This window comes from Papaver somniferum, chromosome 2 (assembly GCF_003573695.1).
Source record: "Papaver somniferum cultivar HN1 chromosome 2, ASM357369v1, whole genome shotgun sequence".
Taxonomy (NCBI): domain Eukaryota; kingdom Viridiplantae; phylum Streptophyta; class Magnoliopsida; order Ranunculales; family Papaveraceae; genus Papaver; species Papaver somniferum.
The window spans coordinates 74,186,831-74,258,919 of NC_039359.1; the positions used below are offsets into that span (position 1 = coordinate 74,186,831).

The 72,089-nt window shown below is 35.7% G+C and overlaps 2 protein-coding genes and 1 pseudogene across 3 annotated transcripts; 1 reads left to right on the top strand and 2 right to left on the bottom strand.

Moving 5' to 3' along the window:
• Positions 1-19,879: 19,879 nt before the first annotated feature.
• On the bottom strand, positions 19,880-22,031 carry LOC113351394 (annotated as a pseudogene).
• A 13,307-nt stretch (positions 22,032-35,338) lies between these two features.
• On the bottom strand, positions 35,339-40,330 carry LOC113348052. 2 transcript variants are annotated; one of them, XM_026591750.1, is made up of 5 exons: positions 38,930-40,330; positions 37,577-38,835; positions 36,668-36,985; positions 36,123-36,332; positions 35,339-35,976 (listed from the first exon to the last, which is right to left on the bottom strand). In XM_026591750.1, exon 1 carries the CDS (start codon positions 40,155-40,157, stop codon positions 39,249-39,251), a length of 909 nt encoding a protein of 302 aa, XP_026447535.1. In that variant the 5' UTR covers positions 40,158-40,330; the 3' UTR covers positions 35,339-35,976; positions 36,123-36,332; positions 36,668-36,985; positions 37,577-38,835; positions 38,930-39,248. The 2 variants fall into 2 exon arrangements, with proteins under 2 accessions (XP_026447535.1, XP_026447533.1); XM_026591748.1 differs by having other exon boundaries at positions 36,123-36,985.
• Positions 40,331-47,403: 7,073 nt separating this feature from the next.
• On the top strand, positions 47,404-48,411 carry LOC113351395. The gene has a single exon (XM_026595386.1). It carries the CDS (start codon positions 47,404-47,406, stop codon positions 48,409-48,411), a length of 1,008 nt encoding a protein of 335 aa, XP_026451171.1.
• Positions 48,412-72,089: the final 23,678 nt, after the last annotated feature.

A 72,089-nucleotide genomic window follows, 5' to 3' on the forward strand; every position in this document is an offset into this window, starting at 1 on the left:
TAACAAAAAGTATGAGTATTTGATACAAATGTATTCTAAGTATCACAAAAAACTAGTGTACACATTAGAAACATACTTGGTTCCTAAGTTCAGTTCATGTAAAGTTACGAAATTCCTAAGTTCTTCTATCTTAAATCACTATAAGGAGCTACACTTACAAATCTTGCATCTGCTAAGGGACCTAATGGCTGCTGCTTTGTTCTCCAACCTTAATTTTTGATCTCATAATACAACATCATTCAATCAACCTACGAATAAAGCATCACAAATTCTTCCAATCAGATAACCAGTATGCTTATAAAAAGATTGAATCAAAAACTAATAAAGAAATAATATGTCGTGCAAGTACAAGCAGGCAAAATCTGTGAAAATGATGAATATGGGGAACTGGATAAGTTTGTATTGTCTCTAATCCTCCTTCCAATGACCTAAGTTAAAACAATGATATATCAAAAGCTTGCGCATATAATTGGTGTTCTGTAAAAACATTGAATCTGCACCAGAATTTGGGGATCATCTTGTATCCAGCTGAAGTCAGCCAAATCCTAAATTAAGCTAGATTCTGTGATATCGTTTTAGGTCTGCACTAGCGTCTTGTAAGCATAATAAACAAAACTATCCCTAAAATTGTTCTTGTTTTATTTAGTACAAAACATTCACCAAAATCTTGAGTCTTGACTATACTAAAAATGAAACTAAGAACTAGTGAACTACTAAATAATTTAAGATATATGACATACCATCAATCATCTTGGTCTCGATGTTGGAAACATCTTTATCATCATTGACACGATCATAACCATAGTGAAGCTTCCATGAATGAGTCTGCTCAACCGTAGAGAGTTCACAATCCACTGAAAAAATCCAAGTAAATCACTACAAGGAGATACTACATATAAACTTACAAATCTTGCAACTGCTAAGGGATCTAATGGCTGCGGCTTTTTTCTCCAACCTTTCTTATCTCACAAGAGAGCATCATTCAATAAACCCGCGAAGAAAGCATCACTTAAAAAGTGAGGGTACCCAAATATAACTCAAGCTAAAACTTTTCCTACATATAAGTCCTTTCTCCAAAAGTGATTGTCTATGGACTGAGTCGAGACAATACAACTAATCGGTTCACACTTCGTCTGATCATCTATGGATACGAGATCGAAACAATACAAAAACGAAGTATGTTTACTTGATACAAAGGTTCAGACTTAACGAAACACAATAGGATTGCTTATTAAGTAAATAGGAATCAACGTTTGTGTAATTTACTTTAATTATAACAAAACAATTATAATGCGGAATATAAAAGTAAATAACACAACAAGATTTTGTTAACGAGGAAACCTCAAATGCAGAAAAACCCCGGGACCCAGTCCAGAATTGAATACTCTCAGGATTAAGCCGCTACACAAAATTAAACTAACTTCATATAGTTGAGACCAAGTAACTAACCCTATAGTTCACCTAGTTCCTTCTGTATTCTCATGCCTCCAACTTATAAATAAGTCACGTACTTGGAACAATTCCTTTGGTTCATATTCCAAACAGTAAAGGAACAACAAATCTGTTTGGTATCAACTCTATTCAACCAAGTGATATGAGTCAGACAAAGGATCTTCCGTTTATCTCAACATAAACTCCTTCGTCAGCTCCTTAGATCTATCTTATATTCAATCACCCAAAGGTAATCGTTTAAGATTAAGCCAACAACACCTTTAATCCGAAGAATCGTGTTGATGCCGATCTACTCAATTAATCAATCCAATCTACCACAAGGATAAACCGATTATTAATTGGATCCTCTTTTAGCGAAACAAGTATTGTGCACACCAAAGATTATAAAACCCAAGTCAGATCTTCAATATCTTCTTTGTCTTCACATCTTCTTAAATCTTCAATAAAAACCTGCACACAATCAGTTGAATCTCTTGTGATCAATCACACACATAACGGAGTCTGTTAACAATGGATTATCACAAGATCGTCTTTAGAACTAACAACAGTCTAAAGATCCTTGTCGAAACTCTGAACTAGTTTGAGTGAATCTTATATCAGAAGAGAAGATTCTCAAGAATAAACAAACTAGGTGCAATCAGATTTCAACTACCGTTAGTCAATCAAATCAATCAAAAACAAAAGATATACCGCAATTATCTAGTTTCCCACCAACGGTAAACGCTATAGCTTCTCAATCCAAAAGAAGACTTTAAACTGAGCGGACGTAAGAGATTTCGCCTAATTAGGTTACTCTCCTCTCCGAATAGGCGGCTACACCAGTAACAACAACAAAAAAGTAAATCTGCTGTTACGAAGGATTAGTTTGCTAGATAGGTAAACTTCGAGTATTTATATACAAGGAAGTTTGGACACCAAGGAATTTCCAAAACCGAAAATATTCTCAAGATATTCATTAAAGCACAGATTCGGTTTTCATAATTCCTGGAAATGCTTTGTCCAAAAATAATGACCAAAATCTCTCAGAAAATCTAATTAGTAAATGCACATTACTAATTCTGTAATTTCCCTACAAAATTAAATTAATAACCTTAATTAAAAGATTCTTAACTTACTTATGTTTAGATCCTGGGATTCTCTTCCCTTAGCCGTTAAGGAATGTCTTTGAACAATTAAAGAAATAAACATTCACAACACGTGTTCAAAGTTTGTCGACATCTTTACTTTGTAAGTTCTCTTTCACACTTACAACCTTGAAACCGATTTGCCACACTTCCAAACAAGTTTGGAATTGGTTCATCTGACTTTCAAGAATTATGTGATTGATCAAACCAACATTCAATCACAACCATGGGTTTACGTAACTACCAAAACATGTTTTGGTTCTACCTCCATGTGAGTACTGTGCATAGTCACACTAGCTTTCCAAAAATTCGGTTGAGTAGGTACTAGGATCGGTTCCCCCCAAATATATGGTATCTAACTTATATGTGTTGCACATGTCCGTAGGATCGGTTCCCCTTTGCCTAAAAACGTGTTGCACATGTCCATAGGATCGGTTCCCCTTTCTGCTATAAACCTTGCTGCACCCCATACAAGGATCGGTTACCTTTGATGTATTTCACCCCTTACAAGGATCGGTTCCCCTTTCCTTTTAATTGGTCAGACATACAAAATCTGTTCATACCACAGGTGATTACTTAAAATCGGTTTTACTAATAAAAGTTATATCAATACATAAGTCAGGCCTTTGTGAATAGTTCTACCAAGAAAACAACTAGTTGTGAGCGGTTATACTCGATCACACATATTGGTTGTTCATAAGATATGCAATGAATAACAAAACCAATAACACTTGGCAATTTCCTTTTCGGTCCACAAACAAGTTTATGAACTTACTTCCTTAGAACACATGTAAACATTGTTCCCGAGGATGACATCCTCACCTCATACCCATACATAATCACAATAGCATTCAAATGATTATGGCGATGTCTTATCTACAAAGTTTAATGGTTAAGCAATAAACCTCGTATTGTATTCCTTAATACTATGTCTATCTAGAGTTCAAATATGCTTCGCAATTATGTTTTCAATATGCACGACTTGAAAAATACATTAGGGAATGAAACAGTTCAAGTCAAATATCACTAACCTCAACTGGAAGGATGATTGTGGTCATTGTAGCTCCTTGCTTCTTCACATCTTCAAGACTTCACAATACTTCTAATGTCTCATATCCTAATACTTTCAAGCTAACCTATATGAAGTTGACTCTAGTACATAATCAAACGACTCTTAACATGAGTTTTGATTCACTAAAATATGACAACCAAACTTGACATACCAACGCTTGGTGGGTTCAACCGAGCAATGGTCTAACAATCACAAATTCTTCCAATCAGATATCGCAGCGAGCGTTTATAGAGCCAATTTAGTGTAATAACTGGATTAACATATTGGATAAGTATATAATAAGACAAATAAGAGAATGGAAAAGAAGCTTACAACAACTGCGAGGCCCATTTGTACTGAGAGGAAGAGCACCTAACAGTGAACTAAAGATGTCATGAAGTCGTACTTGTTAACCCTGCAGAACCTGATCCATCAATTTGATAATTTCCTAGTGAAGTAAAAGTCCTTACAACTACAATACCTTCCTATAAATTGAGGTACACATCTTAGAAATTAGCAAACGAAGCTCGTATAAACTGCGCCGGTTTGTAAACTTACGTAAAATTTTGATCGACAAAATGTTTATTGAGAAAAAAACAACAGAATTGGAGAAGACTGCATACCACATATTTAGTAAAGAGCTTATCTTTAAGATCTTTGAGAGCCAGTTCCAGGTCTGAAAAAAGTGTGAACTGCACAAATAGAACAAAGAAGATTAAAACAATGACATTAAACTAACAGTTTATCTGTTTTGGCAGGCTGAGTAACAGAAAATAGAGAGAGGGCATGCGAAAATGCTATCAAGTAGGACCAACTCACCATCAATGTCCAATTGAAAATGAAAGCAACTACAATGCACGTTTCCCCACCAATTACATAAGCTCTTCCCTCTACATGTAAGTGGCCGGTGTACACTCGACGGTGGTTCTGCTACCTGTCAAAGGATTTGCAAGAATATAAGTGTTAAAAAGTGTCTTTGAGCATCTTATATTTCGAAAAAAAAAACAATCTGTATGCAAACTTATGAGCTATTCAATTTTCTCAAACTCTCTTGCATGATGATATGAGTTTTCAGAATCAACCCCTCGAAATATCAGAAGTATTTGTATCATGCTTGCATTCATATAAAATGGACCGTCGGTCCGGGGTAAGACAATACTCATGGAGAGTATGGTCCTGACTCCAAACATTCACCCATTGTCTCAACTCAGACAGGTGTGTCAACAACTGAAAATGGGATTTCTAGTAGGCAGTCTTGATGAATACTAACTAGACAATCAATTCGGTCATAGAGAAATACAACCAGGGTCAAGTGAGACATCAACCCAGCATTCATTACAATTTCCTAAATCCACATATGTACACACATACACAAGGTATTTAAGGATACTTACCCGACACAACGACTGAGAGTATGAAAAGAAAATTTTATCTGCCTTCTTTCTCTCTGGATAATGCAGTGGTCTAATCCCGAGCACCCTACAACACTAAATACTCATAGTTTTAGCACCAAATGAATGAGATAATGTACAACCAAAATATTTATAAACAACAAAAGATCGGTGCTAAATGTTATAGTAGCACAGTAAAACTTTCTTAAAATAATACTCGTTAAAATAATAAGATCTAATATAATAAAATTCTTTAGTCCCAATTAGGCTTGCACAGGTTAAATTTCTTCTCACTAAAATAATAATCTCTCTAAAATAATAATTATTTTCGGTCCCAAAGCTATTATTTTAAAGAAGTTTTACTGTAGTCTTATATAGGATAAAGATAACATAACATTTTCAAAACCTACAAATCAACGCAGAAAGGTGATAAGATGCAAATCTATGCGACTATTGAGGTAAAAATGACCAAAGAGGCTTTCAATGGCCAGTGAACCCAAAAGATCACCAAGGAATTTGCAGACGACAAGGCTAGTTAAAAATGTACTTTGGTCAAGGTCCTTGTGGGATATTCCTTCGTCTAACAAAATTTCCACCAAGGTTCCCAGTCAAGATACCCATTAGGTTCACAATAACAACAACTGAAGATAACTACATAAAAAATAGACATTTTGTTTGATAAACCCTATAAGCTTGAGCAAATAAAGTTTATTTGCTCACCTCGACCATTGTTTCATGTACAACATTGTCGAGATACTCTCTAGCTTTCACTGCTGCATAAGGCTGAGAAGATAACCATCAGAAAAATAATGAATGACAAGAAATTTAAGAAAGAAAATATAAGACAAATTCTCCCGCCTTGTAAATCAACTGAAGAATCACATCTACTGCCACCATGAAGTATTAGAGACCAAAATACTGAACACAAATCTTAAGGGTGAAATATAGGCGCAGAAAGAAAAATATACACGCACTGTATAAGCAGCAATGTGGGGTATGACATACTGCTTATGCAAACAATCTCTATCATTATCCACTCTAACCGGCATGGACCAAGATAAAATTTCTCTGCAACAATAGCAGCCTTAAGTGCCTAAAGGCTCATGCATTGTGAAGTCAGCAATACTGAGGTACTCAAACACATCACAACTACCAACATGGACAAGCTTCCGTCTTCCTTAACCTGGTGCCTAAAGAGCTCATATAGATGCCCTGGGTTCCTTCACAAACTCTTGTAACACATGAAGTCCAAAAATAAACAATTTTCAAAAGCCAGAGATTAATTAAGATAGACCTAGGCCAACTTAATGCTTAGTTACAGATCTCATTGAAACGGGTTGAGATATTTCAAAACATAACAAATTAACAAAATACCTGGTATTATCCTTTTCTACATTATCCAACTTCAAATATAAAATATTAAAGGACAACCAAAACAATCAAATCAATTTCATAGAAACATAGACCTTCTTAGTTCTTCATAAACCAACTCTGACCAGTTCTTCTTCAAACTCAGATGAACTGAAATATAAACAACAAACCATAAAATCAGTTTATAATCTACAACCCAAAAGTATAAATTAAACCCTAAATTGAAAATAGATTAAAATCCCTAAAACAACCTAACAGAAAACAATATACCTTATAACTCAAGAAAACCCATCATTTATAACTCTGTAACTTCAATTATTTCAAATCTCAGTCACAACAAATCATCACCACCAGAACTTCATTTGCACTGCCTTGAGCCAAGTTATGGTCCCTGATACCAACTACCAGTTTTCCATCTCATTCTGTAGCTCTTTCCCGCCCCATTCTTCTCAGCTCACAGCCATTCTGCAGCTTCAAAACTCAACTAATGTTGCACAGTACCAGCTCTTGCAATACCAACCACCTTTGGTTCCCTGTAATACAACAGTCCCAATGCATTGTTCTTCTTCCATCAACAACCACCTCTCTTGGCAAGCAATTAACTTCTTCAACTCATCCTCAGGCTAGGATAACAACCAAAACCCATCAACACTGCACCCGCAACATCAGCTTACAATTCATTCCACCTGGACATCAATAATCTCTATTTCTCACAGTGCACAAACCCATTATAACCACCAGTGCTTCAGATCTGAACCAATGTACAACCAATTCCATTTCCAACTCGAATTCAGCATATAACCCATCTCTTGTATCAAATATAATTCATCAGTTCATCTTCATAGTTATCTCTGCTCAAATCTCTTCTCTTTACTGAATTTTAGCATAAAATCCATGACAATCACCGGCACAACAAATTCTTCTTCCCTATTGCTTATAATCTTCAAACTCAGAAACCCAATGTTCTTCAGATCTCCAAAGTACTTCAGTTCTTCAACCTTGACAAACCCTAAAATGAAAAAACTAAAATCGTATTAGCTTCACATATCAAACCCTAAATCGAAAGAGAGAAGAAATTGAAAAACTAAAATCGAGAAAAACAGATTCACAAATGAAATTGAAAAACTGAAATCAAAGATTAAACCTTAAATTAGATAAACTTAAATGAAACCCTAGGATTTGATAAACTTAAATCAAAATCTCTAAATCCTAGAAACAAAGTCTCTAAACCCTAAAAATCACAACTGAAACCCTAGATATCAAAATCTCTAAAGCCTAAAAATTACGTCAAAGATTATACCTGGATGTAGGTTTTAGAGATGAAAGAGAATTGAAGTTGTACACGATGATAGATTTCAGAGATTGAGAAGAGAAGAAAGAGTTCATAGATGGAGATCAAGATGGAGAGGAGAGGAGAGGATAGGAAAGAGTGAGTCCATGCCTCTGTAGTTTGGGATTAACGGTGGAAAAAAAAGAAAGAAGGCTTGACCAAAGTTTGACTGGGGCGTATTTACCAGTCCTAGTGTTCCCGACCGCACGCGTACTGCGCATGCTTGAACGAAGCGCGGTTGCTATTTGCAACCTTCCTGCGGCGGTTGCAAAATTCGCAACAGTTATACGCTGTTGTGAAAAATTAGCAACAGAAAATTCGCAACGACGCTAGTGCCGTGCGAATCTGAGTTGCTAATCCCTTAAAATGGTGTATCTCTTCCCTTTAAAAAAAAGAAAAAAAAAAGAAGAAGAAGGAAAACACATTAGCGTACGTTACACCAACTAAAACACCTCCCAGTTCAATAGATTATGCTTGTTTGAAACTAGAAATAATGTTGAAATTAGATCTTATTATTTTAATCATCAATAAGATTAGATTCAATCGACAATAAAACCCACAACTAAGTTGGATTAAATTTGATTAACTAAACTTCATAACTTGTTTTAGCCTAAATGATGATTTGAACAGAATGTTAATAGATCAACTTCGATAATATTTGCTTGAAGTTGTTCATTATCTTTAAACAAGGTTTTACATTAGCTTCCAATGAACAATTAAACTGAGTTTGTATATTAGTTAAAAAATTATTTATAATCCGAAGTATTATTACCTTTAACAATGTGTGTGTATACGTACATCAGTTATGAGTATGGCATATGAGCTTTTGTATGTTTAATATATATTTTATTTTATAATAGAATTTTGGAAATGCGTTTTTGTCACATGCTTTCAAACATGTCCTTCTTAAGACATATATACATATGCGTACAAATAAAAGTATAAAAGTTTCGCTCCAATAAATATTTCGACCGAGCTAAATAAAGAGAAATACCTCTCGGTAATATAAGGCAGGTTAATGTTAAAGTTATTAAATAATACTCCCTTCATTATATTTTGCATGAAGGTTTAAGTTTTTTTTCTTATAGTTTTATAATACTTGAAGGTTTTCATATATTCCCACAAAACTACCGACTACACCCTTGAATTTTGTCTTGGAATTAAGAGTTTTTTCTTTTCTTTTAAATGTTTTAGCAACAGCTAAAGTGTGAAGACTTGTATTGGCGTAGTGTTCCGATCACGGCACCCGAGATTTGTTGTGACTGCAAAAGAGAGAGAAGACCGTCGGGACACCAACAACCGATTATAAAGAGTCTAGTTATTTATTAAGGAATAAGCATACGAGTCTAGTTATTGGTTATTTGTGTAGGACTCAAGTTATTGGTTATTTGTGTCGTAGTATATGTTTCCTTATTGGTTATTTGTAAGTGATGTACTCTATGTATATTCATAGTTTGTTCTAGGGTTAATCGGGTGAGTTATTTTGGGCTTACTTAAGTTTGTTGGTGACTGAAACTCTTTTCTTACTACCCTACCCACATTATCTATATAATACATAACTTGTAATAATAATTTATAACAATTAGATTTGTCCAAACAATGAAAAAAATAATCGTAGCATTAACAAAATAATTTCTTGACCTTTTATGCGATATTACAAACTGAAAAAATCGAGATTCATCGCGAACTAATGTCTACAGATCAAATATTTACCTGGAAATTGAAGAGGTGCGAAGTGTGTTTGTATGTTAACATGGAAAGTTTAGGGATGAGAGAGTTGTAGCTGGGAAAAATTATCCCTGAGTCCAAGGAGAACCAAAATTTCGGAGGAGTGAGGATGATTATAATTATCCAACACAAAAACTTGGTTTGACTTATGGATAGAATATAACAGAAATTAATGTGACAAGAATTGCAGTCAGTTTGTTTTTGGGTTTCTGATAATTTGATGGTGACATCATCTGAATTCATACAAAGGGGCAATATATGACATCAACTGACATCATATGAATATTTCTCTCTCAAGATAGTTTCCGATAATGCTTAATTTACTTTATTCATCGCACAAGATTATTGTGTTCCCATACACTTTTATCTCTTTTTCAATAGTCCGTTAAAACCAATAACATGTTTCCATGGTAATCTAGATGATGATGATCCGTGAACTTATAATATAAAGTGATTTTGAAACATTGGTGCATTTTCTTTTGTGCTCAGTTCTGTACTTTTTATGTTTGTTGACGCTTATGTTTAATGGGAAGATAAATATTCCTAGGTACTAGATATTTCATTCACGGTAGGCCTAAGTGCATGAGTATGTGATCATTCCGTTATATTCTAATGTTTGTTGCTGCTTATTATGTCTCCTTTATCCAAAAGTTTGAATATGTGTGGGGTAACTTGCATATATCAAGTCAGTAAAAGTTAATTTGTTTAAATGTCACAATTATAACAACAGAATTAGTATATGCGCGCATCTGAATGTTCTATAGTCATATGTCATGTATGGTCCATTATATTATGAACATGCCTAAGGCCAAGCATTATGGTAAGCGATTTCTCTTCGATATAACTTGATTGTTTCGAAATCCAACTACTATGGTCCTCGATATCTCTTTTGAGTAGCGATATCCCTTAGATACATTTAAAAGTTGATCACATCTGATCCACTTTATAACTAAGAAAAATCACACGGATACTCAGTTTCCGTGGGATTTTCAACTTTACGGAAACTGAGTATCCTTACAATATTCAACGGATTCTCAATATCCACTTTGCACTATTTGCACGGAAACTACGTTTCCATGTTGTTTAGCTAAGGGATGTCTTCTTCCCATAATGAGATGAGTTTTGGACGCATTTCGCTATGCTTCAAATAAGGGATATATAAGGAATATCCCTTACCATAGTGCTTGTCCTAAAGGGATGGTGATACTTTGTCTCATCTTTTAGTTCTTTGTTATTGTTTGGACTTGATTGCTATAGTCATTTGTCATGTATGGTCCATTATACTCTGATTGGGGTTTGTTTATTTTTCCAAGTAGGTGCTTTGGATCATTTGTTCACATTTTATGGTACCAGCATGGTAATTTATTTTATTATGTGATTGCGTTTTTTTTTTTGGGTTTTGTAGGCAGCTTGAGTATCCTGTGATATCTTCGACTTTTAAATGTTACCATTTTTTCCAATCCGTGGGTTGTATTATGAAAAGCTAAAAGCTCGCCTCTTAGTTGGATTTTATTTTTTACTTTTGGATCTTTGAGCCTGACAAATGCTTCTAGAGTTAGGACTGTTATCTCTAGAGTTATTTTCTATTTTAGCAGACCATAAAAGTGGACCACACACAGAGTATGAAAGGTGTACCAAATGTGATCTAATGAATCTAATTCATGGATCCCTTAAAAAGTCCATCCTTGTCAATCTTATGGTGGTGGCGCAATGGTCCACATTTGGTTCACGTATTTGGTCCATCTCTAACAAGGTTGGATCTAGATTTATTTTAGTTCAAAAATGTTTTATACTTTCTACAGTTTTTCCCCATATTATTTTCTTTATGACGTGTCGCGTCCTTACTTTTGCATAACATTCAGTCCAGAACTCATCGATGGCCCAAATGATCCAAGGTTTCCAAATGCGGATTTTAGATGTGAACATGGGGGCCATGGGTGGGGTGTGTGTAACAAAGTTAATTTTAGTTGCATATGTTGAGTGGTTTCTTCTTAAAGATCCTACCATGTTCTCATTTTTAAATAGGATGCCTTGGTCACTATATATATATAGTTTTTTTAGTTATCTTTTTCTCTCTACTGGTCAACACTATCGAAAGTGACACAAGAATTTGTTAATGAAGGGATAAAAACTAGTTCTAACTGGAATGCATTAGTGTTTGTACATCTATTCTTTAGTGCTTTCCGGTAAGATGAATAAAGTGTGGCCCAATTTCAATTTACAAGAACAAATTACTATTTGCCTCTATGTTGCCAATTTTGGTAAGTTATTCTTACATAACTGGATGATCAACAAGGTGTGCATATTGGGTATACGTAACCTTGGTAGTTCACGAAGTCAGGTCCACAATGTGTATAAACTGAATATGTTTAACTTTGGTGGTTTGAGAAGTCAAATGGACATATATGAGTACCCCAAGTAGTTTGTGTACTTTTTAGTTCTCTCATATATAAGTTCAGAAACCTTCTCAATAGTCATAGTATACATACCCCTCAACAATTCGTCTATTGTTAAGAATATTTTATGTGATGTTTTCTTTAGGAAATTTTCAAAGGTCACTTTTAGACAAAAATAATATGTGAACAATAAATTTTTGTTGATTAAGATTGCTATTAACTTATATTACTTAAATCATATTTATAGAGTTCAAACAAAACAAGATTGAACTCGAAATTTATTCTTTGCAATATTAAATCTACTAAAATCATACTACATAGTCTCATAAAATATAATGATGTATGAGATGAGTAAATTGTTAGAACATTGCTCGGTTGAACCCACCAAGTGTTGGTATGTCAAGGTTGGTTGTCATATTTTAGTATCAAAACTCATAAATCATCTTCGTTAGGTTAGACTAGGAAGTCTAGAAATGTTGAGACATACAAGTATTAATATGTACACCTAAAGATTCCGAAGACATATCGACATCAAGTGGAAGGATGATGTCTTCGTTGATGTCAATACGTCTTCGGATTCTTCAGGTCTTCAGAGTAATATTTGTATGTCTCAACATTTCTAGATTACCTAGTATAACCTAACGAAGTTGACTCTAGTAATCTAATAAGCGACTTATGAGTTTTGATACTAAAATATGACAACCAACCTTGACATACCAACGCTTGGAGTGTTCAACCAAGTAGTTCTATAACAATCTCCGCCTTTGTCAAATTTGGTGACAAAACTCTATTACATATATGGAGAATACACGAATTAAAAGATAACATAACAATCTCTTAACTCATTCTTCATACGCTAGCTTGATTCCAAGTTTCAACAGCACAATAACCTGCACATATTCAAAGTTAAATATTGTTGCTGACGCATTTGAATAACACAAGTTTTGCTCCCCATAAAGGAAAGCTAGGTAGATATTAAATCTGAAACTATTTGTTATTCCCTTTTGTAGTATGTAATACTACACAAAAAGATGATATGTTTCTCCCACTTAGTCAATGCTTTACTCTTTTGTTATATATACATATATATTATTCAGCACATATATCCTTTCTCAGTGATTGTAAATCTCCTGTATACTCCATATATTTCTCCCCCTTTTGTCACAAAATGACCAAGAAATGAAATAATACAAGATCAATCCGAAAAGATCTTACAAGTTCATAAGAACTCATACAACCTATAACAGTTAAGCATGAAGGTTTAACATACCATTTTAGATAAGCAATACTAAAACCGAAACTACCTAAGTAATTTGTTTTAGCACCTTATCAAAGAAACAATTGCTCGAAGCAATTTTTCCTTTGATTTGATAAGTCAGGCTAATATCGGAATTAACTTAGTTACTTATCAAGATCCAATTATTCATAAATAATTGTACCTCATTTAGACAAGAAAAAACTAGGTTAGATAATTAGTTTTTTTTTTTTATCAAGGAACCGGTTAGACTTGAATAATGGTACCTCGTTTTGATAAGCCTAAACTAAGATCAGAATTAACTTAGTTTTTCTTATCATGAATCAATTGGACTAAAGCAATTGAACCTCCTTTTCGTTACGCAAAAACAAAAAACAAACTTGACTCGGTTTTTCTTAAACAGAACCAATTGAAATATAAAAATTGTGCCATATTTCGTTAAGCAAAAGCAAGAATATGCATTTAAATCAACTTTGCTTAACAAGAAAACGATTAATCAAACAAAAATAAGTCATTACCTTACTCTCGATATGACAAACTAAGATCCGATCACCGATCAAGTTTTCATATCAGGAAACATAATCAAAATAGTTCTTCCCTCGGTTTCCACAACCACTCTCCCCAGAAAGATATGACCTTTAAGCATCGGTTCAAAATAAAACTCTCTACCTGTGAGTTGTTATTCCCTGCAAGATAAATGAGTAAAATAAAAGACAACCTTTACCAGAGAAAGACCGAAAAAGACTTATAAGTTATTACGTGCCGATGTAAAAAGATAAAACTGAAATTCATATGTATACTAAATACACAACTTTTGAAACATAAATTGATAATGGTATAATTGTGACTTCACTCCTGAGTTTTAATCAATATCTACTTATGATTTACTTATAAAGCATCCCACAAGGTCAGATCCGAGACCTAATATATCAAAAAGTCACATACATCATAAGAGATAATCATATTATGAGATTAGAAATTTAGGGTTTGATGAAAACCGAAACTGATTCTCATAAACCGAAAGCAAAGCAAAAGAGATAGTCATTCATATCAAGCAATGCAATTGTAACTATCAGAATAATGACACAGGAATTTGAAAATAAAAACTATATCATTCATATTATTGATAGTTTGGATAGACTTTGCACATATATTGAAGTGAATCAAAAATTGATTAGTCTATTCATCAACTTGAAGAAGTAGATCACTCCTAATGATAAACCATACTTGACTTTCATGAATTAATCCTGGCCCTTGATATCATTCGCCTCTCCAAAATCTGTGTCAATATCTAAGATAACTTGAAGATTTTTAGGATGCTTTCAGGTAACAAAGGCTAACTGTTTCTTAATACAGTTCAATTTCCTACCAAGACGATGGATGAAAAACAAGATATCCTTGTTTTCTTCATCGGAAGTCTGAGAGGAGACAATAATATGTCATTTATTCTGTCCTCCAATCATCTGGTTGATGGTTCCATTAGAAACAGATTTAGTATTTTTCTGATCACCGAACATATCTACAATTGAGCTCTCACAGAGTTTGGTCATAAGACATGGATAACCAATTTTTTTTTAGATATTAATAGCGTAGGGTACTCATCAATCTTAATCATTTGATTAAGGATGATCCCACAAAGATAATTTGTTTATCACATTCCATAAGAAATTAAAAGACAAGCTATGAAAACTCCTTTTCCCAGTATGAGTTGTCTCTTGCGCTTGCAAAAAGAGTGACATTATCAAGCTTTCCAGAAACCCTTAACTCAAAGTACACTTCTTTAGTTGGAAATCTTCCTTTCTCCCAGTCAACCGTTTCTCTAATAAGACGAGTTGAAATGGTAGCCTGATAAACTTCATTATCAGTAATCATATGACTATATTTCTCATTGTACTTGATGATGTTTGAAATCACCTAACGATTGACATGGATAAGATTGCAACCAACAAGCGTGACAAAGGTACGTTTTTTATGATTAATATTGTGAATATTATCATAGAAAACTCTTACCATCTTAGGTGAATAATTATCAAAATCGTAAGAGTTTTCCGCAATATCAATCTTGAATGATCTTCACATAGCTTACATCTGACACTTCTGAATCAAATCTATTTTATGGGATAATTCTTATTCCTTTGAGAGGTTGATAACTTTCAAAACATGAACTGTCCACAAATGAAGCAAAATCATGTTTATCATTGATCGTATTAGGAAAACTAATCTTTTCAATATACCTAAAAGGAATATACGGATTTAAGAGATCCTCATTGGCTAGATCCGAAGTTTTTCCACTTTTGTTTTTTTCCTTTTCCTATAATTTCCAACAAATTTCCTTGTACCGAAAGTAAACAAGACACCCTAGTTTTATTACCGACATTTTTCTCTTAAAGTGTTTGCAAAAACAGTACATGAGCATCTCCTTATATATGAAGAGGAGACATCCTTTTTGGGAAATTGCTAGGTTTAGGAAACATAGCCGGATTTGGAAATCGATCTCCTTTAAGAAAGATAGATTTTCCTTTTTGGATTAGGCCTTCGAAAAGATTAATTCTATATCCATTACCAAAGATGTGGTTACTCTCTCATCACCCAAAACTTTCGGTAACATTTTCCAGAACCTCAGGATGAAAAAACACACAATGAATTTTTGACCGGAAATGATTGAGTAGGAGAAGATAAACCCGATCATGAAAAGATATTTAGAGAGAAGATCCTTAGAGTTTTTAATCCGAAAATCCTTTAGTAGATCACATGCTTCATGGAAGCATTTGTGAGGAGCATGAAGCAGCCCTTTGTTAACACCACGGTTAACAAACAAATTATCTTTCACAGACTCGGGTAGTTACCAAGAATCAGGGCTATTTCTAGCCACATTGACAGTTTTAATACTGAATCTGTGCTTATATATTTTTGGATGGATGTCATACCAAAATATATTTATTAAGATTTCTCTTGTTCCCTTTCCAAGAACAAAAATTTTAAAAAGATAATAGTCATGAGATACACACATCAATTTTAGACATAGTGCATGTCATATAGTTATTTGTACTATCATTATGACAAAAATCAAACATAGATTCAGTAGTAAAGAACTTGAAATCTTTAGCTATGGCTTCCTTTGCTAGCTTGTCTCCTAAATGTAGATTGGTATTCTTTTAAACTTAAACTTAAACAACAAAATTAAAACATTTAAACATATACCGGTAGTATTTGATGTTCACTTGAGCCCCCATGGTCCGTGGATGAATATAGGGAATTTGTGAGCCATTAACAATATTCACAAGATTTTAAGTTCTGGTCCTTGATAATGCAACAGTTGTTTAGATTTAGAACTTTTGCCCAACATAGAGCCTCCAATAAAAAGCTTTTTAGGGTAGAAGCCCATCCACTCCCTGCTCTGCAGTTCTTCCACTGACTTGTTGCATTGTTAACAGTGATTGCATATCCCAATTTTATAGTCATATTCTAAGAAGGATGTATCAAAATGAACAACCCAATCAAATTTGTCTTCTTCATTTTTGTCAAGTAAGTCCCTTATATATATGTTTAGGTCTAGCACTAGTATTACTAGTTGAAACAGAAAGCTTCAACTTTATTTATTCAACAAGCTTTTCTGGGTCAGGCACAATTCGTTTGATTCAACAAGCTTAAAATGATCGTCCATCCTGGATTTAAGAGAAACCCAGGAAGACCTAGACTAGACAATACGTAATTCTACGTCAACTACACGAGAATTATTTTATGGTGGGTTTTTTTGTAGAATTCACAATTTCGAGGATTTATAATTCAATGGGATTACAAATTCTGGGATTCACGTAAATCCCTTATATGTTTGGTAACTCATTTAAAATTCATATTATTCACAGAATTATCTTGTTTAAAGTTCATATATTGTTTGGTATTACCCTCAAAATCTTAAAAGTTGTATATATATGAAATTTAAAGTTCAAAAAAGTGAGTCCATAAATCCCATGATAAGTTTCCCAACAAATCTTAAGGGCAGGGGTCAGAATCCATATGGAGGATTTGCTGGAAAACTGATTCCCACGGAAAACATAATTCTAGGGATTTGGGCAACCAAATATAGCGAAGGAAACGTAATTCCACTAAATCCCATGGACCCATAAATCCCACCTTTAAATCTCTACATCCAAGCCCACCATTAGGCCTATTCCTATGCATATACCAAACATTGATATTTGGCATATATGCACCCACTATGGGTATGCCAAACTGCAAAACTCATATGCCTATATGCCAGGAATAACATATAGGCATACACGACAGAGTTTTCAGCGAATGATAGAGTGTTCATCGCTCGATGGTCAAGCCAGCGCTCGCTGGTCTTTAAGTCGCCAACACTAGTCAAGCTAACGCTCGCCTCTCTGATCATCGCTTATCAGATCTTCATCCAACAACTATTATTTATTCCCTCTATAAATACTTAATTTCAATCTCATTTCAACTCGCACCAGAATTTCTAAACCTCTCTAGAATTTCTCAATCTCCAATTCTTTTTATCACTCTTCCAATTCCTCAGAGAGTATGGCTGATAATATGAACATTCCTAAGTTCGCTGAGTTCGTAGCAAACCAACGTGCTGATGCAAATCGAAGAGTTGTTGATTGTGCCAATGTGGATAGTGAAATCAGGAGAAGTCAAATTAGGCGAAAACCAAAATTCACTGTTGCGAAAGATGAATGTATTTACAAGAATTATATTTCTTCTATTGAGGAGACTGTACTCGGAAATGCATTACATCTCGAAATATTATGGCAAATGATTTATGGGAAATTTCAAGAACAAACAACGAATCTCAACAATCGTGATGTTTCAGAGTTGATTCAACGCTTCAGTATAATCATCAATAAGGAAGTTACTAGGTTTGTTATTTTACTTCATCAAGAAGATCCAAATTTGAGGAATGGTGGATCCGTGATGGAATTTCAACAAAGGTCTCGTGCGGATGGTGCAACCATGATGGAACTTCGAGGTAGGTGTCGTGCGGAATATCGTCGCATCTACGAAAAAGACTTCCAATTTGAAAATTGTTTCGAGATTTTAGAATATTTTCCCAAATATTGTCCAATATTTATGTTTTAATTTCTCGATTGTCCACTTAAGTATTTAAATTTTCTAAGTATTAGTTTAAGTTCTTATGTTTTAATTTCATAATTGTCTAAGTATTAGGTTTTAATATTTGTTTAAATGTATCTCTAATTAAAATGTAAGATTGGATTAAGAATATAATTAAGATTAATTTTCAACATTACTAGTCAAATTTTCAAATTCATTAAACTTCGATATAATCATTAAATAGTCATTTTTTACAAGACATAAAACTAGAGAAATAATAATTTGAAATATAGACTTTAAAAATAAAAATTTGGGACAATGTTCTTCATCTTGTTAATCTTCTTCATTTCACCAAATTTCCAATCAATGCGCTCATGAACGGATTCTCCTTTGTTTATCTTCTTCTTTGGCTTCAAATTTGTTTTGCTTTGATTTTCCTTGCCTTGAACTTTTCTTTGCCTTTTCTTAGTTGCGGTTTTGACTTGGTTGATATCCAAAACTTGGAGACTTCTTTGCTTCTTACTTATTTCTTTATAACTATCACATATCTTCTTAACGGCACCTTCAAGCACTACTCCCGAAAAATCAAATTGTGTTGCCGAATCAAGTTGGGTTTGAAATTGTGTCATTTGGGAAATTTCAAAAAAATAAATTAGATTGAGAAAGAGAGAAATTTAGATTAAGAAAAAGAGAACTAGAGAAAAATTTTGTGTAAAAATTTTTGGGATAAACTTCTGAGTTTGAAAATTACCTATTTATAGAGATAAAGAACTAGTGTTGGCGCTAGAATCAACATCGAGCGATATTATGAATATCACCAGCGATAAAAACTTTATCACTGGCGTTATTAAGAATATCGACCACTAGAAACTCTGTAGCTCAGTGGCTTTCTCATAGTGACGCAACTCGTTTGCCATACTACCTGATATGCCAAACAACATTCTTTCATCATACCCATAGGAATAGGCCTTACCACGTGCAATGACTTTGAAAACACAACAAAAGAGATAAAACAGCGTACTTGTAAAACTGGAGATATGTAATCTTCAATAACCCATCATTTCAGGACCCCAGCTCCCCAACCATACAAACTATACATGTAAGCCACTTTTGGTGCTTTTTGAGTCGGATTACTATTTATTTTTTTTATTCTTTTTTTTTTATCTTTGTATTTCAAGCCGTTCACCGGGTACCAATTTCTTGAGCAGCTGCAGACATATTTTGACAGTTCGCATGGCTTATCACTCTTGAACTTGCTTTTCATCTAGCGACACTGTTTGCAGCGCGGAGAGCTTCACTGTTCTAAGTAAGTGAAGTTTCACTGGACCAATTGAAATGATGAAACACCTGGTCTCTCTCTTGAACCAACTGCAATTATGGGTTCACCGGATCAGATTGAATTGGTGTAATACATTTAGCCATGAATTCCATCTGGGAATGGGAATAATATACAAACAGGAAGAAGAGACAAAACTAGAAACAAGTCCAGGAATGAAATACTCCCTCCATATAACTGGAGCAAAGTCAGCAACACACCATTACTGGAAACAAACCAACAAGATCCAGCAAAATTAAAAATACATTATGGAAGGATTACCATTACTGGAAAAGAATTTTTTTTTTGAAATCTTGGTTGCACAACCACTTGGACCGTTACCCATTTACAGCTTTCTTTAAGAACTAATGTAGAAAAGAAAATGTAAGATGAACAATCTTAAAATTTCACAAAGAAATGACATGATCAATCATCACAAAATAAACCAGGGAACCCACGATGCCAGAAGAGATCATAGCAAAGTACCCTCTAGGGTTTAATTAACATACTCATTCCTATGAAAACAAACAACCCGTAACCTGAAGAAACCTCTGGCCGAGTTCTAATATTCCAGCCCTACAACGTTATTTTTCAAAGCATATAAATTGTAACAGCGATACAAAAGGATTCAGCATAGAAACACGTTGAAAAGCGAGTAAGTGTTCCCTAAGCCGCCACCATATCAGGGGAAGCACATGCTGTGAAGGATGGCAGTAACCATCCGTTGTTTTTTGCATGGTCTACATGGAACCCAAACTTATCTTCAGCATTGGGTATGTCTAGAACCAGGCCATCCAGTGCATACCTAGTCCTGGTGAATCCTTTGGTCATTTTGTTGGTGGTGATCAGTCCTTCACCAGAGCACTCCAGCAGCAGATTAAGCATCCTATCATTCTTCTTCTCCATTGCCGTTATCAGTGCCTTCTTCACAACCTCGTGGTTAAAGAAGGGGATCCCAAGGTCACGGATGCACTGGCAAGCTTCTGCCACAACACCCCCACTCTCATACTCCTCGAGAAGTGTCGTTATTTTGTCCTTAGCGTCCTCCACAGCCAAGCCAGTGCCACCACCCCAGCACCTTAGGAGCCTCTCACCTGCATGTCGTGCACCTATGAGTTAATGAGCCATGTGCACAGTCTCTGCCCCGCTGCAGTTAGGTGGAAGCTTGCTGCTTATCTCCTCTAAGTTCAATGGAACCAAGACATCATCAATGACTGCCCTAGCCAGGAAGAGTGCAAGCTCATTTGACGCATCTAATACATCAAGAGCAGTATCTTCTGCAGTTTCAAGAAGCAGAACGAACCCACACACGGTTTCTTCACTTGAGAAAATCTCAGTATGAAGAGCAGAAAGCAGGACAGATGCCATCTCCTTTTCTCTGTTTTTTCCTGTCCATCGCAGGAGTTATTAACTTCTTGAGAAAAACTGGATAAAATTCTGGAGCTGCAAGTTCTTCAAGACTATGAATGAGTTCTGGTATGTCATCTGAGTGAAAATTCTCATGAATGATCATTACGGCCTCCTCCTTGAAATGCCTCACCTTTGGCATCCCAAAATCACCGAAGGATATGAGAAAGGAAGAATTCAACCAGCCCCCAGAGATTGCCTTTGGGACCAGAGACTCGAAGAACAAGACTTTGGCAGATGGGATGTCAAGAGACCAATCATCAAGGGCCTCACTAAGTCGACCAAACCCTTTAACCATCTGACTGGAACTTACAAGCCATTCCTCTGCTTTCTTCACCTCCTGTACAGTGACATGGGTGCTGCCACCCCCAGCGTTTCTCCACACTTTCTGCATGATGAGGAGCTGAAAGGTAGCTCTTTCAACAGTCTGAATAAATTGGACCTCTTTGGAGGATTCTGGGAGAACCTTCTTGGCTCTGCTAAGAAAGGCTGGAGGAAGGATGACATCCACCACTGCTCGAGCAACAAAAAGATCGAGGATGTCCACTGCATCTAGTATGCCTACCACCAGGTCATCAGCAGCCTCAAGAAGCAAAACAGATCCTTGGCTGATATGCACTGAGCTGATTACATCTGCGTAGAGAACTGACAGCAAAACTGAAGCCACCTCCTTTTCCTTATCGTGTCTGTTCATGGCCATGGACACCAATCTCTTAACAAAGTGTGGGTTATATTCGCTTGTGCCAAGGTCTTTCACGTCAGTGGCTGCCACTTTACATCACCAGAGCTGAAGTATTATCTATAAGGCCAGCAAGAGCTTTCTAGTAATCATCCAAGGGATCTAATAGGCAGAACCAACAAGCTGATATGGTTCCTGAAGTTTGAGAAAGGGAATAATACAGTCTAAGATCAGTACACAGTACTAATCCAGATAGATTTAACGTAAAACAGTACTTGGAGTCGAAATACCATGGCATATGAAACCTTGAAAAGGCTAAATTTTCCATCCTTTGCATGGGAAAAAATGCATAAAAAATACCATATCTTACATAACAAAATACAGAAGCAGAACTCCTAAGAGGTCAAAAAACCAGAAATGTAAAGCGTGAAAATTAAATTACCTCGCCACTGTCATAGTTCTGATCATTCTTCCTTTAGAATCTAAGGGAAGAATTAGATGCTAGTCAAGAGTCTCAAAGAGTAATACCGAAATATAAAAACGGCTCTGTGTTTCATCTTGAATTTTAAATTAGGCGAGAGGACTAAACAAAATTCCTTTAAAGAACCACAGAATCATAAATGACTCCAAGAATTAAAACTAACTGCCTGGAAAGCAATATATTTATGAGAGCTCAGGCGTTTAGGATGGCAAATGATAACAGGAGTATGAGATGATGCAACAATGACATGATTTGAACACATACTCCAGCTCCTTTATTTGAGTCAGAGTGGTTTAAGCAGACCCTGTCACCTCTTGAGCTGCACCTATCATAATGTATACTACTATGGCAAGGCTCAAGTTGAACCTATGACACTGAAATTAATATAAACATGCTAATGAGAAACTAACAAGGACCTACAACAGAAAAGAATCCACAAGACTACTTTTGACCTTAAAACTTAAAATAAACCATTTTAACTTGAACCTTGCTATCTAACATTAAAGAATTACGGCAAGATGAGCCAACACTTAAACTAGTAGATGAGATCCTAAATACAGTTGTGTGCCGTGAGCCAACACTTAAACTAGTAGATGAGATCCTAAATACAGTTGTGTGCCGTGGGTGACACCCACAATCCACAGTATCACATGTGGTTCCTCTTGCCGTCAGTCCAAATAACCTTTTCGTTTTCGCTTGAGAGGAAATAATACAAAACATCATTTCCTAATTAAAGCAAAGCTAAAGTGAGAAGTTCAAACTTATGAGTTTAAATTTTGTGGTTTTGTTTTCTCGTGCCGCTTATATCCCACTAATTGTTTGTATAAATACAAATGCACATATAAACCATCAAGGACCCTCCGCAGAAAGCATCCACAAATAGCCTAGACAATAAGACCTTAACGCCATTTTAGTTTGAACCTTTCTATATAAAAGTCAAATAATTACCACAAGATGAGCTTATATTCAAACCAGAAGCTGAGATCCTAAATGCACAGTTGTGTGCCGTGAGTGAGACCCACAATCCACAGTTACGAGGTCTTCAAAGTCCCATTAAACAGGAAGGAAAACACCACCACTACCAACATTCGACGTCATTACCACCACAAAAACTGAAAGTTCAATTCAAACTACCTTCACCTGCATTTCTCAATTGACTGGAACACCACCACTGCTACCAATTTCGTGTTCTGCTTTCTTCTACAAATCATTATCCGCTACCTTCTCAATCTAAATCTCTGTCCATCTTCATCAATTTGCCACTATTTCGACTAATCTTTACTCAATTCGAATAGCACACACAAACATTAGCTATAATCCAATCGAATATTCAATCATCATCTAACCTGCAACCCTGAATTTGAAATTGGGTGAATTGATTGGCCAATCCAATTCAGCAGCACACACAAAAATTAGCTACACAAACCTTAATTTCTAATTTCTAATTCCAATCAAGTAGATTGCACAAGAGACATCATGAGGCTGCTCTATGGTGGTGTAACGCGGGACCATGCAAGATTTTTTGAAAAACAAAAATTACAAAGAGCAAGATGCAGTTGATCGAGTCACTGAGTCGGAGATAAAGTTAACGGTGGAGTAGGGATTGATTTGATATCCGTAATAAGAAAGAGAGAGAGATGGTTGTGGTGTGCGGCTGCAAATGTAAAGACAGAGGAAAACGGAATAGGTTAACTAGAAGTTTACATTTACTTTCAAAATTACAATCATATCCTTTGATTTTTATACCCACGCGTCCCAGACAACAACACATGTCTGCGTGAACTAAATGGTCTATAACACTGCTATATGACGTGACTCTGGAGTAGTAGTAGACTAGATTGTAGTTTAGCGTGTAGGCTCCTCACATGAGTGGTGTCTTGCACATAGGCATCAAATAAGCAATGACACGAAGCCAAGCTTGGTATTCCATGATTTATAAAGGGGATACCAGTTCTACTAAGTGCTGATACCGTTTCATATAGGATAAAAAAATTCCACCGATCCTGATCGTTGGATCGATGAAATGGTATCAGCACTTAGTAGGACTGATATCCCCCTTTATAAATCGTGTGGTATTCGGTTCATTTGGGAAAGTTCGTTATTCCTTCTTCAAGACAGACAGACGAATATTAGGGGACTCTATGGCTGCTCTATGACGAAAGCATTAGCCATAACACCGGTACCCCTACTGTCCCGTGCCATAACAATCCACTAGTTAAAAAGAAAAGAAAAACTAATGATGCAATCATCCAATTCATAACAGTTATACAGACATTTCACCGTATCTCAAGTGCTTTATTCTTTACGATATCCAGTTGTGATGCAACTGGGACAAAGCAGCAAAATTGAAGACGACGGACGGCCACCAACACAACATTAAAGAGCTGACACAGTATTCTCAGATATCATGCATTACTTTCACGCAAAACCATATTGACTCTTAGCAGCTTAAACAAATCTTCGGTATTAGGCAGTTTAATTGGAAACCCGGAGGATCATTAGCTAATTGGAAAGCCGGCAGAAAGCAAATGGAGCCAAACAGGGACTGACATGATGAAGAGTTGTAACATGAAAGTGCCACAGTGTACATACGAATACCTCCTTCTCCATGTTGAGAGATGGAATTAGACTTCTGTAAGGAGGAATTAGGTGATGCCAAAGTTTGCTAACGTAATTATACAATGATAGGAGCAGTGGTTCATGTCTGAGTATCAGCATATTCCCTTAATCTAACCTATTTCTACCAATAATTTAACTGCTCTAACTCAACAGAGCAAGAAGCTCATCTGCTTGGTACCACGAAAGGTAAACATCATGCAACATTAACAAATTAGAAAAGATATCCAATAAGCATGCACTGTAGATTATAGTCAGGCTACTAGCATACTTCAAACATCATATATATCTAAGAGTAGAACAAAAGACACACCTAGAATCGAGGTATTCGCTCTGTGCAGTCCAGCTAGTTGTTGTTGATGATGGTTATGCTGATGGTGATGCTGCAGAGGTTTCTTTGGGTGTTGGTGTTGCTGCTGCTGTGGGTATTCGTGATGTTGCCGTGATTGCTGTGGGTATGGGTGATGTTGCTGGAGTTGTCGTGGGTGTTGGTGATGTGGCTGGGGATGGTGCTGCTGTTGCTGTTGGTCAGTGATGGCCTTACCATTCTTCCTAGCTTCTGACAATTGATTAAGTTCTTTGGACACAACAGGACCCAACCCAGTGTATATCTCTCGCCATATTTGACGCTGTTGATATGAATTTTCAAACCTCAGCACTTCCATTTCTTCCCGCGAATAACTCTTCTAATCTCCGTCCAATTTCTTTTGACAGAAGACATTCCAAGCTTCAACAAACATACTCAACCCATCTTTCTTCGAGTTTGTTTCAGTAAATTTTTTCCTGGAACATTTCTCAACTTGTTGCCTTATGTTCTCAGAGCAAATATGAGTACTTCCGATTTCCACGGCCGTTCTTTTATTATTATTACTACCTCAGGCTGACAATTCTCCCCAATTACTCATCGAAACTGAATTAGACTTGATAAAATCATCTTCTGTTGTTTCTAATACAAGAATGATATGTTGATCACCAGTAATTACATCTTGCACTTGAAAGACCTCATCTTGCTTGCTTTCTAAAAAAAATTTGTTACTAGTTTCTGAAATTCATCATCTTAACCGGGGCATTTTCATGTGTGGAAATAGAATCTTTAACTAAGGTAAAAGTATGAACCTGACATACCTCCTCTTTTGTTGAATCTTCAGAATAAATCTCTTCTTGGGTTTCTTTAACCTTCTTTTTTCTTCATTAATACAGAAGAAGATTCATCATTAGAAATGACTTGTTTCCGCATTTCATTCTTCTGTTCTTCTTCTTGATCTATTCTATACATTGCACGGCTTTGATGGACGGAGTTTTGTGAAAGAATAAAACCCAAAACTTCTATCTTTTTCGGTTTCTTTAGAAGCTGAATTAGGGTTTGAAAGAAATCGTTTGAATCAGTGAGTAACATAACACGAACATGAGAAGAAGACCAGAATATTTGGGAGAGAGTGAGGAGAAAGGTATATTACAGGAAAACTGACCCCAGCCCGTGGGCCAAAAAGAAAAAGAATAAAAAAAGTTCAATTTCTTTTTGAAGCAAAAAAAAAACAAAAGAAAAAGAAAGTTCAATTCTAAAATGATTTCAATTGTTGAGATCCTGATCCCACATTAGTTAGATGGGGCTTGATTAGTAGTTTATAAGTCACTGGATTCCTTCGTCTAATCAACCGGTTTTCGAGTTGAGTTTTACCCATGGGCTTATGACGAGTTTAGGGTCGGTACCCTAACATTTAGTATCATATCAGATCCAACCACCACGACCCATGCCCCCTCTACAGAAGAGGTGATCTACAGGCTAGATTAAAGCGTTGGGGCACCTATTTATGGGCGTAGTGGTCACCCACATTGAATATAGATTGATAGGGAGTGAAGCCGCCATAAGAGAAAGAGCTACCTTCGGGTCAGTGTCGATAGAGTGGGCCAACGAAGACGTTGGGTGATATTGGGATCCTAATTCCACATTGGTTAGATGGGACTTATTTGGTAGTTTATAAGTCAATAAATTCCCTCATCTAATCAACCGATTTTTGAGTGAGTTCTACCCATGAGCTTATGATGAATTTAAGATCGGTACCCTAACATCAATCTGATGAGCACCTCATCCGCACAACTAGCGTTGTGCCATGGCCATGGTGGGCATGGTCTTTAGTTTAGTGAACCTACATCATAGCTTCTGTATATGTGGTCCACACAAAGAGTTCCAATGCTGGGACTGGGAGATTATAAGCAGAACAAACGTTTTTTGTTTAATATATGGATGCTTCAAACAAAACAAGAAAAAAAACGTTTTTTGTTTAATATATGGATGCTTTAAACAAAACAAGAAAAAACTGTGCGATATCTTAATGAAGTAATTTATTTGATTCTTTCTTTAATAAAGTAATTAAATATAAGAGTGTAAATTGGGCCGGATCGGGCAGCCCGCCCTAATTATTAGATGGGACGGGATAGGGCGGGTAAGTGCATCTCTTTGCCAACAAACTAAAAGGGTCGGCAGGACAGGGCTATTTATCTTCATAAATTACGCGTGGCCTGTCCAAGCCTGTTATGTTATTTAGGCTCAGGCGGATAAGGCCAAACGGACCTGGAATATTACAAATACATAGTATTAAAAAAGAAAAAAACAAATTAATAATACACAAGTCATGAGCAATTCAGTGAGGTTTAGTCATGTTCAAGACATTCCAATCAAATTAGTTCACTCAAATAACTAAAACTTTTAAGAAAAAAAACTCCTCATATTTTGTCTAAGATTTTCTCTATATGATTAACATATCTAAATTCTATGAAATAGAAAATGAAAAATGAAAAATGAAAATTAGAACAATCGAGATTCACAGTATCAAATGTCTATACCGAGTATGTTCTAGGATGAAAAAAATGAAAACAACCATTTAGGCTAGGTAAATGGGTAATATTGACGGGCTAATATGGAGGGTATTGGGTCGGGCAAGGAAATTTTACTTGTGGTCTACGTCCGCCCTCATATTTAAATGGGCTAGGTCGGGAAAGCCCGTACAGAACAGCGGATACCCATGGGCTGACATTGGACAGGACGGACGGTGCAGGGCCTTGGGCTGCCGGGCAAAATTTCCACCCCTAGTTAAATATATTATTTCAATGTTCTATTTATTTGTTTAACAAAAAAAAAACAAGAAAACAAAAACGAGGCTTTCGAAAGCATGCGAGTAGAAAGAGCATGAGTATTTTTCGCAGCCTTATACAATATTGCAGGGCGTATTGTTTATTGCATCATCTTCTAATTCATTTATTTTACGTAGTCATTAATCAAGTAAATAATTTCATTGTTGCGCCAAAACCTGCGAAAGCGTTTAGGTTTGTACTACTACGAGATAGCTCAATATCGCCAAGAACACAATCACACACACAAGAAGAACAAGTATTTAACGAGGTTGAATCCTCGGGAAGGAATAACAATTTTATATATCACCGAATAGGTTGGAATATACAAAGCTCAAGCAGAGAAGAAGAGAACTCTTTCTAGTTCTGGTGTATTTTCTCTAGTTCTCCTATGGCTATTTATACATATCAATAGGAGTGCACACATTCCTTAACAAGGATTACTTTCCTACAAGTATATGGTTTCCTAACTTATCTCTAAGAAACAAACCTCTTAAGCTTCTATACTTAGGACACAAGTACTTGGTTTCCTTAACCAACTAGATTCCCTAATCTAGTCCTTGGCCGACCTACCAACAATTCTCCATCTCGGATCATGCATTCATGTATGAGACGATCAATAGATAAAATCACCTCCATCTTCCAACGTCGATTAAACCATCACGGGCTGCCTATGTATCCTCAATAGGAATCAAACCCGACTATGGTCTCTCAAATGGCCTTGCTAGAAGACCTCCACCAGGTTCCTAAGAACCTCTACCCAAAAAGGGCTTTTCACCAAATCGGAAGGATGTGGATCAATTTCGAACAATGTCGAAATTTAATCCCAGATACTACTTTAGTCAACATACCAGCTGGATTGTCTTTGGTATCAATCTTCACTAGTGCAATGTCTTTTTCTTCAAGAATTTCTCTCACAAAGTGAAACCGTACGTCTATATGTTTGGTTCTAGCATGATGCACTTGATTCTTAGCCAAATAAATTGCACTTAGACTATCACAATGCACAGGCAGTTGGTCTTGCACAACTCCTAAGTCATCTAGCAATTCGTGTAACCATATAACCTACTTAAATGCCTCAGTCACTGCCATAGACTCCACATCCGTAGTTGAAAGCACCACAGTAAACTGCAAGATTGATTTCCAACTAACTGGTGCCCTTGCTACGGTAAATACATACCCTGTAGTTGAACGTCTCTTGTCCAAATCACCAGCATAGTCAAAATCCACATACCCAACACACAACTGATTGTTACTTATATCATTCACAAACTCCAAAACAACATCAACTGTACCATAAAGATACCTCAAAATCCATTTCACAGCATGCCAATGTCCCTTACCAGGACAATTCATATAACGGCTGACCATACTAACTGCATGTGAAATGTCCGGCCTTGTACATACCATCGTATACATCAAGCTACCAACAGCCTCAGCATATGGGACTTGGGACATATACGTTCTCTCTTCTTCAGTAGTGGGAGACATACGAGCATTCAACTTAAAATGAGCAGCAAGGGGAGTACTTACAGATTTAGTTCCTTCGTAGATACCAAACTTCTGTAACACTTTCTTCAAATATTCCTTCTGAGACAAACAAACCTTACCCTTCTCTCTGTCACGTTGAACCTCCATACCAAGAATCTTTTTAGCCTCTTCCAGATCTTTCATCTCAAACTCAGATGACAACTTGCACTTCAAATTATCGATCTCTTTCTTGTTATTCGATGCAATCAGCATATCATCGACATACAAGAGCAAATATATGAAAGATCCATCACGTAGGTTCTTGAAGTATACACAATGGTCATAGTTCTCTATATGATTAGCATAACTTTAGTAATAAGATTTACAGAGGTATGTTCGGTTAGTTCGCAAATTTCAACGCAACCAAGTTCCCAACCGAACTGCAGGTTAAAAGTAACCTAGTATTAGAAGTTCGGTTGGTTCGCAAACTTCAACATATTTTACAAATCAACCGAACTGGCTTATATATGCATATATGCAATTAGACAAACGTTCGGTTACTACGAAATTTATTTCTTGGCGAATTAGGTAGAGTTCGGTTACGAAGTTTCAAATATAGAGTTCGGTTACATAGAAAAACATTTTTGCGAACGAACCGAACTTTTGGATTTCTCATTATTTTCGTAAACTAAAGTTCGGTGATATCCTTATTTTGCGAAGGAACCGAACTTATGGACTTGTGTTGTTCTAATACAAGGATTTATGTTAAAGTATTTTTTGCGAATCAACCGAACTCTGAGTTCGGTTAAGAAAAAAATAATTCGTGATAACCGAACTTTTTGCGACGAAACCGAACGTTTTGCGACGTAACCGAACTTTTCTCTGAAAAAAAAACTCCATTAAACCTCTCTGCAACTTCCATTTTCAACTCATTTTGGTGATTACTTCTCATTTATTCAACCAAAAACGAATGACAAGTAATGAGTTTGTGAGAATATCTTTGTTAATGTTTTAAATTAAGTTATATATATAGAGGTGGTGGTGGTAATCGGTGGTTGGTGGTGGTGATAATCGGAGGAGGTGGTGGTGGTAATCGGCGGTGGTGGGCGGTGGTGGTGGGAGGAGGTGGTGGTGGTAATCGGTGGGTGGTGGTGGTGATAATCGGAGGTGGTGGTGGTGGTGATCGGCGGTGGTGGGTGGTGGTGGTAATCGGCGGTGGTGGGCGGTGGTGGTGGGAGGAGGTGGTGGTTATATATATATAGGTGGTTATTAGGTTGATTTTAAATTAAATTAGGTTAAGGGTAGGTTAGTCATTGGAAATTTTGATAAAGCACTCCCGTTTTTTTAAACCCATAAAATTAATGCCCCCATTTTTTCCAAACTTTCTAAAATGCCCTCACCGTTTACTTTCACCACTTGGGCCCGAATAATGGAGTCAATGGGTGTTTATCTAGTCAAAAACTGGGTCAAATTACTAAAAACCCATCACTTATCTAAAAGGGTGAGAAATATCTTCACCCGACCCTCTCTTTCTTCCTCTCTTCTGTCTCTCTTTCTTCGTCTCAGAGAAGAAAAAAATAGTTTGGCGATTCAATTGAATCGATTAGTTAAATCGATAGATGTTTTTGGTTTGATTCATCAGTCTATTGAAGATTAAATTGAATGGTCTGGAAAGAAAAATGTGATGTCCAAGTAAGATATTTTGAAATCCTAAGTTTTGATTTTGTTAGGTCTGTGCTTGCATGATTAAATCAAATGATTTGGAAGCTTTTTCGATCAATATAAAGTGAAACCCATAACTTTTTTTTTTGAAACCTTCACTTTTTCGTCATTTTGTATCTGTTTCTTGTGTTTTGTATGTGAAAAACAAAGGGAGTCTTCCTTTTGTTTTTGTCTGTCACTTAAAATTGAAAACAAATGATGATGTGAGGAATCTGCAGTTGAATCTGATGAAAGTCTTTTTTTTTTCTTCTAATTGTTTAATTTTGTTAGAATTTCTGTCTGTATTTGTATGTGTATTGGGTTTGTATTTGTATGTGTATTGAGTCTGAATTTGGTTTGTATTTGTATGAATGTCTTATAATGTTGTTTTGTATTTATGTATATTTTAGTGGCAACATTAATAAGGGAAAAAGCAAATTTAGAGACATAAGTTGTTATTGTACTGACAGTAAGATTCAGTTTGCTTTCAAAAAGTTACAAAGAGATAAGATGAATCTGAGGATGTTTCAGCAAATGGTTCACATGAAGTTGTGTTTGGAAGATATAGATGAAGTTATTTTAATGTGGATATCAGACAATGGACATCCATGGACTCTAAAGAATGATCAGTGTTTTTTTTGGTTTTGGGACAATGCTGTGGTAAATGGCAATGGTTTCATTCAGTTGGTAGTCAAGATTAAAAATCCAGAATGGGATGTCACACCTAAGAAATCAGTATCAAAGTCACCTCAAGTGATGGTGGTGGCACTGCTAGGAAGTTGTTTGGGAAGGGCAGTTCATAACCTACTCAAGCAAGTGTTGTTGGTGATAATTTGAGAGAAGGATCAAGTAGTACACCAATTCAAGTAGATGAGGAACCACTTTTAGTTGATGATGACTTTTGTTGATGATGAATATTGGTTAAAGAAAATGAAAGAAAAACAACTAGATGAGTCTGTAATTCAACTTGAGAACAAAGAACTGGATAAGTGCCATCTTGTAGAAGATCCTGAAGCTGTAGTTGCTTATAATAGTGACGAAGACAATGAAGATTCAAGTGATGCTGAAAGTGAAAATGCAGTTGAAGGTGCTTATAACCTAAACACTTGAGTTACTGTTTTGTAATTTTGTGAATTTAATATTTACTGATGCATTAGTTATTGTTGTACTAACTGATTCAAGTTATTCTTATGCAGATAATGATGATGCAAGTGATGATGGTGCAGAAGTAAATGACCAAGGTTGAAGACTGACATGGCACTTTAATGTTCTTGCTTTTATGGTTGTAGCATATTATTTTTGGGCTCTCATTATTGTTTTTGTTTTGTTATGGATTGTTTATATGAGTGATGAAGGTGTAGAACTAACTAGAGATTTTTGTTTTGTACTTGTTTAGGTAAAGAGAGTAAAGAAGACCCACAATATTACAAGGATTTCCAAGATGATAACCCTGTGTTTGAGGGTGAACCTGGTGAGCTTTTTGATGAGTCAGATTTTGTTAAACCACTAGATCCTTCACAAATGATAGTAGGTACTATCTTTCCTGATAAAGATGCATTCAAAAGACATCTTAAGTTATTCTGTGTTAAAAATGAATGTGAATTTAAGGCTCGAAAGAGTGACAAGAAAATACTTAGGGTTTGGTGTGAAAATAGGTTTGACCATAGAGGAAAGGTTGAGTGTGAGTGGTTTGTGTTTTCTTCAATACTACCAAAGCAGTCTACATTTAAGGTTAGGTCTATGAACTTAACCCATACTTGCAAGGGAAGGATTGTAGAAGACAAGATTCCCAATAGATCTGCAGACCCTCCATTAGTAGTTGAAGTTATACAAGAGCAGTTGAAGAATGACTCTGGAAAAGTAATTCCAAGACCAAGACAAATTCAAGAGGATTTCAAGGCTTCTTATCTCATTGATATTACTTATCATACAACATGGAAGGCTAGGAACTTAGTGATGGAAGCTAAGTATTGTGAACTTGGAAGAAAAGCAGTGCAGTTGTCTACAATGGCAACTCAGAGAGTTTGTTTGTCAACATGCTGTTTGTTGTTTGAAGCCATTAAGACCTGATTGGACAAAGTAAGTATATACTTTATCAGAATTTGTTTTTTGCATCTCATCTTTTCTAAGTTTGTATGCTGTCAACTATAACTGCCTTGTTGTTGTTGTTGTTGTTTTTTTGCAGGTATTTCTCTCATTATTATTTAGTTGCTGCATACAGAGCCACATATGGTCAAGTTGTCTTTCCATTTCCTCCCCAAGAAGATTGTCCTGAGGTACTTTCAGTCATTTTTTAGCTCCATTTTGTAACTCAAATGCATGTTATTTAGACCTTGGGCTCCCCTAGATCTTCTTAAATGTAATTCCATTTTGTAACTCATTGTTATTTCTATAGTTGGAAGAACATGAAAAGGTTGAATTGGAATCTGCTATCAAGATCAGGAAATCAGGAAGGCCTAGAGTTTAGAGGAGGAGAGCGTGGGATGAGCCAAAAGTACCTACAAAGGTATATTCATGTTCCAGATGTAAATCAACTGGTCATAACAAAACTACATGTCAAGGTGGTGATGTTGGCAAGAATCCAAAAGCTAAGAGGCAGAGAACCCAAGTAGATGGTGCTACCTTCACATCTTTTGACAGACCTGCTCCTCAGAAGAAGCAATCATCTCAACCATCTGGGATTAGAAAAACAGCAGCTGCATCTTCTTCTAAAGCTAAGAAAGCTCCTGCTAAAGCTTCTACAACTTCAAAGAAGAAGAACATGAGTCAGAGAAATAAGTGAATGACAGTATGTGGTTTGCAGTAGTTAGGGTTATGACTTTTTAGAACAATGTTATTTTGGACCATCTTTATTTTGGACAACAATGTTATTTTGGAACAACTTTATGTATGAAATAGTACTTTTTAAATCATGTATTACATATGAAATGAAGCAGGTTTACATGTTAAGACCTTTTCCTAATTTTGTAACTAAATCAATCATTTGTTGTGTTGAATCTCTAACTCTCTCCTTTGCAGCAAGGAAGATAGCATCTGTATCCTATCTAAATGCATCACATTTTTGGCAGGTAAGCTATTCCCTTGTTGTGTTGATTATTGCAAATCTTCATGTACATTCTGGAATTGCAGGCTGAAGAGAAGAAAAGTTGATGGTGCAGTGGAAAACTTTCAAAGCAGTGATCATTTACTCCACAAGCTTGGCAGCTTTTATCTGAAGGTAACAACACCAACTTGGATTTACAATGGTTAGAAGCATCTTCAAACCATTCAAAATAATTGCAGGTAGGTATTGTGCACTTTAAGAACATTTTCCCATAGTTTTCATTTGTTGTAGATTGAAGCAATGCTCTTACACCATTACAGGGAACATGCTTGCACCTAGAATATAGCCAAGGACACACTTTTGTGTGATGATTACCTTGTTCACACATAGCACAATGAGTGATGATTTTTTTCATTCTCACCTTATGGTTGTTGTTGCTGATGCTACTACTACTACCTGGAGAGTTTTTTTGCACCTCCACCATTCATTGTTTCTGAGTTTTCTTAGCTTATAGTGAATTTTTTTGAGTTGCAGAAACATATGGAAGATCATCCATATATATACAGGTTGAAGAAGATGGAATTGAGAATAAGACCGTTGGGTGATTAGATCTTATTGTGGGTCGTTGATTTTTCTTTTACATGGATGGTTAGATGGATGCCACGTGTTTCTTATTGACTCGAGTTGAGTCGGCGTTTCAACTCGGCGATTCAAGTAGATTCAACTCTATTTAGTTCAAAGGGATTTTTAGACTTTTATTGCGCTGCCACCTAAGCAATAACGGTTGTTAACTGCCGTTTACCATTTTTACCGTTTATTGTATAAAACGGTCAAACCAAGGGCATTTTAGAAAGTTAAAAAAAAACGGAGACATTTTTTTTAGTGTAAAGTTAAAAGTAGGGGTACTTTATCAAAAAGCTCTTAGTCATTTCAACGCTTTAGGACACCCCTTATAATTATAGGGAGGGTGGCCTAATAAAACCATGGTCCCCTCAAAAAAACCATGGTCTCTAAAAAATCATTCTCTGATATGGAAGTACTTTGAAAGGCCCACATGTTTAGTAGTAACTATGAAGGGGATTTGGAAAGTTGTCTCTTAGATGGTTGTGTACTCTCGTTAGATCAGCTAAATATTACTCCATCCGTTCCGATTTACTTGACATTGTAGAGTTTTTCAGGGAGATTAAAAATTACCAAAGAGAATAAAATCTTTCCAAGTTTCAGACATCAAAATATTACACCAAGTATTCGATGTCATTCGAAAGGAAAATAATATTTTTTTGAGTCAAAGACCCAAACTACTTGTGTGTGTTCTACCGTAAATCGGGATCAAAGCTTTGGACTATGAGAAAGCCAACCAGTCTACTAGTCATGTAATTTGGTCGGTGTTTTGTTTTCTCGATTTCTACAATCCTGGTATTTATGTAGGACGGTGGTAGTGCCGGCAAGCCGGCCTAAAATCTTCCGTACCTTCATGGTAATGACCCTTGGATAGACTGTATGGGGGGATAGCCCCTGAGATGGGTCTTGCTGAAAGAGCAGAGGCATGCCGACCTCTTGGTCTATCTTGGATCTCATTTCTAGCCTACCCCAACTTGCTTGGGGCAAAAATGCTCTGTTCTTCATTTCATTACAGTGGAGTGCTGCAGTTGAAAGGAAAACAAAAGTACAAGCACATGTCATTTACAGTTATGGCATGGTAATTATAAAATTTTACTGACATGCATTGTGATCAAAAACTCCAAATCAAAACAGGAGTTGATTAGCATAATTTATAAGATGTAAATGTGGAAAAAAAGAAGAAGCAACTTTTTACTGCTCAAGGCAAAGCACAACCAACATAAAGGAACTCAAAAGATAATTAGATAAAATGCAGAGTTTCCAATATCTCATATGCTATGGCCTTACAACCCAATTGTCTCCTGTACTTTTTGGAATTGATTCAAAAATATCCATGTCATCTGTAGAAGAAAGACAAGAAAAAGTTAACTACTAGAGTGCCATCTGATGTACAAGGATATTACAGAGACTGGAAAGTATACAAATACAGCCCTAATGATAAAAGCTGAAAAGATATTACGAAGTATAACTATTATTAGAGTTTTACCATGACATAAGGAGCTATTCGAATGCAACAAACAGGAAAATCGGTGTAGAGTTTGAATGGACCCCCAGCTTTCAAAATCTTCATGACACAATTAAGAGAACCGCTATAAGGGTAATTTCCACAGGCATCTGGTTGCAATTTCTGTATCCGGGTCTTCACATAATCGAAAGGAAGCAAGCAGCTGCAAAGAATCCAGAAACAGCACTTGCTCTTGCAGGAAAAAAGGGATTTATTAAATTAAAAGTACCTCTTTGAAATAGAAACTTACCAGTCACAGTTATAATTGAACGAGAAAAGAAACCAGGTTAGAAATTTCAAATTCTACATCATGAAAGATTATTTGCACAGGTAACCCTTTTTATATGCTAGGGACATAATTTTGCGAGTGACTTTGTAGTCCATAGGAAATTCTGTAGTCATCCAATTTTCAATTCCTAACATCTATGTTAATACACTTAAGCCCCAGCTTGTGGATGCAGGGTCCAAACAGATCATATTCAAGTCAACAAGTCAAAGAAAAAAATCAAAGGGTTGATTGATCTCACAAACTAGAGTGCTAGCCTCAGACAAAACAATGGTATCCCGAAATGGTTGTACACTTTGACATACGAAGCAAGCATGCCCTTGTTCAAAGCCATTGCTCAGACTGCAGTAGGACCAGCTCCTTTCCATAGTGCAAGAACCCCTTCATTGGCAATGATTCGAGTAAGTGCATGGAATGCATTTGTATAGTTCAGACGCTGTACCTGTGGTAATGTATAATCAGCTTGCATACGGGTAAGTGCCTAGTCCACAAAGAGCTATTTGGTAGAGAGGAAGTGGCTTTCCCATCATTTGCATTGATTGCTTTGTTTGTTAAAGTCCTGACAATTATCCATTTATATTAAAATCATCTCCAATAGAACCATAGAAGATTCATAGCTATAATATGGAAAATACAACATACAACAAAGTAAAAAAGTAGTAGATTAACGACTAATCATTTCAGAGGCTAGTATTTTAGATTTGCCGAGAGTACCAAATACTTTATTTCCCAACCTAGAAGATGGAATTGAGCTTATTGTAGTAAGAAAATTTGGCAGGGTCTCATCGCAACCTATTCTTGGGAATAGTAAGCAGATTAAGAGCACCAATTATCTTGATTCTTGGTATGCATTAATGAATTAGGATGCCGAAGCTAGTCTTTTTGTTTTTCGTTCTGAACAAAAGTACAGTAAGTGAGTGCACTTCATCCGTAGTATTTGTAAAGTTGGAACTTGCAAATAACAAGCTTCCATTTCAAATTAGAAAAAGTTAAATTAGTCAAAATTAATGCGGTGAAACTTCACAATGGATTATGAGGAAGATTAACATGGAAAGCAGAAAAAAAACATAAGAGAGCTTGTATTTATGAGAAGAACATGCAGGGTAGTCGCATGTCAGTAACAAGAAAAAAGTATCAAGAGACAGGATACCTGCAGTTTGATTAGGACTTGATTAAGACCATCTAGGCTCAATCCAACTGCAGTTTGATCTTTCCTTCGTATTATGAAAATCTTGAGCAGAATGTTGATTACTCCCTACAAAATGATACCTGCATGTATCAAGAGAATAGTATAAAATGCTTTCGCCACGTAATCTAGGGAAGTAGATTTTGTTTTCCATGCAACTACGTGGAGCGGCCGCTGAAAAACTGGATGTATAACTGATGAACAATGCATGCTTTCCCAAACTGTTATGTTTTACCCAGACCATCTCCGAATCATCCCATCTATAAATATCTACCCATTTTCCACTCTGTCCTACATTCACTAGTAATAGCTTTTCATCACACTCCACCAAATAACTTGGATAAAAACCACTGAAGTGTTTCAACGATTTCGGAAGTACTTTCCAACTGGAATCACCTTTCATGTTAAAAACTCCTAATATTCCGTTATAATCTAAGCAGTAGAAAGCTCCGTTATAGAAAACTGGGTTGTTAATACATGGCATAAAGTTTTCCATATACAGCATAATGCTGTCCTCAGTCGAGCCTACTTCATAATCGAATCTATGAATAGTCCAACCAGTTGCACTCTTTCCCGGTTCAGTGACCAAGAAAGATATCTCATATTCACGACCGAGTCCCCACCAATTGGAGATGGCAATCACCACACAATCACGAGAAGTTGGTATCGACGAGAATGACATTCCACTAAGTACATGATCATCTGGTAAATCTGGAAGACGGATCGTCGCTCTTGTGAAAGGATTGTAGCAGAATACAGATTTTTTTCCCGTTAGACAGTAGAAGCCATCCATCTTTTGAAAAACGAATTGCAGCACCTATAAGCAATTGATCAGATAATTGCATGAGATACTTGTCATTATTGTGCATCGGGTCTACGATATTGCAGATGGTTTCTTCATTATCTTCAAAGATAGAAATCAACCATGGAGAAAAATTAGTAGTTGCTGTGGTCCTTGTAGAAGCTGATATTCGGCTCAACGCTGGGAGAAATATTGAATTTTGTTTACAGGCAAACTGAAATGAACGTAATCCACTGGATGAAGAGATCTCGCTATCTCCTCTATACTGTCATAATCATCAAGAAAATCCCACGGTTTCAATTCTTCAAATTCTCCTCTGCTATTATTTACCATGGCCATGTTCTCCTCCTCTATGCTGGTTTCAATTGTATTTTGGCTTATTAGAAGATCTGTTATTCGTCTCCTTCTTCCAGCAACTTGACTGCCAACACAAAAAGTCCATAGTTAGAGAAGCTAACAAATAAGAATTTTCCTTAAACACAACGTAGTTGTGGTTGCTTTGCTGCTGTATTTACCTGTTTTCTGTTGTAGGCATCATGATCCAAGTGGGCAGAAACCATGGAGTTGGAAGCTTTAAACAAGGCATGATAACTGTAGTAGCATTATCTTCTACTTCAAATGCGTACAAGGTTTGATCTTCAGGTAGTGTGTAGAATAAACAACCCCTTTCAAGACCCATATAAGCTGCCGAACAAGACGCATTGGAAGTTGAATAACACTTTCTAGAGGTTGAGCTTAACTTGTCCATGTTTGTGCACAAAAAGAGAACATGATCATCCAAAGAATTCAACAAAACCCAAGTCATTGATGAAAAATCCAACTTGAAGATATGTGTCAGGCAACTTTTCTAAAGCCTCTAAGAGTGCAATTTAAAACAACTTTGAATATTTCATCACCAGATTCAACCCAATCTTCCATGTAAACACCGAACCGCTCACCTCCACTTATTAGTGGAAAATCTGCTTCGTCAACTGGGAAATCGACTGCCTCTACCTTGAATTTTCTAAGGAATTGGGCACGTTCATCAACGAGAACATGATGCCATAGTTTTTGTATATCGATCTCATTAACCCAATTTTCTGTAGAACAAAATGCATACAACTTACCTTGAAAGCAAAGGAGGGATTCAATGAATTCGGAAAAATCATCAATGGGGTTAGAACGGCCATCCAATTCCTTTGTTCTCCATTGTTTGTCCCCTGGTCGACAAAAAACTTGAATGTGCGTATCTCTACTAACTTCACCTCTATAATTCATACCTCTAAAAATGAGGAATACCGTGCAGTTGGCTTCATTGTCAGAATTACAAGTACTTGGAAGAAGTGGTGAGGATAATACCAAGTCGAACATAAAGTATTTTTTCGATTCGGTACTGAAAGACCGGCGATCTAGATTAGGCAATTGAACAATTTCAGAAGATACAGGATTCCACAAAAAACAATCATCTAAATTCCTAGCATCAGCCACAGAATACTCAGCATTATCTCCAACATTACCAATAACAATTAGCCATCCTTGATGACAACTTTTATGAAAAGATGCTCTACCTTGCATCTCTGGGATAGACTTAATGCAATTTATATAATTAGGTTCACAAGGATTATAAAAACTCTGAAATTTCCTACCTTCTCCATGTGGAAAAACAAGCCAAGGTGCTGCCATTGGAACCGGTGGACACTGGACTTCACTTCTCTCATCTGATGCCTCTGCTGATGCTGATCCTGATACCAATTGCTTATCCATGGAGAAACTAATGTAGCTACGGGAAGAAGTTTACAGAATTTGAGCAATACGGAATTCTCATAGAGAGGGAAGCATAATGGATCATCAAAATCATAGCAAAGAAACTATTTTTAGAATTTTTCTTCAGTTTCAGAACAAAGAAGGCAACTGCAAGTGTAATTTGGTTTGGGGAAAACTTTGTGACAGACGGTGTATTCGAAGTGTTTTGGTCAAGGGAAGAGTTAAAATTCTGCCTCTGCTGGTCTTGATAATTACCAATTTACCCTTATCCCATCTTAGTTAAGATTTGTGGAAGTCCGACAAACATTTGAAGATTTGTGGAAGTCCGGCAACTCAAATGCTACAAATGGTTGAGGTTGTCCTACTAGTATTACCAAGGTCCAAGACCTTGTTTACGAGCCAAAGCAGCATCATGGACAGATCAATTGGTCCTGAGCTTCAAATACCCGCCTCATCGGTCATTGCCTTTAACATGATTGGATAGTACATCAAAAGTAACTTTTCGAAAAGTCAGAAATTAATTTGGGTGTCAAATATCAAACGGCTTCTAGACGTCGAATAGTTACAAGAAAAATAGTTTTGCTTCTGACTTTGAATTTTGAAGAAGCAGAAATCATAAGCATATTTGTATCCAAACACGCTAGCTATCATTTACTGCTTTATACGACTGCATATTTGTTCCTCTTGCTCGAGTCATTACTGGCAAACCAAATGCCATAATTATGCTTCAAAAAATTGGTACTGACATATTTTTCCAGCAACATCCATGGTGATTGCAGCTGCAGTGGTGCATAAAAGACTTCAAACTGCAATAGTAAATTTGAATTAAATGAGATCTTCTTATTATTCGTGAGAATCATTTTACCACGTTTAATCTGATACTTCTTCCAGAAGATGCCTGATCACTATCTAGTGTCGCCTTGTATGATAACGACTCATATTGAAGCAACATCCCTTTTTTATATTGTAATTATATTTCATATATAGGAAATTTGTTTTTCTGAGGCCATGAATCTAAATCTACAACTCTCTTCATATAAACCATGTTGATTTGAATTGGGAACAAGATCGTTGGTATAAATATGAGCATCCAAAGGTAGTGTCGGGCCTAAATTTACGTCCAAATCAAATGTCAGTACAATGAAACTGATCTGGATATCACAAATGTAGAGGATGCAATCGGCTCCGGTCCGAGAAAGTGTGAATAGACATCATTGGCGTAAGTTTAGTTTTATATTCCCTTCATTTTATGAAATTTGAGCTATTTCAAGTTTGCACAATTTTTAAGGAAAAAATGATATTTTCTAGTATTGTTTTCTTATTCACCCCTTTCTTTTAGAACTTTCACAAATTTAAAGACGGATATTCGTAAATGTTGTACCATTAGGAATATTTTTAGTATGGATTTAATTAGAAAATAACAAATGGAAAGTAGCTCTGTTTTGATGGAACAAAAAAAAGAAAAAAGGAAATAGCTCAGCTCAACTTTCATGAAAGAGATATATGGCAAAAATCACAACACCAAATGTGTGTCTCTACTATTAGAAAGGTGGTGGATTATGACGCATCCATTCAATTTCATAGACCTTGAGACTTGATGGTATAATAGGGTTCATCCGAGCCACCTTCTTCTGTGAATTCTTCTCCTGAAGCCCTATCTTGATAAGTTTATTAACAAAAAAATTAAATGCTTTTTTATTTTCGTATATACTTGATGTCCAAAACATTATTATTGTTTTTTTTTTGTTGAAAATGGTTAACTAAACCAAAGTAATTAAATATTATTATTGAAAAAAAATGATGCCACCGGAGGCTTATTATCGTTGTTATTATTATTATTATTTTTTTTTTTAAAAAAAAGGCGTCGCGAAAGCTTTTATTAGCAAAAGAATCAAATACAAGGTACACTGTCGATAGAGGGCAACCTAGCAACAAGTTGAGCCCCTACACCTTTTTGAATAGAAATACATAATCTATAAAAAAGAGAATTACCTATTTTGTAATTGAGGTCATAGTTAGCTATACAATTTCTCAACCTCTTCAAGAGAATCATCATGTCTTCACTAAATTCACCTAAAGTAGAGAAAGCAAGGACGCCAAAACCATACCCATGAGCCGACACCTTATTATTATTATTGTTTTATTATTATTTTTTTAAATTTTGTATTATTGGATAAAGAGTATTACATTAACTAGTTGGAAGCCTAACAAGCTAAGCTCCAACAACATACTACTACATTAATTGAACAGGTTGATGTGCTAATCTACCAGCGAGCCTCATAGGTAACCTAGCCAAGGGATCCGAAGCGGATGGGAGGCTGAGATTGTGTTACAAGGGGGGAAAAATAACTCTACCTTCCATGTCAATTTCTGCAATATTACGCCATTGGAGGCTCGAACCTGGGACCTCCTGGAACGCATACAACTTTGAGGAACGAGGACGACCAGCTGAGCTAGGACAAGCTAATTATTACTATTATTATAAAGTAGTCTTTAATATTATTGGATAAAGAGTATTACAAGAAACTAGTTGGAATCTAACAAGCTAAGATCCAACAACGTACTACTACATAAGTTTAATAGGTTGTTGTGCTAGCCTACCAGCGAGCCTCATGAGGAACCATCCAAAGGAGCCGAAACAGATATATGGTTGATTATGCCGCAAGGGGGGAAAGCTAACTCTACCTTCCATGTAAAATTCTCAATGTTGCGCCATCCGGGACTCGAACTTGGGACCTCCTAGAGCGCATCAACTTTTGAGGAACATGGATGACTAGCTAAGCTAGCTACCTGTTTGCATGAATTACCCTATTGATTTGTGGTTCATTTGTGGAATAACAAGTTGTGCGAGAGACGTTGTTCCTTTCAATCAAAAATGAATGGGCGTATGGTAAAAAATGGGATACAAATATTCCAATATACACGTGGATGGAAAGCATAAGAGAAATATAAAAAAGTTGAAATCTTCAAGATTATTATGTTCATGGTTGAAGTTACAGAGAAATAAAGTCTCAACTAATGTAATGAATATGATGAACTCGAAAGAGTATTTATATTATGAATACTCTACCAATTATTCTTTCCTAACTCAACCAATGTTTCAAAGAACGGTTGACTTGAAGAGTTACAAGAGCTGCGTGCAACACCATATTATAAATACTCTGTCAATTTGGCAGAAATGTACCTATCCCTTGATACAATATGCCTAAAAGATACAAGCTTCAACGAATTCTGGGAAATCATGGAGGTAAGTGAAAATGCGGGGGTCTAACAACTACACCCAACAATTTGTTTGGCAATTTGAGAGGACTTACTCCAATATACTTTCTAGAGAATCAACTAGACAGTCAGACTCAATCTAGATAAAAGTATATCAAAGAGTTTAATATCTCTAACTCTTAATTCAATCCGCAATCAGCAAATAGAAATATGTGAGCCCGATTGAATATAAGAGAAGTAAACTTGAACAACACAGGGATCAATCAATCTCAATCAACAACCAAAGGTTGGATTTCCTAATTGATCGATACAACGCACAATCTGTGATATTTCAATTATATAACAAAATATAATGCGGAAAAGAAATAATACAGATATCAGAATTTTGTTAACGAGGAAACCACAAATGCAGAAAAATCCCGGAACCTAGTCCAGTTTGAACACCACACTGTATTAAGCCGCTACAGACACTAGCCTACTACCAATGAACTTCGGACTGGACTGTAGTTGAACCCTAATCAATCTCACACTGATTCAAGGTACAGTTGTGCTCCTTACGTCTCTGATCCCAGCATGATACTACGCACTTGATTCCCTTAGTTTATCTCACCCACAACCAAGAGTTGCTATGACCCAAGGTCGAAGACTTGATAAATAAATTTGTCTCACACAGAAAAGTCTATATGATTGAATAAATCTGTCTCCCACAGAAATACCCAAGAGTTTTTGTTCCATAATTTGATAAATCAAGGTGAACATGAACCAATTGATAAACCAGACTTATATTCCCGAAGAACAGCTCAGTATTATCAATCACCTCACAATAATCTAAATCATATGATGGCGAAACTAGATATTGTGGAATCACAAACGATGAGACGAAGATGTTTGTGATCATGTTTTATCTTGCCTATCGGAGAAATTAATCTCGAGCAAATCTTAGAGAAGATAGTACTCAAACGATAGAATCGGGCAAGATCAAAACACGCAACTACAAGAGAAATAGTTGGGTCTATCTTCACAATCCCAATGAAGTCTTTCAAGTCGTTAACCAACAAGGTTTAGGAAAACCTAAGGTTAAAAGAGAATCGACTCTAGCTTATGCAACTAGTAACACACAGAAGTGTGGGAATTAGGTTTCCCAGTTTCTAGAGTTCTCCTTTATATAGTTTTTAAATCAGGGTTTGCAATCCAAGTTACCTTGGTGGGAAAGCATTCAATATTCACCGTTAGATGAAAAACCTGATTCAACCAAGCTAATATCTTTCAACTGTTAGATCGAACTTAGTTTGTTATACACAAATGAAATGTACCCTCATTTAAGTTTATGTAACCGTACCCAAACGTGTGCACCCATGTGGGCTCAACCATGGTCAACCGAAGTTAGCCATATGATAACTCTCATATCAACCATATTCATCTTATCCATAACTAGTTCAAATGACTCAAATGAAACTAGTTAAAGAGTCGTTCAATTGTTATATTCTCATAGAAGTATACAAGAATACAATCGAAACAAAATCGGTTTGATTCATTCGAATCAATTCATGAACATTATAGCCACGCTTTGCAAAGATTGCATTCCTTATTATATAAATGTTTATGTTCATGTACACAACCGATTTTAGAAAGTAACCCACTCAAGTACGCAAACGGGTACGCATACTTGAGTAGCCGGACTTGAGTTTGGTTACGCCGGTACGCGTGCGGGTGCGCATACTTCAACACAATCCAAACTCCAGCAGATTTTCACGGAAGTGAACTCTCCGTCGGTATGCGTACGGGTACACATACTTGCTCAGACATCTGTAACCACCAGTACGCGTATGGGTACGCATACTTCAGACTCCCGGTTTTGGACTTGTACAATAATTTGATTAACACACTATGTTTATATCCAAACATGGTTACATGATTATAAACTCTTTATTTCAATCATTGAAACTTTCTTAGAGGACGTTATATAGTTGTTGTGCACAAACTATTTTTCGTCAAAGCGATTTTCAAGTTATTGAAATTATCATAATGAAACATTTCAAGGCAACACCTAATGATTGTATCACTCAAACCATGTAAGACGTTACTCGACAATTTTCATATGATCTTATTCGGACTTTCGTCACGAATGTAAGATGAATTCGATCGAAGCGAAAGCTTGCCAACACATATTCCGAGAAATATATAAGCAAGTTAAACTCAGCTGGAAATCTCAAATGTGTATAATAGAAAACTATATCGTAACACGACTTATGTCTCGATATAGGAGATAGAGTAGAAGTAGACTTTCTAAGTGATAGATAAGTTTCAGTCTCCACATACCTTTTATCGATGAAGTTCCACAAGCTCCCCTTAGTAGCTCTTCGTCTTCAAGAGATGAACGCCGTGAAGTCTAAAGCTCAACTACACAATCTATGTCCTAGTCCGAGACATCTAAATAGGCTAGAAATCAAGATTCATAATTCTGATCACTAACATTGACAAACATGCTTGAGATACCAACACATGCGAGTTCGACCGAGCAATGCTCTAACAGTAAGTATCACAATTCAAATGATCATAATATGCAGGCACTTAACGTAGTCACATCTCAGCTAAAAGAAAACAAGTATTAAGAGACATGATACCTGCAGTTTGATTAGGACTTGACTAAGACCATCTAGGCTCAGTCCAACTGCAGTTTGATCTTTCCTTCATATTATGAAAATCTTGCGCAACATGTTGATTACTCCCTGCAAAATGATACATGCACGTATCAAGAGAATAGTATAAAATCCGTTTGCCTTGTAATCTAGGGAAGTAAATATTGTTTTCCATGCAACTATGTGGAATGGCCGCTTAAAAACTGGACATAACTGACGAACAACGCATGTTTTCCCAAACTATTCAGTTTAACCAAACCTTCTCTGAATCAACCAATCTATAAATATTTATGGATTTTCCACTTTGTCCCAAATTCACTAGTAAAATATTTTCATCACACTCCACCAAATAACTTTGATGAAAACCATTGAATTGTTTTAACGACTTCGAGAGTATTTCCCAACTGGAATCACCTTTCATATTAAAAACTCCAATATTTCCATTATAATCTAAGCAGTAGAAAGTTCCGTTATAGAAAACCAGATCGTTAATACACGGCATAAAGTTGTCCTAAATGGATTCTACTTCATAATCGAATCTATGAATAGTCTAACCTGTTGAACCCTTTTGCGGTTCAGTGACCAAAAAAGATATCTGATTTTCACACCCCAGTCCCCACTAATTATAAATGGCAATCACCACACAATATGTCTCATGCCGAAAGGACAACTTTAATACAGTCAGTGTTGCCTTTCATACCTGTTTTTTACATGGCAACTTCATTACAGCCAAAAAAAGGTGATAAAAAAATTGGACCAAATAATCAGAAATTTTTGGTTGGAGTATTCGAATGATCGAAGGAAAATGCATTTTCTGAAGTGGGGATGGTTTATTACTAGTAAATAGAAAGGTGGATTGGACTGAGGTCATTAGAATATCTCAATAAAGCATTAGTTGCAAAACTAGATTGGAGGTTCTTACGAAATTCGGAGGCCTTATGGTGCAGAATTTTAAAGGCGAAGTACATTAGGGACATCTTTCTGGGCTGCAAAGAAACCACATAAATGCTCATCTACTTGGAATGCGCTTCTAAGTATCAGGCAACTAATGGAAGAACATATTTGGTTAATCGGGTATGGGACATACACCAGATTATGTGATGATCCTTGGGTACCTAGCCTGACAGGTTTTTCTCCTTCTACTCCTTCCCATAACCCAACTAATATCCAGTTTCTTGGTGAATTGATGAATGAAGATAGGCTAGTTGGGACACTGATCTTGTAAATAATATGTTTGAACCCTATGAAGCTGCACAAATACTAAACATTTATATCAATAAGGGGTAAGAAGACAATTATATGGATGCATACTCCACATGGGGAATCCTTGCACCGATCATTTTAGAAGCTCTTAAATCATAACCACGGTGAGTTTTCTTCACTTAATGATGCATCCTTTCCCTGGAAAAAGTTTTGTGCAGTTAAAAAGATTGGCCCAAAGAGTTCATAATTTTGTTTGGAGGACTATATATGGAGGTCTTGAGGTATCGAGTAAAATAAGGAGATATATTGATAAGGTACCCACAGAGTGCATGATGTCTTGTTCTGAAGAAGAAACTGTCGACCATTTATTACTTCAATGTCGGATTGCCCAAGTCATTCTATTTGCATGCCTTTTAAGATTGAGACTGCAGGACACCATAATAGGATCTATCAAAGAGTTATTGGCCTCATGGATCATGATCCATGATGAATACTACACATTCAACTTGGAAGTATGTATGATGTGGGCTATTTGGAAAGGCATAAATCAATTGATATTTGATCATAAGCCAATTAATATTCAAGCTGTCATCTCTCAAAGTATGTATTGGTTCAATACTTTCTATTACCATGAAGATGATTCAGATTCTGTTGATCTCGTCCATGTGCATCCGAACATAAGTTTCACCAAGCCACAACGATGGTGCCCCCCACCAGTTGATACTATAAAAATTAACGTCGATGCTACCTGGCATAGAGTCGGGTCTTCTTGCGCTGCTGTTGCTAGAAATAACCTTGGTAAATTCATTTGTGCACGAACTATCATGGGTGATATAAAAAATCACAGCACTGCAGAAGCATCAGGCTTCCTTATGGCTATTACTTTGGCGGAGGAAATGCATTTCAAGAAGATAATCATTGAGGGTGATGCGCAGAAAATTGTTCACGCTTTAAATGATGGCTTGACAAGAGTTTCTTGGAGGCTTTTTCGATATGTGGACCAGATAAAACATATGGATTTCAATTTTGATCAAGTTGAATTCTCATCCATTCCGCGAGAGGCAAATGAAGTTGCTCATCAACTTGCTACCTATGCTTTTAAGCATAATATTCAACAATGGTGGATCTCTTCTCAACCCCCCTGTATCTCTTCCAACCATTCTTTGAAAGAAGTTTTAGAATCTCATGTGTAATTTTCTTTCTTTTTTCCTTTGTTGCTGATGATCAAAGAAAAAAAGTTACTTACATGTTTATCTAAAATTACTCAAATAATTATTGTTTTAATAATTACACTGTCTCATTAAGTTACAAACACAAAAAACAGTGATTCGCTTCAATATCCATCAGGGTAGTATGTCCAAAATGGCTGGTTACTGATAGCAGTATCCTGTGTATGATTACTTATCAAGTTCTTGATCAAATCATCAAATTTTTTTCCTTTTTTTGAAGCATATCATCAAATTAATTATTTCTTATTAAACTTTGTTTAGGAATATCTAGTTTTTTTCTTTTTTTTGTCTCCGATGTTTCTCACCTGAAGGTAGCATATGTTGTCGCTTAAGCATAACGTAAGTTAATAGGGAAAGAAAAGGCATGAAAAAAAATAATTATAAAACGACAATAACATATCTTAAGAAATAATGATAATCATACAATTAAATGGAAATAGTCAAATAGGAGTAAGGGAAAGATATGAAATAAAAAGAAATTAAAAATAAATGTGGGAAGAATATTTGGATTCATTAAGGAATCTGATATTAAGTAGTTATAAAATGGTTAATAAACTAAATTTAATTCATTAAGGGTACTTGCATAAAAATTTTCTTATTTATTATAGTAGGTTTATTATTAATAACTATTTCAAAATTTGAGTAGAAAAGTTATGAAAACAAGATAAAAGTGAATCATTAATGATTCCTTAACTTGTATACGAGTATATAAGTTAAGAGGACCCTAAGAGTAATGTAATGCGTGTCGATCAGGGCAAAAGAAACACTTCTTGTTTGTCGCTTCCCAATACGACCTCTGTAAGCTGTCTCGATCTTGTCAATTTCCAATCGAAAAACCCGATTAAACAAAACCCTAGATTTAAATCGATTTTACAGTGAGATCGAATAAAATGGAGAGATTAACATTTACCTGTCAGAGAATGTTGGTTATCCTTGTCAATGGATCTTTGTTCAATTTTTCTGTAAAGAGGTTTTTAGATGTTCTTCAGATTATGGAGGAAGAAGATGAAACCAATGGACAAAAAAAAAATCTTTTTAATCTAAACTAGGTGGTGTGCCCGTGCAAAAATTTGTTTTATTTTTTTACTGAATTATTCTTTTACTGATTCTAATTTGATGAAAATTTATTTACTTTTTATCCCAAATTGTTTCTCTCATCTAATCTTTTTTTCTTTTTCAAAGGTAACAGAGTTACAATACAGCTGAAATACACACCGGGAGTTATTAACCCAAACACTAGTTATATGTGTCCATATCAACAGGTATCCATATTATGTATGTTCCAATAACGAGATTCAAAAATTCAGTGTGGAAAACAATTTTCCTATAGTAACACAAGTATTAAAATATTATATTTTCAAATGAAATTGTTTTCTCTTTATTTTGTGACGTAAAATCAGATATTATATTACACATTATGTGTGTAAATATATAAACTTTCATGTTAAAATTAAAACAATAAGAAAAAAAATACAACATAATCAATGTGGAACTTCTCAACGTACTACAAAAAATTAGAGTTGAAGTCTAATGCTATATGAATGTGAACAAGAAACAAACAACTTTGGGTTCTTATTTTAATAAAACACCGTAATGTAGTGCTACTACACTAATTATTAATTTATATATTAGTTGGGTCCTATTGAAAGCTTAACATTTTTATTATCTAATAAATTTAGCAAGAATAACCCAAAAATATAGCTAAAGTCTGAACTTTGGACTAATCGATTCTTTTCCGAAGAAATTTTTTTAAAGAGAAAGACGAAGAAACAAGAAAGAGAAAAACTGCATAATAACGGGGAGCTTCAGTTGTTCATAGGTTTCACTAAGACTTTATGTAGAGACAGAGAGGTATATAGAAGAACCAAATATTGGTTTGTGTGAGAGAAATGGTGGTGGTAGGGGTGGGGGTCGGGGTGGGGAATTATGTCCAAAAATTAGTAGTAATAACGGTTGTTTTTTCTATATTTTTTTTCATAGAGAAAATATCTATCCATTCTCCTTTTGAAATATGGTAAAACTTTACGTGCATCTTTAAGTCTTTTTTTTAATGTAAAAATGAATCATATTAATAAAAAAATATAATACAAAATGTTTATGAGCTCACTTTTATCAAATATATTTGAAATAACACTAGATTTTGGAACCCTATGCTAAATGTGAGAGAACCTGTGCCGAAGATGCTTTGCTCGAGCTTATTTTGCAATGTGGTCCGCCGCACAACTATATTTCATGTTTATATACTTTACCTGGGCTTGCGGAAGTTTTAAGTCCAAAACTGAAATCGGGAGTGTTTTTTTAGTCCGAAACCGAAATCAGACATAAGGTGAAACACAAATATCAAGAGTGATTGTTATTCTTGTAAGTAACTGATAAAAAATCTAGAATCACCTCTACTCATTAATGGATCAAAAATTGTATGATTACGAATATAACAACTTCTCTATATGTTTATCAAATAAATTGAATATATGTAAACCTAAATGTCAAGGAGGTCCGTGAATTGAAAATCAACGCCAAACAGGGATATCCCTCATTAGATACGGCGAACTAAATACATGTGACAAATTAGAGATGGAGATTTTATTCAAAATTTGGGATAACATTTGATACCAAACTCAATAACTATTCTCAAACCGGAAAATAGAGAAGAACATATCATCAAATGGTTCAAGAACTGATTTTTTCTCCGTAGAAACGTCGGTAACTCAAAGATTTTTTTCGATGATATGATGAAATAGTAGCATCACCAATCTGGTTATTTCTCTGTAAAATAATGTATTTAACTTTCAAGTGAACCAGTCTTCCCGATCCCGATCTCTCAAAAACAATTTAAATTTTCCCTGAAAGAAACTTTAAAGCATCCAAGTTGATCAAAGAATTAGACTTTTCATATGGGAATTAGTCCAAAAGCCTTTTGTAATTCAAGTCGTTTTGCTTCTCGTGTGTTGAAAATATCCCAAACGTGTAATTACCAAGCACCGGAAACATAGCAACATTTATTCGACATTGCCCCTTTCTATAGCAGTTTGATTTTCTTTTTCTCTAGATTTGGTGGTTTCTAAACCCTCCTCAGGACCCACAAGTGACATGCATGGTTGCTAATTAGTTAGTGTATTTATCTAAAAACACATATGTTCAGTGATTTTTTAGAATATTGTTGATAATTCCAACATCTTGATTGAACAAATTAGAAACCATCTTCAAGCTATTCCCACCAATGATTTGCAACCTATCTCATAACCTCAAATCTCGAAGTCAGTAATACCATTCGTAAAAATGATCATACTATCTGTTAGACATTTTCTCGGTCAAACTCGCATGCGTTGTTATATCAAGCATGTTTTTCAATGTTAGTGATCAAAACCATAAGTCTTGATTTCTAGCTTATTTATAGATGTCTCGGACTAGGACATGGATAGTGTAGTTGAGCTTAGATCTCTCGGCGTTCATCATTTGAAGACGAAGAACTACTAAGGGGAGTTTGTGGAACTTCATCAAAAAAAGATATGTGGAGACTTAAACTCATCTAACACTTGGACAGTCTATTTCTACTCTATCTTCTATATTGAGACATAAGTCGTGTTACGATATAGTTTTATATTATGCACATTTGAGATTTCGAGCTGAGTTTATCTCGCTTATATATTTCTCGAAATATGTGTTGAAAATCTTTCGCTTTATCCATGTTCATCTTACATCCATGACGAAATTCCGAATAAGATCATATGAAAATTGCCGAGTTACATCTATCATGGTCTGTGTGATACAATCATTTGGTGTTGCCTTGGAATGTTTCATTATGATAATTTCAATAACTTGAAAATGGCTTTGACGAAAAATAGTTTGTGAACAACAATTATATAACGTCCTCTAAGAAAGTTTCAATGATTTAAATTAAGAGTTGATGATATAACCATCTTTGGATATAAGCATATATAGTGTTCGCACATTAGTGTATAAATCCATAAACCGGAACCAAGTGTATGCATATGTGTGTATACAAAATTGGTGAAGAAGATAGCATAAGTATGTGTACCCGTACGCATACTGGTAGAAGTTTTCGAACCGAAAATATCTGATTTGTTTCTCCTAAACTAGTCACCTTAAGTATACGTACCCGTACGCATACTAGAGGAAGTTTTCGAACCGAAAATATCTGCTGAGTTTGGGAATTACAAACTCCTAAACTATTCACCTTGAGTATGCTTACCCGTACGCATACTGGAGGAACCGAGAATTTCTGCTGAGTTTGGAAACTTAACAAACTCAAATACGGTTGCTTAAGTACGCATACCCGTACGCATACTTAAGCTGGTTATTTTTTCAAATCGGTTTGTTCATGAACTTAAACATTTAAATCTTAAGGAATGCAATCTTTTCTAACCATGGCTATAATGTTCATGATTGATTCGAGTGAATCAAACCGATTTGGTTTCAATTGTGTCTTATATGCAATTGAAAAACTCTTTAACTAGTTTCATTTGAGTCATTTGAACTAGTTATGGATAAGATGAATAAGGTTAATATGAGAGTAAACATATGGCTAACCTCGGTTAACTATTTGAGCCAACATGATACACGTTTGGGTACGGTTACAAAAACCTAAATGAGGGTACATTTCATTTGTGTGTAACAAGCTAAGTTCGATCTAACCGTTGAAAGATATTAGCTTGGTTGAATCATGTTTTTCATCTAACGGTGATTATTGAATGCTTTGTTACCAAGGTAACTTGGATTGCAAAACCTGATTTGAAAACTATATAAAGGAGAACTCTAACAACTGGGAAACCTAATCCCCACACCTCCTGTGTAATACTAGTTGTATAGCTAGAGTCGATTCTCCTTTAACCTTAGGTTTCTTCTCGAGACCCTGCAGATTAACGACTTGAAGACTTCATTGGGATTGTGAAGACAGATCGATATTACTTCTCTTTTAGTTGTGTGATCTGATCTTGTTGTTTCTATCGTACGATTACAATTGTAAAATTGGCTTGAGATTTATTTCTCCGATAAGAAAGATAGAAAAGTAGTCGCAAACATCTTCGTCTCATCGTTTGTGATTCTATAATATCTTGTTTAGCTATTTGATTAAGATTATTATGAGGTGATTGATAATACTAGGATGTTCTTCGGGAATATAAGTCTGGTTTATCAATTGGTTCCTGTTCACCTTGATTTATCAAAAGACGGAACAAAAAATCTTGGGTATTTCTCTGAGAGACAGATTTATTCAATCCTATAGACTTTTCTGTATGAGACAGATTTGTTTATCAAGTCTTCTACTTTGGGTCGTAGCAACTCTTGGTAGTGGGTGAGATCAGCTAAGGGAATCAAGTGCGTAGTATCCTGCTGGGATCAGAGACATAAGGAGCGCAATTGTACCTTGAATCAGTGTGAGATTGATTAGGATTCAACTACAGTCCAGTCTGAAGTTAATTGGTAGTAGGCTAGTGTCTGTAGCGTCTTAATACAATGTGGTGTTCAAACTGGACTAGGTCCCGGGGGTTTTCTGCATTTGCGGTTTCCTCGTTAACAAAATGCTGGTGTCTGTGTTATTTATTTTCCGCATTATATTTTGTTATATAATTGAAATATCACAGGTTGTGCGTTGTATCGATCAATCAGGAAATCCAAACTTTGGTTGTTGATTGAGATTGATTGATCCTTGAACATTGGTCTTTGGTACCGTTCAAGTTTACTCCTCTTATATTCAATCGGGCTCGCAATTTCTATTTGCTGATTGAGGAATGAATTAAGAGTTGGAGATATTAAACTCTTTGATATACTTTATTCTAGATTGAGTCTGATTGTCTAGTTGATTCTCTAGAAAGTGTATTGGAGTATGTCCTCTCAGATTTCCAAACGAATTGTTGGGTATGGTTGTTAAACCCACGCATTTTCACTATCTTTTACCTGATATTTATTGTTATCTGGATCTTGTTCTTATTGATCTGCTAAGTTCTCGAAACTTTAGATCAGGAACTTGATAGATAGAAATCACAAAGTACTCTTCATCTCTGACTTTGTGATTCCACAAGATAAATATCTAAATCACTTCTGACTGGATTAGTTATACTGTTCTTATGAGGTATAATTGATTAGGCATCTTTATAACTTTTGAAAAGAGTAAGTTTAACCTAATCATTGAGTTTGCTTCATATCTTATTTTCTTGAAGATCCCCCATGACATATAAATTTACATACCTTGATTAAATACCTTTCTAAAGGAAATCTAATAGGCTTTTTATTAGCCATAAAAGTCTTCTATTAAGTTGAAGCAACTCCTAGTCTTGTAAATGACGTCATTGATGTGATTTTCAATGTTGTTGTAGTAATAGGTTCGTTGAGACTTGTGAAAGCGGATTTTTAGACTTAATTTTTATAAATAAAAATAGCAAACTAAATTAAAAAGATGTTGTGAAAATTATGGAGAGAATGGGGCTAGGATTTCACCATTGGTCTATATTAGTGATTTAATAAAACAATAATTATGCAACTCAACATTTAAGTTGATTCTAATAGTATTGCCTAGACATGTAGATTTCCAAAAGAATAGATGTTAATCCAAGCATAGAATATCAAAACCCTAAAGAAAGCATATTCTATCAAGAGAAAATACACCTAACTAATCAAAATCATATAAACAATTTTTAGTTCAATGCAAAAATCATAATAGAGTTGTTGTAATTAATTAATGCAAATATATCACTTTTACCGAAACAACGGCTTCCTCCATATCCCCAAGGATTGGGTTTAGCTCCTCATTATTACAAAGAAAACTAAATAGAAGAAATAAAAGAAAATTGTGAAACTGGCTACCGGCTTACCGGCTCTCCCTTGATTGTGCTCTCTTGCTCTCTATTTATACACACAAACCCATTAATCAAATACATTCTTCCATAACTCCAAAATCTCCTTCTTTTTAATTAAAAATATCTTCAAGAAATTTTCTTCTTCTTTATATTCTCTAAATTTATTTATTATACCAAAATCTTCTTTAATTCGCAGAATCAAATCCAAGAGAAAATCCTCTAAGATATCTTTCATGTTTAGTAGAAGATAACTTCCTTTTTTTCAAAACTCCGATAACTAATACTCATAGATTTCCTGTTTATAAGGAAGAAGATATTCTTGTCTTAAAAATTGTAAATGCTTTACTGTTGAAACCCAAATTTCTCGCCAATATTCTGTTTGAAAATGAAGAAGAAGGTGGTGCCCCTATCCAAAGTGCAGGTGCCTTTATTAATTTTCTCAGAGAGGTGCAAGCATCACTATTCGAGCAACTTTTTCCACACAAGTGTATTTCTCCAAAAACACCTACACAAACATAAAAACACCATAATAAGTACAAAATCAAGCACTAACAATAGAGACACTGAGGACAATTCAGATACAAAAATGTATCTATCAAATACCCCCAACTTATTATTTGCTAGTCCTCGAGCAAATCTAGAAAAATGACTACACTTAGCACGTGCAGCAAGCCGTTAAACCACTAGGTGGCCCTAGTGTTGGAGTGTTTTCTCCGGAGGATTTACCAGAGGTGTACCCACAAAATCTTTACTCCAGACCCTAGCTATCTACGCAGAACCTTGGAAGGCACTAAAGAATCTCCTTGGTTGGCATACTCTCATTGACTACAGGAGGAAGTACCCTGATGCGAAACTCCAATTGTTGTACACGAGTTTGCACTCAGCATACTAAAATTCATATATAAGTGACAGAGATCTACTCAGATAGTTTCTGTACATCATAACCGGAGTTAACCAATCACATGGAAAGATTAAGAAGATGGATAAAGAGATGGTTAAAAGTGAACGGTGTTTCTCATATCTGTCTGAAAGCCTCTGCCAAGGTGAACCTATCCTAATGGACTAAGATACCGGTCTGACTAATATCAACACAACTGGCATATACAAGGGAACCAGTGGTCGATAAACCTAACTCTAGGTCAACACAACTGGCATATACAAGAGCACCAGTGGTCGAATTTATTGAATTTATTCCGGTTGGTCTAATGGTCTGGTCTTTTTTTTTTTTTTGGTATCTCAATCACTCTAATCCACCCTAGCAAAGGTAACAACTTGAATCGTGTGGCCCACCAAATCACTTAAAAAATAAAAACAGAAGGATTAGGATTCAAGGAGATATGGAGAAACTACCATGTTTTTTTTTTAATTCTAACACCTGAGCTCTGTGCTTTTATGAATAGACTCTTTAGATGTTTCCATCTAATCAGATTGGTTCCTCAACTCCTACAACCAAGATGTTCCCATCCACTTAGATTGGTTAGTGCCAACCTTAATAAGCATAAATTTCTAGGCTCTAGAGTTTATTTATTGCAACTAAAAGTTTCTCCCACACCCCCAAACTTAAATCTAACATTGTCCTCAATGTTCTAAAGATAAAATTAAAAACATGAACAAGGAGAAACTGTTACCACTTGAAGCAAAAGAGTTAAGGAAAGATATTACCGTGTTGCATGAGCATGGGTTACCTCCCAGGAAGTGCTAAGTTTAAAGTCTTCAGCCAGACTAAGAAAGGATTAGTCACCACGAAGAATCATATAGCAGCAGACGGAATAATTGCGGGTCATCTGAATCAAAAAGTGTTACCCAAACGAAGAGAAAATCGCAACAGACCATGAAGATACCGAACATACCCTTACTTAACTTTAAGATAACAATATCTAGTTGTGGTTCATGTTCGGGTTCTATAACTGGGTCTAGATAAAAGGTGTTCATCGGATGAACTTCCTCTAAGTCAGGAGCCTGAAGGTCAGGTTGTAGAGTCTGGAAATACTCAACTAAGAATTTAGAAGCACATAAAAGTAACCTGAATAACTGGGGATCCTCTAAGTCAATCAAATTTGACTTACACAGCTGACCATAATGAATGTGGTGGTCTTCCTTAAACAAATGTGTCGACCCTAGTCTCAAAACTCAATAATTGACACATCTGAAACTTATACGTTCCCACAATTGGTTGAAAAATATTTGGTGGGAAAACAAAGTCAATTTGGGTACTATCGCCTGGGTAAACCACATCAACCAGAGGATGGGTTTCTAACAACTGAACTTCTTCCTGGACATTATTAGGTCCAGGAGATCTAGTATGAAGGTATTCTGGCACAATGGTTGAGGCACATATATCAAGTCCCAAGTGAGGGACCTTTCTGAGAGTTAAAGGTAAGGCACTAGGAAAGTGATAATCACCCCCAAACTTAGAGTTTTCAGTATCTCTAGATAGACTAGTCACAATCTCCCTAATTTCTAGATCATCAAATTCTTGAAAATGGTCAATTGATTCTTCTAATTTACAATCAGCATCCTCACTTATCTCTACGAGTTTATCTTCTTCTAAGACTAGCGTTTTTAACTCGCTAGACTCTAAAACAATATTCTCAGGGTAAACTCTTTCCTCTAAACCATTATTGGCTTCACAAAAAGGAGATACTACATCGTCTAAAACGAGGATACTTCTAGTCAAATCCTCGTCCTTTTGAATAGGTGAATAATTACTAAAATTATTTGGATTTGAACTATAAATAATATTATTATTGTAAAGCTCAATTGGAGTAACAAATTCCTGACCACTATGCCTATATGTATCTGATTCTTCATCAACACTATCCTATCATAATCATCATTATAATAATATGAAAATGGTTGAACCTCATCTAAACTAGTAGTGTTGCCAATTCCAACCTCGTCATCTTGATTATGTGAATAAAAACTATCCTTATTTTCAAGGGTGGTATTGAGAACACTATATTGGAAGTTAAGACTATCTTGAGCAAATTTTTCCATAATCCTATTTGTACTCTCATTAAACTGCTTGAGGGACTCTTCTAGAGACATCTTAGTTGACTGCTCTATGGACTCTTCTGGAAGCGGAATATTATAAGTCTCTTTCATAAATAAGTGAAACTTATGTGTTGACTCATTGAAACTCTTGAGAGACTCTTCTAGTGAAATAGGAGGATCGTTTTGCTCGTATGACCTGTGGGTGTGTGAATAGTAATTAGGCTCATCATGGTATGACCCATAAACTTCAAAAGGAGGATGTTCCCAACCAATATTCACACTATGGTCAAAGTAGTAATGTCCATTTTGTTCAGTTGGATATTCGTTGTATTGGCTATTGTACCATTTTGACATTCTCAAAATAAACCCACTGACAAGGCTGACTCCACCACAACAAACCTACTGATTTCTAGAAAACAAAAAGCATGATGGCTCTACTTAGATTGTTTCTAGACCAGCTTCTAATCCTTCGAAAGGGAATTCTTTACAATTTAAGCAAACTCCTATGGGATCAATCCGAGTTAAAGTAAGTTGAATAGAGGCGAGGGAAGCTCGGTGGAGCTTTGATACCCAAGTCCTCACCGATATTACAAGGCGGCGCAGTCACGTGTTCAACTTACAGAAACTGTCAAGAACTTCGAAGTATGCTTAAAATAGTAACCAATATTTTTCGAATGACTTTCCTGTTAAGCTCGTTACCCTATCGGTCTCGTTCTATCAAAATTTTAGGCTTAGGTTCGCGTTTGGTGTCGTTTTCCTAAGGCGGTCAAGAAGAGAACGGTGATAAATTCCGAACCCTTATCTTGTATGGCCAGTCCTTTCCCTTTACTAGGAAATTAAAGCAGCCGTTTTCAAGTCCTCAGCATATATGCATACGAAGGAAGACAGTAACTCGCTGACAGGGGATTCGCGAGTGTTTCGACAAACTTACCTCCCGTACCAGACGGGGGATGAACTTTTGTAGTCGACACGGGCCACGACTCCTATGTCATGTATGAACCCGAGGGGTCGAGACGATATTGTAATCGTCGTCCTTCTCTGCAAACAGTTTATATTTAAACTACCCTTCCGAAGGGTTTAAAAATAATGTCACAAAATTTAAAGTCCAAAGTCCAAAAAAAATAAAGTGCAAAAGAAAAAAGAAGTCTAAAAAACAAAATCTACAAAAAATAAAAATGTCTCTCTTTTTTTATAAAATAAAAAAAAAATCTTGTTCTTTCGCTCCTTTCGCTTTGCCTTTTACTCCAAGTCTTTAAGTATTCACCAAAAGCTTTAGCAAAATTTTCTTTCGCTCCAAATTCCAAAATCTGAAAGGAAAAGACAAAAATCCAAAAACATAAAGAAGAACAAATAAAATAAAAACCTAAAAAAAAAAATCTAAAAACTCTAGCCTAAAGACAAGCCCGCGTCGGCGGCGCCAAAAATTGATGTGATTTTCAATGTTGTTGTAGTAATAGGTTCGTTGAGACTTGTGAAAGCGGATTTTTAGACTTAATTTTTATAAATAAAAATAGTAAACTAAATTAAAAAGATGTTGTGAAAATTATGGAGAGAATGGGTCTAGGATTCCACCATTGGTCGATATTAGTGATTTTATAAAACAATAATTATGCAACTCAACATTTAAATTGATTCTAATAGTATTGCCTAGACATGTAGATTTCCAAAAGAATATATGTTAATCCAAGCATAGAATATCAAAACCCTAAAGCAAGCATATTCTATCAAGAGAAAATACACCTAACTGATCAAAATTATATAATTTTTAGTTCAATGAAAAAATCATAATAGAGTTGTTGTAATTAATTAATGGAAATATATCACTTTTACCGAAACAACGACTTCCTCCATAGCCCCAAGGATTGGGTTTAGCTCCTCATTATTACAAAGAAAACTAAATAGAATAAATAAAAGAAAATTGTGAAACTGGCTACCGGCTCACCGACTCTCCCTTGATTGTGCTCTCTTGCTCTCTATTTATACACACAAACCCATTAATCAAATATATTCTTACATAACTCCAAAATCTTCTTCTTTTTAATTAAAAATATCTTCAAGAATTTTTCTTCTTCTTTATATTCTCTAAATTTCTTTATTATACCCAAATATTCTTTAATTCGCAGAATCAAATCCAAGAGAAAATCCTCTAAGATATCTTTCATGTTTAATAGAAGATAACTTCTTTTTTTTTCAAAACTCCGATAACTAATACTCATAGATTTCCTGTTTATAAGGAAGAAGATATTCTTGTCTTAAAAATTGTAAATCCTTTACTGTTGAAACCCAAATTTCTCGCCAATATTCTGTTTGAAAATGAAGAAGAAGGTGGTGCCCCTATCCAAAGTGCAGGTGCCTTTATTAATTTTCTCAGAGAGGTGCAAGCATCACTATTCGAGCAACTTTTTCCACACAAGTGTATTTCTCCAAAAACACCTACACAAACATAAAAACACCATAATAAGTACAAAATCAAGCACTAACAATAAAGACACTGAGGACAATTCAGACACAAAAATGTGTCTATCAGTCATCAACGGGAATCGTGTTGCATAGGGTCTTATGAGATCCAAGAGACATAAAGGAGCACAACTGAAGCCGAATTCCTTGTAGGGTATATTCGGTCTTAATTAGACTCCAGTCCGAAATCTGATAGTAGGTCAGTGTCTGTAGCATTTTGATACAATACGGTGCTTAAGTTTTGGATTAGGTCCCGAACTTCTTTGGATTTTTCCTCGTTAACAAAATTTCTGGTGTCTTGTGTTTTTTTCCTTTCTGTATTATGTTATTTATATTTATAATTGAAATATCACAAGTCATATGTTAAAATAACCTAAACAATATTTAAGCCTATAACAATGTACCCAACATATGAGATTTATTCTTTGAAAATTATTTATCTTTATTGAAATATCACAAATCGTACGTTAAAATAACCTAGACAATTTTTAAGCCTAAAAGACTGTACATAACCTGCAAATATTTTTCTTGAGATTAGTGACTTGTCTTGTTGGATTCGGTTCATATTACAGTTCGGGAATATACTAGGTTATTACTTAGATACTGATTTCTGAGATCCTGCAAGTTAAACTTGTCTCCATATCAGGTGTTTGACCCTTAGTGTTAGGATGTGATTTTCTCTCTCCTAAAAATTAGCTCTGGTGTTTTTTTTTTTTTTTTGGTTTTTACAAAAATTTCACGTTTCTCTTCAGGTTTTCTATGTTCTTGATCATCTTTGGATGATCTAGGATGGGGGAGACATCAGATTCAATTCAAAAACAAAGATTTCTTATGCTGATTTTTTAAACCCAAAAACGTTTACAAAAAATCTTATATTGATCTAAACACGCTACCAAACTCTACTTTAATAGAGGGTAAACCAACTTTAGTGATTCCAACAGAGTTTTTTCATGAAGGTTGTGAGATATGGAAGTTTATTTCAATAGGAAGATTGGATTTTAAAGATCTAGTTTTTGCTGATGTTAATAAATCTTTGCTTCAACGATGTAATATTGTTGAAGAGAGGTGCAGATTCGTTCTTATGCTCAGAGGTTTCTTCATTATTAAGTTGGAATTATTGGAATATAAAGTGAAGATTCTTAAGAAAGAAGAATGGATTGTGGAGAATCAAGTTCTCAATATTCAACAATGGTTCCTATGTTTCAATCCGGTTAGACAAAGGACTTCTCATGTTATGGTTTGGGTTAAGTTTCCAGGTTTATGTGTTGAATTATAGACAAAAATATCTCTTATGTCAATAGGCAACATTCTAGGTAATCCAATTGTTGTGGATGATAGAACTTTGAATCATGAATCATGAATATTTTGCTTTTGTTCTGATTGATATAGATTTTTCACTTCAAGTTCCTGATAAAATCAACCTCGTTGCTGGTGGTATAAGTTTTACTCAAGAAGTTGATATTCCAAAAAAGCCAAAATTTTGTATCAATTGCAAAATCATTGGTCATGATTTCAAGGAGTGCAAGTTTTCTATAAAGGTGCTCAAAAATCCTGATCATGCAAAGCAACCTAGGAATGTGCAAAAAAAACAATGCGCAACCCGTGATGGGTTGGAAACAAGACAAGGGGAAGAAAAAACGCAAGGGAGGTGTAGAACATAATAGTTTTATGGCAGCAAAGTTTGTGCCTCTTATTGGTCCATTTAATTCAACTCCAAAGATAGATGAATGGTTAGGTTCTAATGAAAACATTGATGTTAATAGATATGAAGTACATAATCCCGAGTTGGGTTTCGTTGATGATGAAGATAATTTTAGGGACGAGGAAGAGGATGATTTTTCTGTTGAAAACAAAGAAGATAGTGCTCATTTTAGCCAAACAACCCCTAGCATGGAAAAGGAAACCAATTTTCCTGTTTTGGAAGCTGTTTTAAATTTATCAAAAGACTCGGTTTTGGAAGAAGTTTTAGATAATCATAAAGACTTGGATTTTGACTGAGTTTTGGAAGGTAAGAATCCTAACCGAGATTTGGAAATTAATTGACTCATGCCTTATGATTTGCGTGGATCTTTGATTTAGTGGGATTAATTTCTAGCCCATGTTTGTAGGCTTTATCAAAGGATCATAAGGTGTTCCAATTGAAACTCATATGTAAAAATTCAAAATATGTTGATAATTAATTTATGTTTACATAAGTTGTGTTTAACATAACATATGTGTTTCGGGTTTTCAACTTTTGCTATTGGCACTCCCTAGTTAAAACCGATTCAATATTTTTCTGGTAAAGGTTGTTTTTGTTGTTGTTCTTTTGTTCTTGCGAGAGGATGGCACACGGGAGGGAGAATTCTTATTTGAACTTGCGCTGAATGATATATATTTCTGGGGAGAAGTGGCTGCGGAAATTGAGGTACTGTCCTTGTTCATGCATTTTTTCTAGAATCCTCCGATATTGATCAGCGTCAACTACCTACAAAAAAAAAAGAAAAAAAAAGTAGCAATTTAAACCTAATTAGAAGTAGCATTCAATTTTTGTTTCAATTTTATATCAATATTGTTACCTCATCATCATGAAGAATCCCAACATGCGCCATCAACTTGTTGTAGTTACCGAATCTCACAATCTTTTGACAAAAGATGCAGCGATTTTGGTTTAGGATCCAAAATCGCCTAATCCACACTCGCCAAGTAACTATTTCCAATAGAGAAAAGTTAGAAAAATTCTGAGAAAAAGAGAGAATTGGAGGAGAATTGTCAAAAATCTTACCTACTATTGGTTGCTGCTCCATTACAAGTGAGTGATTCTTCGAGAAAAAATGAGTGAGTGATTCGTGAAGGAAAAATGAGATCTTGTTTGTGGACTGGTGAGAGACGTATGAGAGTTGTAAACTTGGATTTGTGATGAATACCCGAGCTAACCTAGGGAGTGTTTGGCTGGCTTGGAGCATAAGTAAAACAAATAAGTTTATTTTTTCATCTTTCTTTCCTTTTTGCTTTTTGTTTTTGAAGCGTAGACACGTTTTTTTTTTCCTAAGTTCATTTCATTAGATAATTATTAGTTCGCAAAAAATTAAAAAGGTAATACGGAGACAACATTAATACATTTTTTATGAAGCGTAGACACCTATTTTTTCAAATTCAATTCACTAGATAATTATGAGTCACATAAAAAAATAAAAATAAAAATAATACAGAGATAACATAATATTTTTCCTTGTTTGTTTTATTTTTTTGGAGTGTTTTTAAGTTGGTGTTTAAGGAATCATTAGGGATAACGCCCAGGTGGCCAAGAGCCCGAGTCTCAAGTAGAGGGATAGCCGATCGAGTTTCCGCTCAAGAGTTTGGAGACCTCATGAAATATTACTTTTATGTAAATACTTATAACTTATTATGGGAAATATATCGGGTTGCTCAGGGGAGTAGGTTCAGTGGCTACGCTGTTAAGGGGCTAGACGGGGCCTATGCCAAGTTACAAAAAAAAAAAAAAAAAGAAGGTTAGTGTTTAAGGGAAACTCTTTTACTTTTGAAGGGATTTAAGGGCAACTTTTATGGCAATGTAAGAGAAATCAAATTTGCCAAGCCAAGGTGGATGAACGGATACAAATATGGTCCTCTATTATGGTATTGCACAATATTTTTCTTTTTTCAATCATTTTCATTATAGTTTCCGTAAATGAAGAAAGGTGTAAAGCCTATTCATATGTATTATGTCAAAAAAAAATGGCCATATCAGTTGTATCACTATGTGAAAACAACTGACTGACAGTGTTTGTCGAGCGATATTGTTGAATATGAAATTAATATAGTTAGTGAAGGACTCTACATGGCTGACAGCGGACTATATCCCGCCTATAAATACTACCCATATCCTCATTCCACTTCACGCATTCTTTTTTTTTCTATAACTTTTCATAAACAAAAATCTTTGATCCCTATTTATTTTCTTGCGAATATGAGTCAGAAACCAATAAATAATTTAGACCAAAAAAGTCAAAGTATCTATTAGCACCCTAGCCAGTGGGTTAAATTATGAGCGGCATAAAGAATATAAGTTTCAACATGTTAGACAACTAGTTGTTGAAGGTATACTCTTTATGCACATATCTGACCATTTAGAGCGAGTTTATTTAGTAGGTGGTTGGTTAGAGTTACGTATGGTGTTCAGATATCTTTCCCTTTTTTTCAAGAAAGAGTCTGAAGATATCCTTGATGGCGTTTATTTGACATACTACCTAAAAACATACAATTCAAATCGTTCAAGTTATATTGGAACGATGATGGAAGACTACATATACGTTCTCTTTCAAAGATGTTGAATTTGTCAAATTCGATTTTTTTTTTTTAATTAAATTTTTAGAATTTTTTTTAGTTTTTAAAACATTCAACCAACTTTTAAATATGAGTATGTTGTTCATTAGGAGTTACACTGTTAAATTTGTACATGTTGGCATGGACCACATGTGAGGAAAATATCCTTCCATTTAACAGATTAAAATGGGAACCGGAAGAAAGATGGAAAGACCAACTTCATTTAAACTCAAATGATTTATAAGAAAATCTGGAATATATAGAACATTGAAAGCATATGGATTAAAATATTTAGGTTTATTTTTTGTTTTGTTTCACTAGATAATTACTAGTCACAAAAAAAAGGTAATACAGAGACAGCATTAATACTTTTTCTTTGTTTGTTTTATAGATTAATTTAAAGTTGTTGTCTAAGGAAAACTATCAAAATTCTCGTAACTTCAATCTGGCGCTTCTCTCAAAATTAGTGACTAGATCGCTTTTTCAACTAGATCTGCTTTCGGCTTATCTTTTGAAAGCTAAATATTTTCATTGTTTATGCAATTCCAAAAATGCAAAGTTATTCATGTTGGAAAAAATTGGGTTTCACAAAGGATGAATGAATCAGAGGAGAAAGTGTTGCACTCCAAAACTTTCAAGGCTTGTATAAATTTCTTTTAGACAAATATTTCTACCCTCCCAATAACAATTGGCGATTACAACAGGTATGCGAAATATTGCCTTCAGGATACAATGAAAGCCCTGCAACGAAAACTGAATTCAAGGTTTGTACCCCTTGATTCAATCAAGAACACACAAAGAGATTTCTGATTTCTGATGATGCTTTTTGAAACAGAGAAAACAGATTGATTTTTCTTATATCTTAAACGAAACTGGGAGAAGCTATTTATAAAGGGTTTTGCACCTGTTGGGAATAGGTTTTTATTCGCCAACAGGTTTCTATTCACGAAACGTCAGGTTCCTTCATCAACAGACATCAATGGTGTCTTTTGGATTCGAAATTTTCGAACAGGCTTTTATCGGCCAAATAAAACCGTCAGTTCAAAAATTCTTCCGGGGGCGTTGCCCCCTTGAAACCCCCACCAGGGGCGGTCTCCCCTGGACCCCCACGACCTGACCTGTCAGGTCGACCACAGCCTGGGGGGCGATGCCCCCCAGGACCCCCCTTTGGTTAGCGGCGTTGAAAATATTCCAACATTCTCCCCCTATTTTCAAAAACCATAAAACAAAGTTAAAACTTTTAAATCAGAGTGACTGCATCACCGAAGTGACTGCCTACGTACCCGAGTGGGATCAAGCCAACGTAGTTCAAGCACAATTGAGACTAAGCATCATCGTTGAAATCAACACATAAATGATAGGTATCTTTTGGATTTGAACCTTCACTTAGTGTAAGAAACTCAAAGTCTTATCGAGGTTCTATGGTGAAACCAGTCTTGAACCAAGTACCCCTTATGATAAAACCGGAGTCTCCACACATATTGATTTCATAAAATCATGTTTCTGTAGCCAAGCACGTTAATGGCCATGTGCTTATATCCTTGTTCATGAGTCTTCTTTAGAGAACGGTCTTCTTCTCTTAGGAAACGACCTTATTTCATACTCATAGGTAAGTCTCGAAGGTGTTTCTGCGATACACCTTTTACTAATCATAGACTCATTAAGGATTTACATCCATCCTATTTTCTTGCAGAAACCAGCACTAATAAGAAATGGGAAGTTTTATATTAGTGCTCCATAATCTACTTCCATAACTTGTTGGTACCACATTGAACCTTGTTTATCCTTTTCAAAACATAGGTTGGGTTTCTGCTATGGGAGATCAAACTTCCTTCACAGACCTTAGTCCCATTTCTTTCCTTTTTATTGAAACCACTGAACTTGGTAGACTTTTCGTAAATGGGTCTGCCAAATTTCTCTTTGATTCAATAAAGTTAACCGTAACTACTCCCCTCTTGAGTAGTTGCCTAACCATGTAGTGTCTAAGACTTACATGTCTAGACTTTCCATTATAAGTCTTATTAGAGACATTATAGATTGTAGCTTGATTATCACAATTAATCAAGACCGCCGGAGTTGGCTTCTTCCAAAAAGGAATTTCCATAAGTAGGTTTCTAAGCCAATCTGCCTCCTTACATGCATCATCAAAGCTATCAATTCTGACAACATTGTTGAATCAGAGATACAAGTCTGCTTCTTGGAACTCCAAGACACAGCAGCACCCCCTAATGTAAAAATCCATCCAGAAGTTGACTTGGAATTTGATTCTACATTGTTCCAGTTAGCATCGCTGTACCCCTCTAGTGCAGCGGGATAGCCTTGGTAATGCAAACCAAAATTTATTGTTCCTTTCAAGTAAGCCATAACTCTTGAAACTGCTTTCCAGTGTTCATATCCTGGATTACTTGAGAAACGACATAATATTCCCACGGCTTGGGCTATGTCCGGTCTTGTGCAATGCATAGCGTACATAAGACTCCCAATAACACTAGAATACTCAAGTTGAGCATGAGTACGGCCGGTGTTCTTCATTAACTTGATAGTATGGTCTAAAGGATAGGTGCGGATTGTCATCAAAGTGACCATATTCTTGAGAAATTTCTCAATATAATGAGATTGAGTTAAGACCAACTCATCTCCCTTTCTTAGGATCTTAATTCCCAAGATTACATCAGCCTCTCCTAAATCCTTCATATCAAAGTTAGAACTAAGAAACTTCTTTGTTTCTTCCCAACAGATATGTCAGACCCAAGATTAACATATCATCAACATACAAACAGAGAATCACACAACCAAACTATCATGCTTACTATAGATACATTTGTCCGCATCATTCACCACAAAACCATATGACAAAACTACTTTATCAAACTTCTCATGCCATTGCATAGGGGCTTGCTTCAAACCATAGAGAGATTTCACTAACTTGCAAACTTTCTTCTCGGCCTGGTAATATGAAACCTTCAGGTTGTTCCATATATATCTCTTCTTCTAAATCCCCATTTAGAAAAGCAGTTTTGACATCCATTTGATGCACAACCAACTTATGAATAGAAGCAAGTGCAATCAAGCAACGAATGGATGAGATGCGGGCAACAGGAGCATATGTATCAAAGTAATCAATACCATGTCTTTGTTTATAACCCTTGGCAACTAGCCTTGCCTTAAACTTATCAACTTCACCATCAGCTCTCAACTTTCTCTTGAATATCCATTTACTTCCTATTGCTTTAGCACCAGGAGGTAAATTTACTAATACCCAAGTCCCGTTAGTCAAAAGCGAATGCTTTTCATCATTGATGGCTTCTTTCCAGAAATTTGCATCTCTAGAACTCATGGCTTCAGCATAAGTTTTAGGGTCATCATCAGTATGCATAACATACTGGTTAACACTAAGAATTCTATCTTATTTGCCTCTACAAGGTAATAAATAAAGTTTGGATCAGGCTTTTTCTCAATCCTTCCTCTCTTACTCCTTCTAGGTTCGATATCTTCAGTAGGCACTGAAATATCATTGTCATGAGTAGGAGAGGGATTTTCATCATTGTTATCAATCTCCATAGGTTCTAGATCAGGTAACAATGGATTCTCCATGGGTTGCATTTGAGAACTGTTCCTATTTAAGTTCTCAAAGAATTCCACATCTACAGATTCTATAATCTCAAAAGTGTCAAGGTTTATAAATCTGTAGGTGATACTATTAAGAGAGTATCCCACAAAAGCACATTTATAAGCCCTGTTTCCCAACTTTGGTCTTTTGGGATCAGGCTTTCGAACATATGCTAAACAACCCCAGACTTTAAGTCTTCTCAAGTTTGGTTTCCTCTTAAACCACAACTCATAAGGAGAAACACTCTTCTTTTTCAAAGGAATTCTATTCAAAATATAACATGCAGACAACATAGCTTCACCCCACAAAGAATTAGGCAAACCAGAACTTATAAGCATGCAATTAACCATATCAATCAAAGTTCTATTTTTCCTTTCAGCCATACCATTTTGTTGAGGTGTGTAAGGTGCAGTACGTTGATGAACTAAACCATGCTCTTGACAAAAGGAATTAAATTCAGTAGGAAAGTATTCACCACCACGATCAGAACGTAAAATCTTAATTTTGTGCTCTAATTGTGTCTCTACTTCTGCTTTATAAATCCTAAATTTATCAAAGACTTCATCCTTAGATTTCATTAAATATGTATAAGCATATCTAGTACTATCTTCTATAAAAGTGACATAATACTTATTTCCACCACGAGTGGCAGAACCATGCAAATCACCCACATCACTATGTACTAATTCAAGTAAGGAAGAATTTCGTACTACAGACTTATGGGAAATTCTAGTTATCTTTGCTTGCACACATATTTCACATTTAGAAGCATGATCAAAATTGCAATCAGAAATCAAGCCTAATCGATTCATGTTTCTAAGAGAACCATAATTCACATGCCCTAATCTACCATGCCATAAATTAACAGAGTCAACAATATAAGCAGAACCATTATTTATTAAATTAAGCTTAATCATCCCATTACAAGCATATCCTTGTCCAACAAACACACCATTTTTGGACAACACAAACTTATTAGACTCATAGGTCGTCTTGAATCCAGCCTTCATAACAAGGTCGCCGGAAACAAGGTTCTTCACGATGTCAGGGACATGTAAAACATTAGTAAGAGTCACAGTCTTTCCCGAAGTAAACGAGAGTTCAACAGTGCCTTTCCCAATAACTTTGCTGCGTTGACCGTTTGCGGAGACAACATCGTTTCCTTCTCCACTAACCGGTTCGTATGTCTTGTAAAGATTTCTATCCTTACAGATATGGATGGTTGCACCATTGTCGTACCACCATCCACCCCCAGTTTCAGCAACAGCATTGGCGGCTTGCACCACGATCACAAGTTTGTCATCGACCATATTTGCCTCCTTTTTCTGGTTCTGCTGTTGTTTCTTTTTGAGACGACAGTCACGAGCAAAATGGCCGGGTTTGTCACAGAAGTAGCAAGGGCCGACAGCGCCCTTCTTCTTACTCTTCTTGTTGGGATGCTTCTTAAACTGAGTATCATTCTTAGGTTTCAAGGAATTCGGTGTTTTAGATTCTTCTACGCTATTCACCTTAGAATGGTTTTCAGAATGTGGACTATCCTTAAGTTCTCGCTTACGAGAGTCCTCTTCTATGCGAAGATGACGTTGTAAGGCCTCTAAATCATAGTCAGTCTCAGCATGCTTAAGTTTCTTCTTATAACCATTCCAAGAAGGGGGGAGACGAGAAATAATAACCCCAACAACAAACGCAGAAACAAGATCAATTCCAGCATCCTTAAGTTGATTAACTATGAGTAAAAGTTCACTGACCTGGGCAATGATTGACTTACTGTCAACCATCTTAAAATCCATGAAATTGCAAATCAGGAATTTCTTGTTGCTTGCTTCAGAAATCTTGTATTTGTTGTCAAGCGCAGTCCACAATCCCTTTGCAGTCCCAATACTCCGATGTGCATTGTACACATGTTTGTCCAGAGCATTCAAAATATGACCACGACACATGAAATCATCTTCCTGACGCTGCTTTCGTCTAGCCTTCAATTCCTCAGTGTCATTGTCAGTTGCAGCAGGAATTTCCTCCAATCCATCTTCAAGTATGTACCACAACTTGATGGTGATCAGGAAAAACTTCACAGTCTCTTGCCAACGGGTAAAACCTTCACCATCAAAACGTTCCAATCGAGTAAAGGTTTGATTCATCACTTGCAGAGATTGAGCAGTAGCATTCGAATTCGAAGATTCACCCTCCATTGCCAGAAATTATTTGTCTAAAAACTGTTGGAAAAAATTGGGTTTCACAAAGGATGAATGAATCAGAGGAGAAAGTGTTGCACTCCAAAACTTTCAAGGCTTGTATAAATTTCTTTTAGACAAATATTTCTACCCTCCCAATAACAATTGGCGATTACAACAGGTATGCGAAATATTGCCTTCAGGATACAATGAAAGCCCTGCAACGAAAACTGAATTCAAGGTTTGTACCCCTTGATTCAATCAAGAACACACAAAGAGATTTCTGATTTCTGATGATGCTTTTTGAAACAGAGAAAACAGATTGATTTTTCTTATATCTTAAACGAAACTGGGAGAAGCTATTTATAAAGGGTTTTGCACCTGTTGGGAATAGGTTTTTATTCGCCAACAGGTTTCTATTCACGAAACGTCAGGTTCCTTCATCAACAGACATCAATGGTGTCTTTTGGATTCGAAATTTTCGAACAGGCTTTTATCGGCCAAATAAAACCGTCAGTTCAAAAAATTCTTCCGGGGGCGTTGCCCCCTTGAAACCCCCACCAGGGGCGGTCTCCCCTGGACCCCCACGACCTGACCTGTCAGGTCGACCACAGCCTGGGGGGCGATGCCCCCCAGGACCCCCCTTTGGTTAGCGGCGTTGAAAATATTCCAACAATTCAAGGGTTGGGTTTTGTATTAAAAGAGGTCTTATGGTTATTCGCGAGAATCATACTTACCAATTCAGTTCGGTACTTCCATCAGAAGCTACCTGATCACTTTTACGTGCCAAGTGTCATCGTATTACAATGACTCAGATTGGAGCAACATCCTTTTCTCGTATTGTAATTGTATTACATGCAAGAAATTCGTTTTCTCAACCCAAGAATCTGAATCTAAACTCTCTTCATAAAACCTACACTGAGTTTGAATTTCTTTGTTCTTAGCCTATAGAGTAAAAGTATCCCATAACCCCAAATAGATTAAAACACAACAGGGGTTAGAATTTTTTAATTATCTCATTATGTTTGTTTAGAAAATCCAAACGAAGAAAAAATTAAATTCTCAATCTCTTATTGGCTTAGTGAACGGTGATCATAATTGAAAACCTCAAAATTAAATCAGAACTATTTGTAACTCAGCGATTCTCTCTTTTCTTCTCAATCTCCTATTGGTTTACTGGACAATCTCAACTATGTTCCAACACGAAGTTTGATAGTAAGTTAACATCTGTAACATCTTAATGCAGTGTGTGTTCAAATTGGATGAGGTCGTGTAGTTTTCTGATAGATT

Coding starts and splice junctions, on each gene's coding strand:
- LOC113348052 (XM_026591750.1), bottom strand. CDS start 40,157: ATGGATAAGCAATTGGTATCAGGATCAGCATCAGCAGAGGCATCAGAT.
- LOC113351395 (XM_026595386.1), top strand. CDS start 47,404: ATGCATCCTTTCCCTGGAAAAAGTTTTGTGCAGTTAAAAAGATTGGCC.